This window comes from Neomonachus schauinslandi, chromosome 8 (assembly GCF_002201575.2).
Source record: "Neomonachus schauinslandi chromosome 8, ASM220157v2, whole genome shotgun sequence".
NCBI lineage: Eukaryota > Metazoa > Chordata > Mammalia > Carnivora > Phocidae > Neomonachus > Neomonachus schauinslandi.
Window position 1 is genome coordinate 73903608 of NC_058410.1, and position 72089 is coordinate 73975696.

At 42.1% G+C, this 72089-nt stretch overlaps 2 protein-coding genes across 3 annotated transcripts; both read right to left on the bottom strand.

Annotated features, from left to right (window-relative positions):
- Nucleotides 1–4374: 4374 nt before the first annotated feature.
- MRAP2 (melanocortin 2 receptor accessory protein 2) lies at nt 4375–49102 on the bottom strand. 2 transcript variants are annotated; one of them, XM_044917328.1, is made up of 4 exons: nt 49019–49102; nt 27185–27318; nt 18540–18639; nt 4375–5937 (listed from the first exon to the last, which is right to left on the bottom strand). In XM_044917328.1, the coding sequence occupies exons 2-4, from the start codon at nt 27309–27311 to the stop codon at nt 5544–5546; spliced, it is 621 nt and encodes a 206-aa protein (XP_044773263.1). In that variant the 5' UTR covers nt 27312–27318; nt 49019–49102; the 3' UTR covers nt 4375–5543. The 2 variants fall into 2 exon arrangements, with proteins under 2 accessions (XP_044773263.1, XP_021548941.1); XM_021693266.1 differs by lacking the exon at nt 49019–49102 and adding an exon at nt 48563–48613 and having other exon boundaries at nt 5481–5937.
- LOC110583204 (14-3-3 protein zeta/delta-like) lies at nt 21347–22594 on the bottom strand. Its single transcript, XM_044917327.1, has one exon. It carries the CDS (start codon nt 22546–22548, stop codon nt 21811–21813), a length of 738 nt encoding a protein of 245 aa, XP_044773262.1. The 5' UTR covers nt 22549–22594; the 3' UTR covers nt 21347–21810.
- Nucleotides 49103–72089: the final 22987 nt, after the last annotated feature.

Here is a 72089-nt window from a genome sequence, read left to right on the forward strand (position 1 = left end):
GGATCGAGCCCCGCATCGGGCTTCCTGCTCGGCGGGAAGCCTGCTTCTCCCTCTCCCACTCCCCCTGCTTGTGTTCCCTCTCTCGCTATGTTTCTCTGTCAAATAAATAAATAAAATCTTTTTAAAAAGGAGCCAAACAGAATTTATGGAAACAAAATATATATAACAATTGATACATAAATTCAATTCAGTGAGTGGTTAAACAACAGACTTTAACTTTCAGTATCAAGTATGTTCATTAAAATTCAGGAGTAATCTCTCAAATACTTTAAATAAATATGCAAATGAATGAATGAATGAATACATAAATAAAAGACTTGTTTAAAAAGAGAGTAAAAACAACTACACTGGAATTAAAATTTAAATGAGAGAGAAAGAATAAAAGCAAATGAGCCACAGTGGAGTATGCAGAATAGGCCAATCACTATTTTAAGTGCTTTACACGTTTTATCACTTAACACTTACAAAGTTTTAGGTGGATGTTATCCCTTTTTGTATATGAGGAAACAGTCTCAAAGGGGTTAGGTATCCTGGTTACGACTCTACAGTTAGCAAGTATGGAACCAGTCCAAATATAGACTATTTCTAGACCCCATGCTTTTGACCACAGCTGCATGAGATAAAGCAAGAAAGGAGAAAAGCAGAGCAAAGCAAACAGAAATCACAAAATGAGAAATGAGATGCTAGAAATAAAACATCATCAGTAATCACAATACGTTTAGATGGAAAAACCATGCAAGTTAAAAGATAAATTTACAGATTTCATTCGCTTGCCTAAAACCAGATTGAAAGTTAAAAAGAACGCATAGAGGTCAAAAGTTAGAGACAAAAAAAAAAAAATCAGCTAAACAGTAACCAACAGAAAGGGGACCATTCAAGCCTTCCACAGGTTCTCAGTTTCTTGGAACCCAGTTTGGTCCTCTGCTTGGCAGCTCTGCATCTGAACGGTATACCAGATCTCCCAGAGCCGAAGTTCTTCCGCCTGTAAAACAGATCTAAGGAACAGTCCCTCTGTTCCCCCAGCCAATTTTTATGGACTGCCTATTGTGTTTCAGGCACTGGTTTAGCCCTTGCAGAGCTTTCGTTGTAGCAGGAAGAGCACAAAGGAAACCACGGACATAATAATCATGTAAATTGTATAGTATGTAGGTGATAAGTACTATAGAGAAAGAAAAAGAGTATGATCAGGGAGATGGGGGTGCTGGACAGGAATAAGGGGAATGCAGTGCCCCGTCTGGAAGGATGACCAGCATCAGCCTCATTCAGAACGTGGAGGAGGGGGTTATTACTTTGCTAGGGCTCCAACAAAGTACTACAACCAGGTGACCTCAACACCAGAGATTTGTAGTCTCTCAGTCCTGAGGCTGGAAGTCTGAGATCAGGTGTCAGTGGGCTTGCTTCCTTCTGAAGGCTGGGAGGGGGTGTCTGTTCCAGGCCTCTCTCCTTGGCTTGTAGTCTCCTGATTTCTCTTCACGTCGTCTTCCTCTTATGCATGTCTATGTCCAACTGTTCTCTTTTTATAAGGACACAAGTCATATTGGCTGGGGGCCCACCCTCATGACCTCATCTTAATGAATTACATCTGCAACAACCCTGTTTCCAAATAAGGTCACATTCTCAGGTTTGGGGGGTTAGGACTTCAACATGTGAATTTGGCGGGTTGGGGGGGTACAATTTGACCCATAACAGGGGGCATTGGAGGAAAAACTTTCAAGAGATGAGGGAGTGGGCCAAGTGGATATCTAGAAGGAAAATGTTCCAGATAGAGAGACAGCCCCCCTCGTTACAGATGAATGTCTGACATTTTCAAGGGATAGCAGGGAGGCTAGTGTGGCTGGAGCAGGATGAGCAAGGGAAGAACAGTGGATGAGATGAGATTGGCTGGGGGACAGGGGAGGAAAGCTTTGAGGTCACTGTAAGGACCCTAGTTTCTTTGCTGAGTGAAATTGGAAGCCATTGCAGGATTTTGAGCAGAGAAGTAACCTGACTTAACTTATATTTAAAAGGATCATTTAAGTCTCTGTGTTGAGAGTTTTCATAGGAGGGTTACAAAAATTAAGTTACCATAGAGGCTGCTTAGAGCCCAAAGATGTCATCCATTACTGTTTATAGGGGTGCTGGTAGGGTCCCACCCAGATTTCTTTACTAGCCCGTGCATCATTCCCAGCTGCTGGGGGTGTTGGCCCACTCATGCTCCCTTCTCTAGAGAATTGCCCTTGGTCAAAGCAAAAGCCACCTGCCCCTGACCAGCTTGGAGTTACAAAAGGTCATGTCCCTGCCTCAAGAGGGAACGATTCTATGGTGCTAATTTGTGCCTTCTGTCTGATGGAATGAATACATGTGACATGCTGAGAGGCTCACAATGTTCTTGAGAATATTACACCTGCTGAAACATTGCCAACTCTTGGGCTTTAAGGCACAGAGAGAAGACAAGATGAAAGAAGGCTGTCAGACCCCCGAAAATCTACATGCAGGAAACAGGTGGATAAACTACTCAGTTATAAATACATTCAAGAAAAAGAAGGATAATTGCAAGGGCAGAGCTGCAGGCCCAGAGGGCGAAGCCATGAGCCACAGAGGATTATTTCCAAGACTTGCAACCGAATGGAGTTAGCCCATTTGAATTTCAAAATTGCTTAGGATTGATGACTCCTCGTTTTCCTTCTAGTTTCTCCCTTTTGAACAGTAATGTCTATAACTGGTATGCTGTGCTTACCACCATTGCATTTGGGGAACAAATTACTTGTTCTCTAGTTTTACAGGTCCACAGAGAGAGAATTTTTCCCCAAGATGGATCGTACCCAGGGTCTCACCCATACCTGACTTAGATAATTAAGATGATGAGATTGGGGGACACCTGGGGGGTATAGTCGGTTAAGTGTCCGCCTCTTGGTTTCAGCTCGGGTCATGATCTCAGGGTCATGAGATTGAACCCTGCACTGGGCTCCGTGGGCACTCAGCACAGAATCTCCTTGAGATTCTCTCTCCCTCTCCCTCTGTTCCTTCCATTTGTGCTCTCTCTCTTAAATAAATAAAAATACATCTTTAAAAAAAAGATGACAAGATTGGGACTTTTGAGTTAATAAAATTTAGACTATATATTGGACTTTGAGTTGATGCTGTAATAATTGAAACTTGGGAGGCATTGGGATGAAGTGAATGTATTTTGCATGTGAGATGCACATGAATCTTTGGGGCCAAATGGAAGACTGTAGTAGGCTAATGGTCCCCAAATATGTCCATGTCCTAGTCCTTGAACTTGTAAATATACTACCTTATGTGACAAAAGGGATTTTGCAGATATGATTAAGAATCTCAGGATGAGAGGTAATCATGGGTAATCCAATGCAATCATAAGGATCATTATAGGAGAGAGGCAGGATGGTCAGAGACAGGGATATAAAGTAGAAGCAGAGGATACAGTGCTGCAAGGCCATAAGCCAAAGTGTGAGCAGCCTCTGAAAGCTAGAAAAGGCAAGGAAGTGAGTTTTTCCCTAAAGCCTTCAGGTGGAACACAGCCTTGATGACACCCTGATTTTAGCCCACTGACACTGATTTTGGACTTCTGTGCTCTAGAACTATAAGGAAATATAAGTTGGGGTTGCTTTAAGCCACTAAGTTTGTGGTACTAAGTAGCACACTAAGTTGTGGTACTACAGTAGCAATAGAAAATAAATTCAGGAACCAACATGAACATGAAGCCCATGCTGCCTGCTGTGCTGTCGTGAAGTTCTTTGTCTCTGAGCTGGGAATCTCATGTCTTTTGTCAGCATCCACAAAACCAGGCCAGGCTAACTCAATAGCTTGCAGGAAGGGTACAATTTTTGACCCTTCATAGTTCTTGACATTCAGTTAATAAAAATGATGGTATGGTCATGGGTATTTTTCCAACGTCTAGGAATATTCTTCAGCCATCTGCCTAATAAATTTACTTCTAAATAAGATAGCACTTAAATAGCTTTGAAGCTTAAGAAATAAGAAATAGCCCATGGTTTATATTTGGTTGTTTAAATTATGAATAATAATATTCATATTAGTAAAAGTGAATAGAATCAGCATTCTTTAATGCTAATAGAAAGTATCTATTTGTGAGAATGTGTTAATTACAAGAAATATTCCATGCTTTGTTCTACTGTTTAGAGTCTTAAAGAATAATATTTTCCTCAAAAAATATTATGGGAAAGGGATTTCTTTTGGCAAAATAACTCCTAAATGAAATCTGGTACATGACTCAGACCACTGGGCTCCTAGAAATGATAGAAATTAGGAAGCAGTATAAACATGGAATAATTTTTAAAGGAAATTAAAAATTTGGATGTGTGAAAACAAAGAACCAGAGACAATTCCTGTGCAATCAAACGCATTTATTTTTTAGCTTAAGCAAGACAGGTGGTGAACAAATTCATAATGAAAATGCCCCCCAGAGATTAGCAGCTGGCTGCGCATGCAACCGTGTATGCAAAACCAAGTTTTTCCTAATACCAGTGTGCAGACTGGATTCCTTCATGAAATTAGCTCTGTGTTGCACCAGCCCACCCTGTAAATCTGTTGGTAGGGAATTCACGACCCATTCACCACCTCAGCTCAAAGCCCACACAAAAGCCACATGACCATCACCTACACATCTGCCAAGTAAATAGCATGGCAAATAGCACTTTTCTTGTCCAGTAGCCAACAACACAGAACTGTGACCAGACATACATACACCAACACAGAGACACAAAATGCACCTGCCCTCACTCAGCTGACAACTTTCCCTATATTTCTGGGGACAGAATGTCATGCAACATACCACAGATTGGTTCTCATCCTAGGAGGGGGGTGGGGGGCAAGGCTGTCTCTAGGTTTTAGCGTGGGTGGCTTGAGGTTCTCAGAAGAGCTATTTCAGTACAACCAACAGAAATGTTGGCCACAGTGACTGTGAGATGAGTCTTCTGACATCCCCATAGATGTTTGGCCCCCTGACAAAAGCTGGGCTCAGTTAAGGGTTGAGTGGAAGGTACAGACATGGGGGATCCCACAAGAGATGGGAGGCAGTGCCCTAGTTTATACTGCTTTATGTACATCCCAGCCTCTTCTGGATGCAAAGTCTCAAATTCACAAAATATTAGAGCTGAGATGAATCGTGTACTCCAGACTCCTCACGTTACAGTTAACCATGTGGCAGCCCAGAGAGGCAAAGCAACTTGCTAAAGGTAGAGCATGGTAGTGGCAGGCCCAGACTGGAACGCAATATGCTAATCCCCACTCAAGAACATTGACACTGAGTATGTGGCCAAATTCTTCAACAACAAGGAGGAGGAGACTGTGTAAATACTTTATTCCCCAAGAAACCTGAACTTCTTGTGTTGAATGACATAGAAACTCAGATTATTCAGCTCTTTTCTGAGGGGGCTCTCTTCTCTCTTGCTTTCTGTCTCTGTCTCTGTCTGTCTCTCATAACCCTCCCATCCACCCACACAAACAATTTTGGTGAATGGAGATTTCTTGCTTTACATAGACAGACCCAACATCTTCAGGAAGACACTTTACAGAGTAGTTTCTCAATCCAGGTCTTTGTGTGAGGTCTGGGAAACTGGCTTATTTTCTAGAACAATAGGTGGTTCTGAAATCAGAAGATCATCCTCCCCAAAGGAGGAGTTCTGGTCTGTGTTCACAAAGTTGGGGATGTCAAACTTCATGAGCCTGTTCAGCTCCTCCTCTGGCCGCCCATTGCTTCTAATGGCTTCCTGGAGTTGAACACTGCTGTCAAGGGCTGTGGTCTGGTGACAAGCTTTAGCCCTATCCAAGTGTTCCACTTCATTGATGTAGCAATGGAAGAGAGACCTGGATTCCTCATTGCCCTGTCGAGAAAACACCTTATCTGGCTCCAGTGGTCTTCCAAAGTCTGACACAAAGCTATTCATTCTGAATCTCTTCTCTGAAGATTCTGCATTGCTGTAAAGAGAAGGAAAAGAAAACACTGCTGACACACCAGCTCATTCACCTGCAGAAATCATGGTTTTGGGGGGCGCCTGGGTGGCTCAGTCGGTTAAGTGTCAGACTCTTGGTTTCAGCTCTGGTCATGATCCCAGTGTCCTGAGGTTGAGCTCTGCATTGGGCTCCACACTCAGTGTGGAGTCTGCTTGAGATTCTCTCTCTCCCTCTCACCCTCTCCCCCCTGCACACATGCTCTCTCTTTCTCTCTCTCAAATGAATAAATAATCTCCTAGAAAGTTTCCTTCCATTCAATTTCTACCCCCTTTAGGTAACACTACCTTGATTTTGATTTCTATTGATAAGCTTTGCCTATTCTTGAACTTCTAGTCAATTTCCACCTCCTATAGGTAATGTTTTGATTTTTATCACCACAGGCTAGTTTAGCCTGTTTTTGAAATTCATACAAATTCATACAATATATAGCCTATTGTGCCTGGATTCTTTTGCTCAGTATAATGTTTTTTTGAGACCCATCCATGTTGTTGCAAATAACAATAGTTTGTCCTTCTTGCTTTCATCATATAAGTACACTACAATTGTTTATTCGTTCTCCTCTTAAAGAGCATTTGGGTTGTTGACAGTTTGGCACTGTTGCGATTAGAGCCACTAAGAACATTCTGGGTTAAGTTTCTTTGTAGATATACATTTTTATTGCTCTTCACTAAATACATAAGAGTAGAATTACTGGGTCACATAGTAGATCTGTGCTTGACTTTATATGAAACTGAAATTTTCCAAAATGGTCATGCCGTTTTACACCCTCACCACAAAGTACAAGAGTTCCAGTATACACTCCACATCCTTGTCACCATTTGGTGTTGTCAGTCATTTCAATGTTAGTCATGCTAGTGGGAGAGAAATGGCATCTTGTCAGTAGTTGAATGTGCATTTCTCTGATATCTAGCAATGTTGAGCATCTTTGCATGTGCTTGTTGGCCATTGGTTTATCTTCTTTTGTGAAGTTTCTGTAGGAGTCTTTTGCACATTTTAAAAATTGTTTATTTTTGTTACTGATTTGTGATAGTTTTGTAACACATTTTGAATACAAGTCCTTTGTCAAATGTATTGCAAACATTTTCTCTTGATGTGTGACTTGCATTTTCATTTTCTTAAGATGTCTTTTGATGAGTAGAAGCTTTAAATTTCAGTTAAGTTCAAGTTATCAATTATTTTATTTTATATTTATTGCTTTTATATCACCTCTATGAAATAATTGCCTACCTTAAATTCATGAAAATATTCTCCTATTCTTTCTTCTAGAAGTAGGCTCTCCAATACAATAGCCACTAGCCACAGGTGGCTATTTAAATTTAAATTAAGTTAAGTAAAATTTAAAATTCAGTATCTCCATTATATCACCCACATTTCAAGTGCTCAGTAGCTCATTGTGGGCAGGAGTTACCTAACTGGACAGCACAGAGAACAGTTACATCACAAAAGTTCTCTTGGATAGCGCTCTTCTAGGAGCTTTTACTGTGGGTATACGATCCATGTTGAGATGGGGTCAAAGTTCATTTTTATGTTTATCCAGTTGATCCAGCATTGTTGTTTAAAAGAATTCCCTTTCAAATTGACCTTAGACACAGTAGTAGACAATAAGAAAAAAATTCCATTCACAATAGCATCAAAAAAATGGAATACAGGCTTACCTCATTTTATGGCCCTTCACTTTATTGCACTTCACAGATACTGTGTTTTTTACAAATTGAAGGTCTGTGGTAACCTGTGTCTAGGAAGTCTATCAGCCCCATTTTTCCAACAGTATGTGCTCACTTCATGTCTCTGTGTCACATTTCAGTAATTCTTGCAAAGGTTCGAATGTTTCATTATTATTATATTTGTTATGGTGATCTGTGATCAGTGATCTTTAATGTTAACTCTCCTAATTGGTTTTGGGGCACCATGAACCACACCCACACAGGATGGCAAACTCAATCGATAAATATTGTGTCCTGACTGCTTCACTGACCTGCCTTCCCTATATCTCTCCCTTTCCTTGGGCCTCGCTATTTCCTGAGACACAACGATATTGAAATTATGTCAATTAATAGCCCTACAATGGCCCTAAGTGTAAGTGAAAGGAAGAGTTACACGTCTCTCACCATCGAAAGCTAAAACTGGTTAAGCATACTGAGGAAGGTATGTCAAAAACCAAGATAGACCAAAAGCTACTCCTTTTGTGTCAAACAGTTAACCAAGTTGTGAATGCAAAGGAAACATTCTTGAAGGAAATTAAAAGTCCCTCTTTGGTGCACACACCAATGATAAGAAAGTGAAACAGTCTTAATGCTGATATGGAGAAAGTTTTAGTGGTCTGGGTAGAAGATCAAACCAGCTGCAAAATTCCCTTCAACCAAAGCCTAATCCAGAGCAAGGCCCTAACTTTTGTCAGTTCTGTGAAGGCTGAAAGAGGCAAGGAAGCTGCAGACGGAAAGTCTGATGTTAGCAGAGGTTGGTTCATGACGTATAAGGAAAAAAAGTCATCTCCGTAACATCAAAGTGCAAGGTGAAACAGCTGGTGCTAATGTAGAAGCTGCAGAGAGTGATCCCAAAGCTTCTGGTTAAGATTATTAATGAAGGTGGCTACACTAAACAACAGATTTTCAGTACAGACGAAACAGTCTTCTATCAGAAGAGGATGCCATCTAGGACTTTAATAGCTAGAGAAGTCAATGCCTGGCTTCAGAGTTTCAAAGGACAGTCTGATTCTCTTGTTAGGGGCTAACACAGCTGGTGACTTTAAATTGAAGTCATTGGTCATGCACCATTCTGAAAATACTGTGGCGCTAAGGAATTATGCTAAATCTACTCTGCCTGTACTCTATAAATGGAACAACAAAGCTTAGATGACAGCACATCTGTTTACAACATGGTTTACTGAATATCTTAAGCTCACTGTTGAGACCAACTGCTCAAAATAAAGATTCCTTTCCAAATATTACTGCTCATTGACAATGTACTTGGTTACCCAAGAGCTCTGACGGAGATGCACGAAAACAAAATTCATGTCGTTTTATGCCTGCTAATACGACATCCATTCTGCAGCCCATGAATCAGGAGTAAATTTGACTTTCAAGTCTTACTTTTTAGCCCCTGGAGCTGGCAGGGACCAACTCCAGGCTAATAAAGTTGAGAAACTGCCAAAAGAAAGTCTTAATTTTTAAGAAATATATTTCATAAGACTATTACCGTGACAGATAGTGAATGATTCCTCTGGTGGATCTAGGCAAAGACAAGTGAAAACCTCCTGGAAAGGATTTGCCATTCATTAAAAACATTCATGATTTATGAAGAGGTAAAAAAAGAAATCAACATGAACAGGAGTTTGGAAGAAGTCGATTCCAACCCTCAGGGGTTCAAGACTTCAGTGGAGGAAGTAACTGCAGATGTGGTGGAAACAGCAAGAGAACCGAATAGGAGTGGAGCCTGAAGACGGGACTGAATTATTACAATCTCATGATCCAAACCTGAAAGGATGAGAACTGCTTCTTATGGATGAGCAAAGAAAGTGGATTCTTAAGATGGCATCAACTCCTGGTAAAGATGCTATAAAGATTGTTGAAATGACAACAAAGGATTTAGAATATTACATAAGCTTAGTTGATAAAGCAGCAGCAGGATTTGAGAGGACAGACTCCAATTTTGAAAAAAGTTCCACTGTACCTAAAATGCTAACAAACAGCATGAATGCTCCAGAGAAATCGTTTGTGAAAGGAAGAGTCAATCAATGCGGCAAACTTCATGTTTAAGAAATTGCCCAGCCACCCCCACCTTCAGCAACCACCACTCTGATCAGTCAGCAGCCATCAACATTGAAGCTAGACCCTCCGCCAGCAAAAAGATTACTTGCTAAAAGCTCAGATGACAGTATTTTTTTGGCAATTAAAGTACTTTTTTTTTTAAAGATTTTATTTATTTATTTGAGAGAGAGAGAATGAGAGAGAGCACATGAGAAGGGGGAGGGTCAGAGGGAGAAGCAGACTCCCTGCCGAGCAGGGAGCCCGATGCGGGACTCGATCCAGGGACTCGATCCAGGGACTCCAGGATCATGACCTGAGCCGAAGGCAGTCGCTTAACCAACTGAGCTACCCAGGCGCCCCAATTAAAGTACTTTTAAATTAAAGTATGTATATTTAATTTTTAGACATAATGCTATTGCAGACTTAATAGACTACAGTACAATGTAAACATAGCTTTTATACGTTCTGTGAAACCAAAAAAACCTCATTTGACTCACTTTATTACAATATTTGCTTTATTGTGGTGGTCTGGAACCAAACCTGCAATGTCTACAAGGTATGATTGTACTTGGGAAAAAAATTAACACAGGATGTGCAAGACTATACATTGAAAATTTTAAAAACACTGCAAATGGAATAAAGGAAGACCTTAGTATATGGAAAAATAAACCATGCTTGTAATTGGAAAGCCATAAAACCGTAGACAGAAATGAATGAAGTTTCCTCCTTTCAAGGGCCAAAGGCCCTTCTGTTTTTGTCTGCCAGTATTTAGTCTCCAATGCCTTCCATTAGTCATTCTTTACATTTTGTCTAAATTTTATAATGGTTATCTGCAAGGTAATTTAAAGCAAGCTACTCTGCCGTTATTGGAACTGGAACCCACCTACCTATCACCTCTTGGCCCTTCATGCATTATATATGGTGCCACCTCCTGGAACTCATATACCAAAGAGCTACTAAAAAGGGACATCTTGCACTTTCTACAACTGGCCAGGCTTGGAGGCTGCAGGGGCTCAAGGTCCGTGGGGAAGACTTCCTGCCACTTATTGGTAAGAATGGTTTCGAAGAAAGCCAGTGAAAATATTGCCCCTCAGTGGTTACCCATTTTTTAAAGCAGTCTGGCCCTCATGAGTCACATCCAAAAATATTCCTATGTATGTAACGCAGTGAATATCAAAGGATTCTCACTAATTAGGCAGGAGGAAGTTTGCAGCTGGATGTTGTCTTAATTTCGTTTTTAGCAAAGGACCACATGCCATATTGTTAAGGATGTCTCTCCAGCCTGTAGATGGACTGGGGACTGCTCTGGGCGTTGTTATGCTCCCAAAGAGAAGAGATCTAGTTCTGACTTTCTCATCCTCTCAAATTCTGCTGGCATAGGGAAAAACAATGCTCTATGGCACCTATTAATCAGTTAAGAGAGTTTAAAGTCAACTTGTTCTCCTACAGCTTTGGTTACACCTGGGAAAATGAAAAACTACAAGGGTCAAACATCTTAAATTCTACCTTGATTGAAATTACAGTTAAAGCCAGAAGCTTCAAAAACTGAAACACTGAGAATGAGAAACTTTGAGATGTTTACTGGACTAGTAATTAATACCATGTCATAAGTTATCACAAGGAAAAGAGAGAATACTGAAGAATATTTGTGCTATAGGCTGATTGTCTGTGTCCCTCCAAAATTGATATGTTGAAATCTACTCCCTCATGTGACGGTATTAGGAGGTGGGGCCTTTGGAAAAGGAGACTTAACCTTAATGAATGGGATTAGTGCCCTTATAAAGAGGCCCCAGGAAGATCCCGCACTCCTTCCTTCATGTGAGGACACAGTGAAAAGTCTACCATCTATGAGCCAGATACCGAATATGCCAGCACCTTGATCTTGAACTTCCCAGCCTCCAAAAACTGTAAGGAAGAGATTTCTGTGATTTATAAGCCTTCTAGTCTATGGTACTCTCCTACAGCAGCCTGAACAAACGAAGACAACTGGTCAGAAAATTTAGAATCGCCCACAATTTTAGCATTTTTAGATGTTTTTGTTCCATCCCTACCTATTCTAGATCTTGTCATCATGAAATTGATGATCCAGCTAGGGTGTTCAAGAGAAGTTCTCCCATGTCATCTTAACTTTTTAAAAATTACAATAGTTTATTCTGATAGGAAACTGAACCGTGAAATCATGTTTCATTTCTTTGTTTTAAGAGTTTGTTATTTCTCATTTTCATCTTGTTTTAAGAAATACAATTGGGGGGCGCCTGGGTGGCTCAGATGGTTAAGCGTCTGCCTTCAGCTCAGGTCATGATCCCAGGGTCCTGGGATCGAGTCCCACATCGGGCTCCTGGCTCAGCGGGGAGCCTGCTTCTCCCTCTGACCCTCTCCCCTCTCATGCTGTTTCTCTCTCGCTCGCTCTCTAAAAAAAATAAATAAAATCTTAAAAAAAAAAAAAAAGAAATACAATTGGGACTTAGCCTATTTCTTGCAACCTTACTGAACTCCACCAGCCAGAATAAAAAGACTGTTCAGACTGTTCTGACTCTTGGTTTTTTCCTTCTTCTCCCCATGGGTTGTGTCATGTATTCTCTATCCCTGGAGAATTTTCTATACCTGAATAGAGAGCCTCTAACACCCAGTCCTCTGGTACTGGCACTGATTGGCATTATTTCTATGATACTCCCCTGCTCACAGACTTTCACCGACTCCCCAGACTCTCTGCCTGACAGCTCAAGCTCCCCACCCCTGCATCAGCTGGTCTTTCTGGTGTGCTCTCCCACCAGTCCCCTCGCTAACCCTACGGTCCAGCCACATGGCACCTGACCATCCCCAGATGCACTCTGGGCTGTCCCTCTCTGTGCTTTGCTTGTGCTGTTCCTCCTGCCCAATGGGCCCTTTCCCCCGCTCTATCCATCAAAGTCAAATACCTTCTTCACTGTCCAATGCAAACCTCATTGTCTCTAGGGAGACTCTCTTATCTCCCAATGGGAAGGAATCTGTCCCTTCTCTCCTGCTGTACTTCACTGACAAGATGCATCTCTTCCTGCCTCTTGGCAGAGCTATCTATGTATAGCCCTTCTTCTCCTCTACACTGCTATGCTGTATTTGGTTCATCTTTGCATCTCCCAAAGGGCCTTGCAGTCATTAGACCCTCAGTGAGTGTACTGGGCAGCTGTCTCTGTGGGTGCTCCAAAGCCCCATTCCCATCAAAGACACAGCCACTCCCAGTGTTAAGCACAGTGCTCCCTCCTCTGTGACCCAAAAGATAAATCAGGTCAGGTGGACAGAATCTCTCACCTCCATGTAGAGAAGGAAAACACCTGTAATGCCCCGTTATTCCTCTAGGGATTTTTTTTCAGATTTATTACAATTTTTTATAAATGAAGTGTTTGCTGCCGTACTGAGTCTTAGCATACCCACGACTGTCTTCAAGTTTTCCCTGCTCGTGAAAAGAGGTGGGAGACCTCTCAAAATGTTAGGGCTTCCTCGGGAATACACACTATGTCTGCACTTTGCCCACTAGTTCCTGTGGCCTTGGTCATTATCAAAAACATTGAGCACTGACATTTTCTTGCTATTAGCTTTTAGGTGCACTGTACCCATCCTTTAGCGAGTGCCATATTCGGGTAAATTGCAATTCAAGGTAAAATGTAATTTCCGTTTTTATAAGGTCACAAGCAATTCTGCACTCACTCCCAAATGAAGAACATCCCCACTTGGACAAGGTGCACTTAGGAAAGGCTACAAAAAGGAGGGTATTTGAAGCATATGATATCAGGGGTTTGATAGTTTTTTTAGGAAGTCCAAAACATTCAACATAAAAATGTGATCCAAGCCTTTTCTGTTATTCTCTCTCTGACAGATTTATGATAATGGGGCTATAATGCTTTAACAAGACAGCACATAGAGTAAATGGCTCCTTAGCTGAGAAAGCAGGAGCAAATGGTTCTTTTATCTTTATTGTCCATAAAGTATCCTGGTAAGAGGGGGTTTTCTCCACGCCCTCCAACACACGACAGCAAATATTCCATAAGAAAAATAATCCCCATTAAAGCTGTTTCTTGGGCCTAAAAGCTTTTAAGAAAGGTGATGTCAGCTTTGTAATAGTCTTTTTTTCCTCTGCAGTATACTTTACTGGTGTTCATGAGTATCTGGTTCTCTTCTTCTGGACCCCAGATTACCCTTCTCAGCGGGGGCAGTCCGCGGATGTGGCTAGTTGTGGCCAATGAGTTGTGAGAGGAAGGGATGTGTTCCTCCTGGCTGAAGAACAGAAGAGCAGGTGTGAGATCCACGGATGCTCTTCCCTGTTATAGTAACCCAGGAGGCTGAGTGTTGGAGACGGTGCAGATACAAGTCGAGAAGCTTCTATCCATCCATTGCTGACCCTCGGCAAACATGTAGCTTGAGTAAGAAATAAACGTGTGTTGTGTCATACTGAGATTTGAGGAGCTGTTTATTACCGTCTCATAACCTAATCTGATTATTATATATTCCCACTCTTCACAAAAGCCATTGAGAAGTCAGTGACTCCAGAATTGAAGTTCTTATGCTAATATGATCCCAATTTGAAATCTTCAGGAAAACAACTTACCCATTTTATTGTGATGTCATTGGCTCCATGGATCTCAACTCCTACCATCCAACACTGTTAAATGAAAGTCTAGCCAGGGATGGCAAATAGATAGTCTCTCTTGGGTAAACTGGGATTGATTCCTGATGGCTGCCCAAAGTGGTGTTTTTGTGTGTGTGTGTGTTTTAAGATTTATTTCTTTACTTTGAGAGAGAGCTTATGTGAGCCCACGTGTGAGCGCAGTAGGGGAGGGGTAGAGGGAGAGAAAGAATCTCAAGCAGACTCCCCGCTGAGCGCAAAAGCCCCACTCAGGGCTCGATCTCAGGACCCTGAGATCATTAGCTGAGCCGAAATCAAGAGTCAGATGCTTAACTGACTGAGACACCCAAGTGCCCCCAAAGTGACGTTTTGAAAACAATTCTAAGGCCAAGTCTGGGCTCTGTAGGTAGATAGCACAGTTGATTAGTAATGTCTGTTGTGAGCACGGGCACAAGGAGGAGAGGCATGCATGGGTTATCGTATCCACCATCCTTGTATCTTACTACTTTCAAGGAGATTCACATCCTGTCCTGAAATACCTCCATGGAGAAAAAGATAGAATTACACAGGAGACTCAGCACTAGTCCATTCTGAACTTGCAGACTGGATCAGGGATCTTAACCAGAGTGTCAGAGTCATATTCCAAAAGGATGCTATCCGATATCTTACTTGAGAAAGTAACTGTTCTTTGTGACAAACCACCAGAGAGCCTGATACATAAAGCAGTGGGCATTCAGACACGTCAGTCCTTCCAAACCATCACTAAGACTCTCTACTTAGCCTCCTTTCTAAAATCATCCCACCATTTGCCTGAGAGACACACCCAAGGTGAGGCTGGGGTAGAAGACTCCCAAGTGCAGATAAAATGTGAATGCTTAGGGCATGGCTGTCCCACGGGAGCATGGGTTTCTTGTTCTTCTCCCTCCTCCTGTTTACCTAGACCCCCAGCTCTCAGCAGGACCGCCACCAGCACGCCAGGGATGGACAAACCTTTGCTGAGTACCACTGTGAATCCAGCCTGTGAGCTGTTCCACAGGCATCAGCTCATTGAACCTTTACAATAATCCTAGGAGGCAGATACTATTTTATTTTTATAAAGGCGGAATCTCAAGCAAAGAGAAGTTAAGGATCCAGCCCAAAGTCTCAGTAAGTCAATCCGGAAATGTTTGACTCCAGAGCCCATGCATGGTCCAGGATGTGATAGAAGGAAATGAATGTGATTGGTTGCTAGAATCTTTAGTTCAGGAGAAGGAAGAGATTAAAAATTACCAATATGAGATCATTTCGTGTAGTGGTTAATAACAAGGAGCTTCAAAGAGGCTTTAGTTTGAGACCTGGACCAACAGTTGTTTTTACCTGTGAGACCACAGACAAGTGATACATTTTTCTCATCTGTAAAGTTGGAATGCTTACAGGATTTACTTCATCTTCCTGTGAGGACTTAGTGAGATTATACATACGAAGTGATTAGTAGACTCTAGCAGATGGTAAATATTAAAAAAAAAAAAAGCGCTTATTATTCTCAATGATTTATCATTCTTTCCTCCATGCCTAATTATCACATGGGGAAGCTTAAATTGGTTGTTTTATATTAAAGTTGACTGAGTGGAAAAAATAATGTCTCTTTTAGAGAAAATTTCTGCCAAATAAATATCAACTTTACTAAGATCTAAAAACCTTTTTAAAAGCTGATTTCGCCTCATGTCTGTTTCTTTCAGTTTTGTATTATGATATAATGCAACCAAATGCCATATCTTATACTGCCTCAGACTCAAAAAAGCATTTACAACATGGCCCTCAGGGCTGATTCATTATTTTATTAAAGTCAAAAAAGGTTAGACTTTCTCCTTAACCTCATTAAAAGTATAGAGTTACAATAACCACTGTTCCTTCATTGAGATTATTCAGAACCACCACCAAAAGAAAAACCATCTAGCGGTAGGACTGAACTGCCGATTGAAAGACTGGAAATACAAGCCTCAGCTACCCAGGGTCACCATGACATATTAAGGAAATGTATCAGTTAGGGCTCCAGAGAAACAAAAACAACAGGAGTGTGTGTGCGTGTGCGTCTAACTACTGAGAGAGAGAGAGAGATTTATTTTAAGGAATTGGTTCATGTGATTGCAGAGGCTAGCAGCAAGTCCAAAATCTGCCAGGTAAGCGGGCAAGCTGGAGCCCCAGGGAAGAGTTGCAGAGTGAGACTGTGGGCAATCTTCTGCCAGAATTCCTTTTCACCTGAGAGACATCATTCTCTTTCAAGGAACGCCTTCCAATGACTGGATGAAACCTACTCGCATTATGGAGGATGATCTGCTTTACTCAGAGTCTACTGATTTAAATGTTATCTCATTAAAAAAAAAATAAGCACAGAAGCACTTAGAATAATATTTGATCAAATATCTGGGTATCATGGCCTCAACAAGTTGATGCATAAAATTAATCATGACCCAAAGTCATGTTTTATTTGGGGGTAGGGTGTTCTCAAGCATAAAGATCACCTGCATCCTGTATCAAGCAAATACATCCCAATAGTCCTGCGAAAATCCATCTGTCCCTTTGAAGAAAAGGAAGATAATAGTGCTGTTATTCCCTGACCACTCTATAAGATATTGCCTAATCTGAGTCTGTCCTCTGCTTTTCTTACCACTGTTGCAACCCACACCGTATCTTCAAGTTCCCTGGGCCAGTATAATAGAAGCAAAGGCATGTACAGATTTTATGAGGACCAGAAGAAAGGGAAGGTCCCTGTCTTTTTAGTGGCTAGTAAAGAGATTCTCAAGCAGATATCTCCATAGGCTTCAATAAGATGTTATTTTCCTTTCATTTAAAATGTGTTTAATTTTTTTTCTACACCTTAATGTCTTGAAAATAGCTCAGTGAAGAGCAGAACTGCTCCCTTCATCCAGGAACTTGTTAAGAGTGTGCAAGTGCAGGCTGAAGACTAAACAACAGCCGCTGGAGAGAGCGTGATGAGATGTAACAACGAGAATCCTGTTGCCCGGCTATGAGGAGTAAGAGACCAGCCCGATGTAAAACGGTAGGATTTGCGCTTCACGTCTTCCATTTACTCTCCCATGTCGCCCTCCGTCATTCCACCTGCTGCTGTGTGCTCTGTGCCCTAGAGAACTGACCTCTGATGGAGACTGGCTACAGGCTACTGTGCCACTGTGCTCAGCCAGTGGAGAGCAATGGTGAGAGGTGGAAGGAAGAAGGAAAACAAGGACTTGGTATTTATTTTGAGGCTCCCTCCCTGAGAGGGCCCACCGGGCTAGCTGTGTCCCTCAACCCAGAGTCACAGCTCCTTTCAGTCACCCCTTCCACAGGACTCCTGGGTCCCCTTCAGATCTAGGGTGGTCACCTGCTCCTCAGTGTTGCTAGCCCGGGGCGGGGCGGGGGGGTTCCTGCACTTTCAGTCAGGCTATCCTCTCATCGGGCCACAACTCGTGCAAAAGCTCTTCCAATTACCTAATATGAGTGTGTTCTCTCTGCTGGCTGGGACTGACTAAAAAGGTATTCCACATGTTATTTCTTGCTTTGTCTGAAGAGTTGGGATAATAAAAATCCTCGAAAACATTTCTGAGTTTTTTGCAATTCACGACTGAACAGATACCTTCTGATGTTACTCAATGTTCTTTAAGCGCCGTGTAATAATTTCCTCATAAATCCAAGGCCCAACACAAATGTTCTTTATCCTACCCCAAGAATTACATAATCCTTGGTGTTTCTCTTTTTATCCTAGTTTCAAGGAAGCTCAGTGTTGAACTCACTGTTTATTGTCAATAATTAATTCAACTGAGTACCCAGTTATAACTATTTCTCTGCTCCTTGAAATGTTTTTTTTTAAAACTAGTTTTCATCCCATTTTGCTACTGTCTTTTTTTTTCCCCCACTGGTTTTGGTCTTGTGAGTCATCTAAATTCTTTTGGGAGAAAAGGAGAAAATACATCCTAGTTAATAAACATTTCAAAATAAAAATCAGGCCTAGATCAGTGTGAAACCTTGGTTCACAAGGGTCCTCTTGAAAACAAGCCCCAGAGGCAAGAGGCAGAGTGCCAGGAAGAAGGTGGATCCCACCCAAAGGCAACTGGGTCCAGGCAGTAAATCCATAACCAGCCCCTTTTTTCCACCATTGGAAGCAACCCCAGCCCAGGATAGTATGTCTGTTTATTTAGTTCCCCAAGGGGCTTAATAGATATTTAGGAAAGACCCAAACTTACTCTTGGTGTGGTGCTCCTGTCTTTGTCAGCAAAGTCAGCACAAAAAACATGAAAATCACGAAGACAGCGAGACCAACCCAAAATCCAATCACAATGGAATCTGTAAACAGTTAATACTGGGATTAGTACTTCACAGCAGTTTAAAACTTGAACATTCAAGAATCTGAGTGTTTTGTTACCCGAAATGAGAGAAGAAAGTCGACAATCTGATAAGACAATCTTGACCCATTAGTCAACTGGGGGCAGGTAAGATGTAGGGAATGAGGGTGAGGGAAGAGCCTGCATGCCTCCAGGTTTCTGTCTCAGATAGCTTTGAGAAACTTTGGCCTTATTGATTCGTGGTTTCCATATCTTAATGAAGGAACCCAGGACAGAGGGTGGACCATCTAGGTCCTTAAGATTCCACTGAAGTTTCCTGAGTTAGAAAATATCCTTTTTAGGGGCACCTGGGTGGCTCAGCCAGTTAAGCGGCTGCCTTCGGCTCAGGTCATGATCCCAGGGTCCTGGGATCGAGCCCCGCATTGGGCTCCCTGCTCCGCGGGAAGCCTGCTTCTCCCTTTCCCTCTGCCTGTCTCTCTGCCTACTTGTTCTCTCTCTGTCTCTGTCAGATAAATAAGTAAAATCTTAAAAAAAAAAAAAAAAAGAAAATATTTTTAGCAGAGACTGCAATGTGAAATTTAAAATAAATTCTGGGGGTGCTTAGCTGGCTCAGTTGGTAGAGCATGCAACTCTTGATGTCAAGGTCATGAGTTCAAGCCCCATGTTGGGGGTGGAGCCTACTTAATCAAAATGAATTTTAATTCAAAGGAACCCAATTTTGTATTTTCACTTACATTCATGCAGGAATAACTCAAGTCCTCATTACTTCTTGAGAACATACAAATAACCTCCTGTGTGCTCTCCCCGTCTTCTACCTTTCCTCTGTCTCATCCCTGGATGAAACTACTTTATGACAACTCTGTTAATATTGCTGCTTTATAAAAAAACTCTTCGGCAAAGCAAAAACAAACAAACAAAAAAACTCTTTGGCAAAACTAGGCTTGACCTTTTCCAAATTAAAAGAGATTCCATAAGTAAAGCACTTCCTAGAATGTCTGGCATGTGAGAAAAATGTGCCTCATGTTTGCCAGCTATTATAGTTAAAATTAGCATCAGTTTCTCCCAGTCTACCTATACTTTAAAACCCATGTTTCCAAGTAGACAAGGGAACACTGTGTGCCTGTATTTATCTTAACTCTTAGCCATAACTTCCTAAGATCCACACCTTTTCTGGGGCTCTTACCCTCACCTGGTTGGAACAACTTTCCCCAACATAGAGCTAATGAAAGTGTATCCATCTTGGGCGCCTGGGTGGCTCAGTTGGTTAAGCTACTGCCTTCAGCTCAGGTCATGATCCTGGAGTCCTGGGATCGAGTCCCACGTCGGGCTCCCTGCTCAGCAGGGAGTCTGCCTCTCTCTCTGACCCTCCCCCCTCTCATGCTATCTCATTCTCTCTCTCAAATAAATAAATAAAATCTTAAAAAAAAAAAAAAGAAAGTGTATCCATCCTTCAATGCCCATTCCTTACACCATCTCCCTCACAAAGCCTGGACTAATTTCCCTAACTGTTGTGTTTTCTCCCTCCTTTGAACCCCATGACATGTTTATGCTTCTCTCCATGGGCCCTTCCTTGATCCTATCTTGGGTAATAATCACAAGTGTATGTCCTTGGGACAGGGATGACACTGGATTGTCTACACAGGCTGGCACATATATTATAGGGTCTTAAATCTGGGGGAGGCACCAAAGTTGAATTATTTTACATTTTCTTTTTTTTAAGTTTTTAAAATTTAAATTCAGTTAATTAACATATAGTATATTATTAGTTTCAGAGGTAGAGTTTAGTGATCCATCAGTTGTATATAACACCCAGTGCTCATTACATCAAGTGCCCTCCTTAATGCCCATCACCCCGTCCACCTCCCCTCCAACAACCCTATTTTTTCCCTATGGTTAAGAGTCTCTTATGGTTTGTCTCCCTCTCTGATTTAGTCTTACTTTATTTTTCCCTCCCTTTTCCTATGATCCCCTGTTTTCTTTCTTAAATTCCACATATGAGTGAAATCATGATAACTGTCTTTCTCTGATTGACTTATTTCACTTATCATAATACCCTCTAGTTCCATCCATGTCATTGCAAATGGCAAGATTTCATTTTTTTTTTTTGATGGCTGAGTAATATCCCATTGTATCTCTATACCACATCTTTTTTTTTCATTCATAAAACTTTTATTCCACTTACATGAACTTAATACACGTGTTCTTAACAATTATGCTTGGATTGTTCATGAAAACTTCATAAGACATTAAACAAAGCTAGCCATCATCTCAAGTTATTTCCCTGTTAACTATTTTTACAGCACATGCATGTTAGGCAAGTATCAAAAAAAAAAAAATCACAAAAGCAAAAAAAAAAAACAAAACAAAACAAAAAAAAACCCTAAAAAAAGTTAAATACATGGGATTTTTATTTTGCTGCTGTACTTGATATACATAAAGTAATGGATATCAAGCAATTCATTTTTACTGCGTCTTTACTTGTATATTTGTTCTTAGGTTGCCTAAAACATTTAAATACAAATAAGAGGAGTGTAGCAAAAATAATGAGAGCAAACAGCAGGTAACTTTACAAATAATGGAATGTGAACCGTTTCTGCCCTTATCCAGAGTAAATCGGGTCACAATTAAAGGAATACTTCTGCAACTGTAGTCAAAGGTGTGCACATTGAGAGTATTCCACAGATACTCATGGTTCAATAGGTAATATCTACAGAATACCCATTTCTACTACAGCCTTATAAGTGCTCCAAACCTTAAAGTACCCACAAAAACTACACCTGTATCTGGAACCAATTATCCCTTTTATTCTCCACCAGGACAAACCAATATGTAGGCAGTTTTCTTTGCTTAGACATGGAAGCAGTTTTAACACTGGCCCTTGTGAAGCCACAATGTACCAAAAGTACTATGCCAAACATTTATAACTAGTATAAAAATTCCACATCCCCATATTGGCCACCTCAAGATGAAAACAGATAACTCCCTAAATGTTAACTGGCTCTACTCCCCTAATATTCAACATAAAAACCACATGGGAAATATAGAAATTCAAATAGAAGTAACATAAACCTGTCATAAATCGTAAACAAAAAACTATTTGTGGGACAGCATGGATGACAAATGGTCTACTGTGTAAATTTGAGAATGAGGCAGACAAAAGTTGGAAGGCCGGTTAATTTTCCCCTCCTTCTCCTGCTTCAGCTTCATCTCCTTGGGTGTCCGATATCCACAATGTCAAGTTGACTCTCAGTAATTGCATTATTAGCGTGCTGTCTTTGTAGGACTCTTCACTTAATGTATCAAGTTCAGCAATGGCTTCATCAAAAGCTGTCTTTGCAAGAGAGCAAGCTTTCTCCGGGGAGTTCAGAATTTTGTAATAGAACACAGAGAAGTTAAGGGCCAGACCCAATCTAATAGGATGTGTTGGTTGCATTTCCTTTTTGCTGATTTCAAAAGCTTCTTGGTATGCTTGTTGTGACTGATCCATAATCCCTTTCTTGTCATCACCAGCAGCAACCTCGGCCAAGTAACGGTAGTAGTCTCCTTTCATTTTCAAATAGAAGACTTTGCTCTCTGCTTGTGAAGCATTGGGGATCAAAAACTTTTCCAAAAGAGACAGTACATCATTGCAGATATCTCTTAGCTCGGTCTCAATTTTCTCTCTGTATTCTCGAGCCATCTGCTGTTTTTTCTCAGCACCTTCCGTCTTTTGCTCAATACTTGAGACGACCCTCCAAGATGACCTACAGGCTCCTACAACATTTTTATAAGCAACTGAGAGAAGATTCCTCTCCTCATTGGATAATTCAGCTCCTTGCTCAGTTACAGACTTCATGCAGGCTGCCACGTCTTCATATTGCTCAGCCTGCTCGGCCAGTTTGGCCTTCTGCACCAGCTCATTTTTATCCATGACTGGATGTTCTGTGTTTGGAGTGGGTGGCGGCGGACGGACGGGGGCTCAGCAGTCCCCACATCTTCTTTATTCATTCATCTGTCAATGGACATCTGGGCTCTTTCCATATTTTGGCGATTATGGACATTACTGCTATAAACATTGGGGTACAGCTGCCCCTTCAGATCACTATATTTGTATCCTTTGGGTAAATACCCAGTAGTGCAATTGCTGGGTCATAAGGTAGCTCTATTTTCAACTTCTTGAGGAATCTTCATACTGTTTTCCAGAGTAGCTGCACCAGCTTGCATTCCCACCAACAGTGTAGGAGGGTTCCCCTTTCTCCGCATCCTCGCCAGTGAGATACCACCTCACACCAGTCAGAATGGCTAAAAATATTTTACATTTTCTGATCTATTCTAAGTTTACCTACATGACATTACAGTGAGAATGCTTAGAAATTAAAAAAAACAAAAACAAAAACACATTAAGTTTTTAAAAAACACATTAAATGTGTTTAAATGCAAAGCATTATTCTAATTAAATTATGTATTGCCCTTTTTCTGAAGTTAAGAAATCAGATTAGCAATTTACTCTGAATAATTCACATTTCATTCTACATATATGATTGCCCTGAAGTTAATTTTTATTCAACAATGTTTATTCAGTGCTCTGGACACAGAACTAACGTATCTTTCCTTGGATTAAAAATGCCAAAGAAATAGAAACTGTAGACTTTGCCCTGAACCCTAAAAATGACAAAAGGACAAATACCAAAGAAATACATGGACACAAATGCAACCAACATGCAATAATAACATCTCAGTTGGGGGAGCGCAGCCTGTGAAGCCCCACCGTACAGATGATGACAGTTCAGCATGCTGTACTTCATCAACTGCCTGCATAGCAAAAGCAAATTCTAAAAGTATATGCAAGAATTATATTGAAGTTCTCAGTTGAGAATTTAATCTAGTCATGTTGATTCACATTGGAAGGTGTTCGCATTAGGACAGCTTTCACACTGCAAACATGGCTGGATCCCCATCAGTCTCTCACTTCTCTAGCTCAGGGTGGGCAGGGAGGGAGGAGGGGTGCCTTTAACCCAGCCTAGTTCCTTCTCTCTGCCTTTCTAGTGCCCCAGGGAGCTGATCAAAAGGCAGCAATAATGTGGGGCATGAGAAGGTCATGGCCCTCCCTTGAAGTCACAGGGGAGCAGACTAGGGAGGATCAGGGCTATGGTTAGAACTTGAGAATGCCAGTGATCCAACAGCATTTCCAAATGCTTCCTTAAAGACACGGCATCTACATTTCCTATCACAATATGCTTTAAGTGGCTCTGTTTATTCACATTCCTCTTCAAACGGATTTTGCTTCCTCTAATTATTTCCATTAGTTTTCCTCTACCTCATCCTCTGCCACATGGCCTGACCCTAGGGCACTTTCTTACGCAGAGCCCCTTTCGGGGAATATCAGAGATTCCCATCTCCTCCCAGGAATATCCAAACGCTCTTGCAGTTTTATTTATATACCAAGTTTCACGAACATGGCCATGGCAGTCAAACAGGGAAAGCAGAGCCCCTGGCCCTCTCCAAAGCACCCTTCCCTGAGAAGGATTCAAAATAAAGGTTTATAGAGAGTGAAACTCCAATGATGCCAGTTGGTTAAGGAAACCAAGAGAAGCCTTCCAAAGGTGTTTCTAACAGAGCCCAGCAGCCACTTCTGTCCTGTCTAGGAACTGTACAATTTAGAGATCATTATAGTAAAGGAGTAGAGTAAATTGCCAAGGGGAATTCTAAATGGAATGTGTCATAATAAACTAACTTCCCTTCAACCTGACCGTTAATAAATGGAATGAAACAGAGCAGAAAGCTGACGGCGTGGCTTTTACTGGTATGATCCTGTTTCTCCATGATTATCTCTTCTCCTCTAGGGTCAGACTAGGGCCAACTACCCCAATGTCGGCCTCACTGAAATAAATTCCTTTCTTGTTCCACCAGCACTCATCTCCCTGCCTTTGGATTTTGTCAGCTGCAAGTGGTCAAACCTGGTCTGTTTAGGACCCCCAGAGCCTGGTGCTCTTGGAGCCCTGCGCCCCTCCTACCAAACTTCCATCTCCTAGTTTCTCCCTGGCAGGGATTTAATTGCATACTTCCCCAGCTGCCTAACGGTCTGGCTTCTAATCAGGCTGCATCTAGGTAGGTGTCGACCACAATCTTCCCCTTGGGGACACAGGGAGGTCTTGACACACCCTCAAATACTGGGAACCACTAAGAACAAAGAAATTTGCTTTGACAATCATAAAAGTTCAAGAGGCAACTAGGAGCCCAGGGTAGGCTGAATGACAAGGTCGATCTCCTACACAAGACCACTCAAAACTGGGAGAGGTAGCTGTTTTCCCTAATGCACAGAAACCAGCACAGAGAGTCAAGGGAAATGAAGAAATAGAGGAATATATTTCAACCTAAAGAACAAGATAAATCTCCAAAACCAGATCTTAATGAAATAGATATAAGCAATTTACCTGACAGAGAGTTCAAAATAATAGTCATAAACATAGGGGGCAAGCTTCTTGACATCGGTCTTCACAATGATTTTTTGGATTTGATACCAAAAGCAAAGGCAACGGAAACAAAATAAATAAGTGGGACTACATCAAACTAAAAAGCTTCTGCAGAGCAAAGGAAAGCACCAACAAAAGGAAAAGGAGAAAATATTTGCAAAGCACATATCTGAGAAGAGGTTAATATCTAAAATATATAAGGAATCCATACAATTTAATACCAAAAAGCAACCCAATTAAAAAGTGGGCAAAAGACCTGAATAGATATTTCCCAAAGACATCCAAATGGCCAAGAGGCACATGAAAAGGTGCTCACCATCACTAATCATCAGGGAAATGCAAATCAAAACCTCAGCGAGATACCACCTCATCCCTGTTTGGACATCTATTCTCAAAAAAGACAAGAGATAAAAAATGCTGGTGAGGATGTGGAAAAAAGGGAATCATGGTGCACTGCTGGTAGAAATGTAAATTGGTACAGCCACCATGATAAATAGTATGGAGTTTCCTCAAAAAAGTAAAAATAGAACTACCTAGGACCCAGCATTCTCACTTCTGGATATATATCCAAAGGAAACAAAACCATTATCTTGAAGAGATATCCATACTCCCACATTCACTGAAGCATTATTCACAATAGCTAAGGTATGGAAACCACCTAAGTGTCCATCACTTACATAGATGCACACACACACAGACACACACACAGACACACTAAAATATTACTTGGCCTTTAAAAAGAAGGAAATCTTGTCATTTGTGACAACATGGGTGAACCTGGAGGGCATTATGCTATGTGAAATAAGAACCAAAAAAAAGTCAAACTGATAGAAACAGAGAGTAGAAAATTGGTTGCCAGGGACTGGGGGTGGGGAAAACGGAGAGGTTGGTAAAAGGTACAAACTTTCGGTTATAAGAGGAATAAGGCCCGAGGATCTAACATATAACATGGTCAGTAAGTTGACAATATGTATTATATAACTGAAATCTGTGGGAGTAGAACTTAAATCTTCTCACCAAAAAATAAATAAATGAAGGGAAATATCTGAGGTGATGAGTATGTCGATTAACTCGATGGAGGGAATCCGTTCACAATGTATATGTGTATCAAATCATCACTTTGTACCCTTTAAATATATTACAATTTTGTCAATTATACCTCAAGAAAGCTGAACAAAATTTAGAAAGCCTTCCTTACAAGGGAGCAGCAGGTGAATGTGGGGCATCATGAATGCCAACACACATCAGAGTGGCAGCACCCAGGAAATACTAAAAGAGCAAAGGCATTTCCTTTGCCATATTTGCATCTCCATTTCTAATCTTTCTTTTAGTTCCTAAGGTGTCCCATAAAGCTGAACCAGTTAAGAACCTAACATTTTTATCATGCTATGGATATTCATTCTGAAACAACCAAACATCTCTGGGATATTTATTGGGTAACCACAACAGGACGTGGGAATGGGCAGTAGTTCCTGGAAGACAGATGCTTCGTGCTGACCAGGAGCATGCAGTTATATGACTCGAGTTGGACAGTAACCTTGCACAGAATTGTATTTCCTTGCTTTGTGCTGGATTATTAATCACTCCAATAACATGAAGCACAATTTATGCCTATCATGCAGAATTAGGAATGGTTGCAGGCTATTCCAGTCCATCATTATGAATGCACACAGATAGACTGCTCTCTACAGCCCCAGAAACCCAGCAGGGCTGAAAGGATGCCGTTGACCATGAGATACAAAAGAAGGTTCTTCAAATAATAGCTCCAGACTTCCCTTTTGTACATATTTTTGATGGTCCAAATGTTCACACAGTTCAGGAGAGCAAAATGGAATGATTAATACTTTAAAAAGAATCTCAGTTTGAGAATGACATTGACTCAGGGTCCCCCACTAAGGGAACCTTTCAAGTTCTTTGTCACTCATGTAATACCATCCCTGAGCAGTCAGCCTATGTTTGGAAGGGGGTGTTTTCTGGGACTTGGGGGATACAGAACAGAGTTGTGTAAAAAGAATGTTCAGGAAAATTAATCACTGGGGATTTCACAGGTTAAGACAAATACATTATGTTTACAATGGGGAACTATAGACTTACATTTATGAGCCTTCAGTCCTTCAAAGGAAACTGGTCCAATCTCATAATATTCATATTCCCAGGTGTAATCAGAATTAGGTGCAGATTGCTGGGAGGTTCTGTTAGAGATTAATCTCTGGGCAGACATCTTCACCCTGCACAAACAGAGAAAGGCAAGTGTAGAGCCTGTTAATTCATCCTCAACTGCACAGCTGCTCTGCCTGCTCTTGACCACATTCAGAAGTTCAGAAGGCAAAGGCATCAGTGAGGTCCCATCCACTAGGTCAGGGTGAGGTCCTCAATGGCTGCCTATACTTCACACCAAGTGGCCATTGTTTCCTTTTATCTCTCTGCTAGACTGGAATGTTTTTAAAAATCAGACACCATGTTTTCTTTTGTTGCTGTCCCCCAGGACTTAACCCAGTGCCTGGCACATAACCAACTTTCAATAACTGATAAATGAAGGAAGAGAAGAAGGGAGAGAGTATATCAAAGTCTCTGAGCTTACAACTTCAGCCCCACCACCTATACTGTGTGAATATGCAGAGTCTACAGAGAATAAATAAAATCAGTACCAGAAGTGAACTTGCACAGTATACATATATGGAGCACCTGCTGTGCAAAAATAAAGACAAGCATCCAAAGGCTAATGAAGTGGGGTGGCAAAGAGAAAAGAGGTCAACAAAAGCCCCATAATGGGAGAAGATCCTCAGTGGAAGCCTGAATCTTGCCTACTGCTTACTTCTAAAATTTGTCCTATTCTCAGGATGTCTCGAGTGTCTTCTTTGTGATGATTTTAGATTTAAAAACTCTGACTCCTTTGAAACAAGAGGTTGCGCTGCTAAGCATGGATGCCAAAGGTGACAAATCAACAGAGCCAGTATTCAATATTGAGCATCTACTGTGTGCAAGACACTGTACATTATGAGATGGAAGAAGATGCTTGAAATACAGGTACAGACCCTACAGACCTTGCTTTATATTGGGGAAAGAATACAAAGTAACAAATAGAATATAAGGAAACATTTGAATGAAAGATCAGCCAAAACCAAGATTCACTGAGAAGTCACAACCACTGGGTCCCACCCCTAAGAACTTTCTGAAATTCCCCTTCTTCTACCCACCTTGGGTTAGTATCACCCACTGCTGCCTCTAGGGCCCAACCCCCAGAGAAGTTGAGGCAAAATCACCATCACCATCACCCCTCTGCCCCAAGGCATAAATCTCATCTTTCCCTTTTCCTTTCTTCCCTAATCCCCAGTCCTGGACCCCACAGAAACAGACTCTAACCCCTCAGTATCATATTGTTCAAAGGATAGTGTGCTCTGATCCAGAGATAGAGGCTAGTATCAGAACTGGAGCGTTACTGTGAGTGCCCAGCCAGACAAATCATTCCTTCAAAGGGAGAAGAGAATGTACCGTTTCTGATTTGGAAAAGAAAGCTATACAAATTTTAAGAAAAGCTGACCTTCAAGGAAATATTCAGTAGCCTTTCTTTTTTTTTTTTTTTTTTTAAAGATTTTTATTTATTTATTTGAGAGAGAGAATGAGATAGAGAGAGCATGAGAGGGGGGAGGGTCAGAGGGAGAAGCAGACCCCCTGCTGAGCAGGGAGCCCGATGCGGGACTCGATCCCGGGACTCCAGGATCATGACCTGAGCCGAAGGCAGTCGCTTAACCAGCTGAGCCACCCAGGCGCCCTCAGTAGCCTTTCTAACACCAGCACAAAAATAACATAAAACCATTACCACAGTATTATCTTTGGTCTTTTTATTATTTGAATAAGAGATTATTTCCCTTGATGAAATAAATTTCCTCAGGAAATGAAAATTAATAACGCAAACCTAAGAAACACTATGCTTGTTTATGAGCACTTCCTCCAGAAGGAAAGAATTGTGTCTGTGAGAGAAGAGTAGCTCTTCAGGTGTAGGGTTCAGAGATAAATGGCAGATTCGGACAAACATAATGTGCATTTGAGAATTTTAAGAATTTCACACCATGCAGGGAAGATACTAGATTTGAAGCTGGAAGACCAGGGTCTTCACATTTGCTCTACTTCCATTTGATATGTTGCCAGGAAATGGTTCTGGCTACGGTCACTAGTAGACACCATCATCACCCACCTGGCCCCCTTCTCAAGCTCCCTCACTTGTTTTTCTGCTTCTACTCTTACTGACCAATTGTAATCCACTCTTCACCTATCAGCCAGTGATTTAAAAAAAAAAAATTGTCCTTTTCATTCCTTTGCTTAATATTTTTAATGGCTTCCCATTGCTCTAAGGACAAAGTCCAAAATCTTTGAAAGGTCCTTCAAGGTCATGAGTTAGGTCTTAGTGTCTCCTCTTATCTTGCCTCATACCCTATCAAACCATGCTTGCATTTCCTGCAGTTCCTCGGAGACTTCCTGCTCTGTGTTCCCTGCACACATGCTCTTCCCTCTGGCAAGAGTATGCCTCCCACCAGCCCATCCTAACCCATTCCTCCTTTCCTGCTTATGCTTATCTAAACTAGGGTGGGCAAATCTGGACTACCACCTGTTTTTGTACAACCTCCAAGTGAAGAATGTTTTTATATTTTTTCATGGTTGGAAAACAATTTTTTTGAGAGAGAGAGAGAGAGAGAGAGCGTGCCTCCGTGCATACGAGCAGGGGGGAGGGGCAGATGAAGAGGGAGAATCTTAAGCAGGCACCACACCCAGCATGGAGCCTGACGTGGGGCTCGATCTCACAACCCTGAGATCATGACCTGAGCTGAAATCAAGAGTTGGATGCTTAACTGTCTGAGCCACCCAGGTGCTCCTGGAAAATAATTTTTTAAATAATATTTTGTGACATAATAAAATTATACGAAATTCAAATATTGGAGTCCATAAATAAGGTTTTATTGGAACACAGCCACCCCTGTTTGTTTTTGTATTTTTTGATGGCTTCTCTAGCATTACAACAGCAGAGCTGGGTAGTGGCAACAGAGACAGTATGGCCCAAAAGCCTAAAACATTTACTTTCTGGTATTTTATAGAAAAAGTTTGCCAACCCTCCTTTAGAGCAATGGGGGGTGGGGGGGCGCGGCGGGGAAGATCTAAGCTTCAATTTTCCCATCAGGAAAATGAAGATGATAACAGTACCTATTCCATGGAGTTGCTGTAAAGATTAAATGTGATGTTACATGAAGTATGGGTAGCCAGGACCCAGTTAAGATCAATACATAGTAACCAGCACTATTATTATAAGCTAAGAAATGCTAGTCTGGGATAGAAAAGCCTAGGCCTCTTCTTCAAGCATCACCAACTCTCCTGCCAGCCAATTCCTATCAAACTCACCATGTGGGTTCATTGATCTGTGCGCCCTAGACAAATGAATAAAACTGTAATAAAAAATAACACAGAGGGCATTCATTTAGATGCTTTAAAAGTTTTAATGAGAAATATATGCATCATGGGATTCATGCTGTTCATCAAGTCAAAAATATGGTAAGAATCTCTCCTGTTTTTTAAGGAAAATAATATGAAGTCTGGTTTGATCATCTCATTTTTATTGGAAATCAGGTATTACAGCCAGTGTAATAAGCACTGCAGAGGGAGGCCCTAGACTTCATCTAGTATCGAAATAGACAACAGAAAAATAGCAAAAAGGACATAAAACACTGAAGGAGATAAAGATGGGAGTGTTTTCCAATTTCTGTGTAAGTTGTTCTCCACATCGGTACCTAACGGTGAGCCCCACCTGTGGCTGCCCAGGCCCACGCGCCCAGCAGGTCTCCCCGCGACCCTCTCGGGTCAGAAAGAAGCATTAGGGCCACCCTCACAGGGCTGGCCAGGAACTAGCAAACAGACTATGTCTGTACAAAACATCAGACATCAAGAGATCTCAACCCCTGGGACACCTGGGTGGCTCAGTCGGCTAAGCGTCTGCCTTCGGCTCAGGTCATGATCCCAGGGTCCTGGGATCGAGTCCTACATTGGGCTCCCTGGTCTGCGGGGACCCTGCTTCTCCCTCCACCTGCCACTCCCCCTGCTTGTGCTCGCTCGCTCTCTCTGACAAATAAATAAAATCTTAAAAAAAAAAAAGAAAGAAAGAAATCTCAACCCCTTACCCACCACAGAGGAGAAAGTGTTTTTTCATTGCTTCTTTTACTCTCCCTTATACCATTCCTGTTCATCTACATGAACTATTTAGGGATGGCTAGGGAGCAAGGGGTCATACAAGTCACATGTGCAGAGATCCTGAAAGTGGAAAGTCCGTCCTTTAAGAGAGGAGCAAAGTGCTGGCCTGGAGACAAGAGGGAGTGAAGAGCAGAGCCAGACTATCAGTGGTTCTCCAGGGAAGCAGAATGAAATGCTAGACAACTTCTGCCATCATTTTGGTAGCTTTTAGATAACAGGGGGTGGGGCGGGGGGTCGGGGGAGGCTTTTGTTTTCGCTATTTCATCTAGGTTCTTGAATCCCAGTTAGACTGGGGGGCCAGCGTCTCTGGCCTTCCCTCTCAAGCAGTCACCTAGCACCCTTGAAAAAGCCCATGAGGCAACAGTTTTCATCCAAGTCTCAAGTTGATTAGCTTGGGCCACCAAATACACAAGGACAAGAAATAAACAGAAGGCTGGCGTCTGGCCGGATTTTGTACACTGTCCATTTTTTGAAGCCCCGAGTTGCCTGTCTGAGTTTTGCAGAAACAGAAGCTGGCACTGATTCACCGTTTGGAAAATACCAGCACATCCGGGCAGCCGGCCCCAGAGTCTGATATTTGCACTACAGGGAGGAAGCGATGTCTGGGCCATACCTCCCACCTCCTGGGGTGGGAGAGGCAGTGGGCACCGCAGCCCGCTCACGGGGGTGCTTGCTGAGAGCAGGCAGCTGCTAGCCCCTGAAGCCAGCAAACTGCAAGTGCGGGGCTCAGCCAAGCGGCTGCCTTCTGTGCCTTTGGGGCTCCTCAGCACCCCTCCCCGAATCTCTCTGCCCAATTTCTTCATTATATTAGCCTTGAGAGGTGTCTGCGGCCTGCTAACCGTGCTTTCTCAATTTGGGTTTGAGATCTTCCTCCTTCCTCCAATCCTAGGCCTTGGCCTAAACTACCACATGCGCACATGGAGAAGGTTAACTTCCCTTTCAGGTGTGGTTTTGAGGTACAGTTGTGATTTTTCGTTATTGTTGCTGTTGGCAGGCGTGCTTTCAGCTGCTTCTCCAGGAAGCTTGCTTAGGATGCATTTCCTCTGGAAGAAGTTGCTTTTCATGAGGCTAATATAAGTGAGTAAAGGCTCTTCGCAGCCACCCTTGCAGGGCCATGATGGGTACACGTGCTAAGGGGGCTATTACCTTGAAGTTGGACCTTGATTTCCATACTAAGGTATAAACATCAGCAGATGTGTTTTCCCAGTGACCACCAGTTCAGTCATAGGACTAGAACATTAAGGAGATCCAAAAGATGCCTATACACCCTAAAAAATGAGTGCGTGTGCACACACACACACACACACATACACGGCTGAGAGCACAGCAAAAAGGGCACTCAGAGAAGCTGCTGGCCAAGGTCCCGGATCCAAAGCCCCACAGTAACCAGTATGCATGGAGGAAGACTGAATGACCCATTCAGATTTGAGATCAAAAGTCCCAGTTGCACGCTATCTTCTTTCCCTTCAATGCCCAAACTCCAATTGTGGGCATGCCAGCCAGGACGCCAACCTCTGTTCCGGCCTGGGCCATAAAGGTCTCATTAGGTCTCATGTACTCATCTCTTTCTTCCTTCTATTCCTAGGAACAACTGTCCCCAGCAAAACACAGAGAAGTCACTCTCGTAATCCATCACCCTTTCTCTCTCCAAGCAAAGGCATTTGAGAAACCAAACGTAAAGCCTGACTAGGCTGCATTCTGGCAGCTGAGGAGCCCGAGGTCAGAAGTTCTGAATTGCAGCTTTAGAAGCTTAGTCCCCTCATTGCACAGAGATGTGACTAGGCCCCCAAGTGAAGACTAATGGTGCACTCAGCTTACCCGCATCTCAGTGGGGTAGGACCACACAGAGATCAGATGAGAGTCTGCAAGCTATGAGTCAGGCTCATGATAGACCAGAGCCCCTGGGTCTTCCTAAAGCATTTCCATAAGGCAACACATCCTAGCAAGGAAGTATGCTTTACCTTCTAAAATCAGAGCCTCTGTGGTCTCCTCCCAGGGCAGTGCTTAAAAAAGGCAGACATTTTCCCCCCGTGTACTGTTCCTTTTTATAGATTCTGTGTGAGCCACTACCTTCCACTTCTACTCATTTCTTTAATTTTCAAGTTTGCAGATTCCTTTTCTGTGAATCCATTTTAAGTCAGCAATTTCTTTCATGGAGTGTGGATTTTTATTTCTTCCAGTTGAAAACGTGTTGCTTCTGGGATTTTGAAGTCTTCTCCTCCTAACTACTATCTTTTGACTTGAGCGTGCATCTTACTTTTGAAGTCTGCATCTCTGGCCATTCAGTTCAGCCTAGAGATATTACACACACACACACACACACACACACACACCCCACACGCACACAGCTCTTCCCTTCTCAAATGGACATATTCCCACATTTCTTCACACTATCAAGTTTTATGCTGTTCCTGGGTATTTCCAAGAAAGTACTCAGTTACCCAGCAGACCTCAAAAATATGGCGACTGACAGCTAACAGAAATTCTGGATGCATCGTCTTCCTGTCTATCCCCACATCTTTGCTGCACAGTGGCAACTTGTTTCCAGGAGCAAAACAGGGAACAGCATGTGTTCCCAAGCCTGAAGACTACCCCGGTCTTAAAATCAGAATCAAGGCCAATAAAAGAACAACTTCCAAAGCCAGAAACAGGACTTCATATTTTGTGCAGATAAATATTCAGTCAACATCTGAAATGGAGAGATGCTTAATTAACAAGTGGACATCCTTCCTCTACCTGCTGGTGCCTCAAAGAGGACAGTGGTCTGGACTCCTAAATCCAGCTCCTTCACTTATGCCCTGGGCAGCCACAGAGTAGTCAACAGACAAGAAAGTAATTTTTAAAGTTAGCATTTCCTGACTCTGTTCAGTGCAGCAAATGGTTACTGCACAAACTACTAGGTGCTGGGACACAATGACTATCTGTGAGCCCTTCGGAGATGTCTCTGGAGATGGCAACAGATCTTTGCATCACACCGTAGTACAGGCGATGCTAGGACCCATGGACCAGTCCTCCAGTGGCGTTCTCCTCCTTCCGGTGTCTTGTCCGTAAGCACCAACAGGGCAGGGCCTCCTCTGCTTTGCTCACCGCTATATTTCCAGCAACTCACACAAGGCCTGGCTCATAGCAGAAAGGCAATAAATACTTGTTGATTCAGTTTCTCATTCTGTGGAGAAGCCATAGAATTATCTTTTTTCTTTTTTTTTAAAGATTTTATTTATTTATTTGAGAGAGAGAGAATGAGAGAGAGAGAGAGCATGGGGCGGGAGGGTCAGAGGGAGAAGCAGACTCCCTGCTGAGCAGGGAGCCCAATGCAGGACTTGATCCTGGGATTCCAGGATCATGACCTGAGCCGAAGGCAGTCCCTTAACGACCGAGCCACCCAGGTGCCCGAATTATCTTCTTTTGTTCTCTTACTCCACCCTGAACTTGAGAGCAGAGTTCTCCCATTCTAACAGAAACTTCAGTCGGACAGGGAGAAGAACATCATACCCACACGGAGGGGAAAAAACATCCCAGAAAGAAGCTGCGAAGCCTCCATCTGGAAAGGATTTTCCAAAAAGAGAGATGAGGCATGGATGGGAGGTAGGCGTGGGGAAGGCAGCACGCTGTCCCCAGCAACCGCACCTCAGCCCCAGCTCTGAAAATTTAGCAACCTGGGTTTTTACAGTCCTCCAAGGGTGAGAAAGGTAATGAATTGAGTCACACTGACCAAACGTAGGAGAATGACTTATAACCATTGCATCAATTTTGGTGAATTACAATAAGGAATAAAATGGCCAAGGAGACCAGAGCACATGCTTCACATGATTTGGGAAGCAAACTTTAAGATCCAAAGATTTACTGATGACTGTGGAATTAGGGCAAGGGAGTTATGTAATATAATAAAACAGGGCTCTACTCCTCTACCCCACCACAGGATGCTACACTGCTTGTCCTATATCCCAACACGGATGTCCTACTGTAGCCAAAGTGAGGCCACTCCTGTGGCGGGTTGAGGTCCCACCCCAGAAATGCGTTAAGTTTAACCCCCACCTCTTTCTACATCTTGCTTTCCTTGGTCTGGACTTCAAGGAATTCCAGGCATATTGAGCATATCAGTGGAATCCCAAGCTGACCACTCTGTTACAGTAAGGTTTGCTGGGTCCCTGATACTTCCATTTATTTTTGCCCTATTCTGGAGCCTTCACAAAAAGTATGTTTAAAAGTACTAGAGTCAAGTCAAAAAACCAACTATCAAAAAGCAGTGCTTTACCATGAGATATCACTTCACACCCATTAGGATAGCTGTTATATCAAAAAAAAAAAAAAAAAAAAAAAAAAACCAACCAGAACATAAGTGTTAGCAAGGATGTAGAGAAACTGGAAGCCTCGTGTGTTGCTGGTGGCAATGTAAGGTGGTGCAGCTGCTACCAAAGGCGATACAGCAGCTCCCTGAAAATGTCACCATGGAACACCATATAACCCAGCAATTTCGCATCTGGGAATATTCCCCAAAGAATTGAAAGCCGAGACTCCAACAGATATTCGTACACCAAGGTCCACAGCAACATGATTCACAATAGCCATAAGATGGAAGCCATCCAAATATAGATTGGCAGATGAGTGGATAAACAAAATAGACTATGGACATGCAGTGGAATATTATTCAGCCTTAAAAAGAAATTCTGACACACGCTACAGCATGGATGAACCTTCAAAACATGATGCTACGTGAAATAAGCCAGAGACACAAGGCAAATATTGCATGACTGCCGTTACATGAGGTACCTAGAGTACTCACATTCATGGAGACAGAAAGTAGAATTGTGGCTGCTGAGGGCTGGGAGAAGCAGGGAATGGGAAGTTATTATTGGGTGGATACAGAGTTTCAGCTGGGGATGATGAATACGTTCTGGAGACAGGTAGCAGTGATGGTTGCACAACAATGTGAAGGTTATGTTATATACATTTTACCAAAATTTTTTAAAGTTCTAAGAACTTTCTTAATAAGAAAATAATAAAAATCAGCACTTCCCACCCAATGTACGTGAGGGAAGTGTAACTGAGAGGTCCCCCAAACAAAAGACACCCCCTGGGGACATCCAGGCCCCCCTCACCCGGGCCGGGGGGTCCTTCCTCTATGGCCAACCTTCAAGTTGTATTCAGCTCTGCTCTTTTGAGAGACTTTGTGGCGATTCCTTTCCATGTAAAAGGAACATTCTGTCTAGGCCGTGGGGAATCCTCCTTCTCCGTGCCGCAGAGAGCCACGGGCAGTTGCGAGAATACGGGTGCTGCCCTAACTGTGGTCCTCTTACCTCCACCAGTCCCAGAAATGAACTGACCGCTTCCCAAGCTCTCCTTATGACCAGCTTCACCTTCTATAGTCCCTGTCATTAGCCAACCTCATTTCAGCAGAAGTCCAGTATCAGTTACAGTTCCAAAGCTTCCAGAGCATTCTTGTGGATTACATTTAGAGTCACTAAGAGGACAGGGCACCTGGGTGGCCCAGCCGGTTAAGCGGCTGGCTCTTGATTTCTGCTCAGGTCCTAGCCTCAGGAATGTGAGTTCAAGCCCCCTGACGGGCTCTGCACTCAGCGAGGCCTCTGCTTGAGGATTCTCTCCCTCTGCCTCTGCCTTTTCCCCCCAGCTCACACGCATGCTCTCTCTCCCGCTCTCAAATAAATAAATAAATCTTAAAAAAATAATAATAAAGTCACAAAGAGGAAGCATGTAATCTCCTAACGCCAGCTCTAGTCTCTGGGGAATGTTAACTGGAGACCAGCCAGAATTCGTGGACCTGGGAAACGGGACTGCTGACATTTTTATTTTGTCAAATAAGGACATTTTTTGAAAATAACTATTATTAATAATTAGCATCCTTATAAGAAAAGTCATTTGAAGCACCTTCCAAGTGAGGAAGAGATAATCTCATAGGAAAGGTGGCCCTCTGCAAGAAAGGGAAGGTGGCAGCCTGACCAACATTTTCATCGGAAGCAGATAGTTTTATGTGGGTGTGCATCACACCGCCTCTGTCCACTGCACTCACATGCTAGCTGCCTGAAGCAGCTTACATCTTCATTCTCTCTGAAAGCAAAGGAAAGGACTGAAAGGAACGTGGTGAGATTTTTTTCTACAGAACCTAAGATTCTGTAACTTACTACCAAGATGCTTTCCATCTGCATCACAAAGTCAATGATGTGTGTCTATTTGTAAAAACTGTGTGTGTGTGCACGTGAGTGTGTATATATACAATGCAATACAGGTATGGTGCTCTCACAGGCTGAACTGTGTCCCCCTAAAATTTGTATGTTGTAGCCCTAACCCCCGCATACCTCAGAATGTGGCTATATTTGAAGACGGGGTCTTTAAAAAAGTAAGTTTGAATGAAGCCATTAGGGTGGGCCCTAATCCAGTCTGACTGGTGTTCTTACAGGAAGTGAGAAGGACACAGAGAGACACCAAGGCCACCTGGGCACAGAGGGACAACCATGTGAAGGAGGCAGCAAGAGGAAGGTCACCTACAAACCAAGGAAAAAGGCTTGGAACAGATCCTTCCCTTAGTTCGCAGAGGAAACCAACCTTGACCCCTTGATCTTGGACTTCCAGTCTCCAGAACTGTAAGAAAATAAATTTCTGTCGTTTAAGCCACTCAGTCTTTGGTATCTCCGTATGACAGCCCTAGAGAACTAATACAGCTTAGATGAATTAAATACACTGTCCTAGAAAGTCCATTAAAAATGACTTACATTATACCAACCACTTCTACTGTAACTAAACAACAAATATATTTCTGGAAAGAAAACCATTTTTAAAATGTTATTAATCTATCCCACTATATGTCATCTTTACCAAATACATTTATGACATTCCCATCAACATGTCTTTCAAGAAGAAAGAGCGCTAGTTTTGTACATGCTAAAATTAGTATGGGTCAATTCAGCCCAATGAAGGTATTTTAAACACAATGAGCTCAACTACGAAAGATGTAGTAGACGTTGAAAAGTCAAGGCCTGTGCCCTCAAAGAATCTGGGCTTGTCTTTGAAACTAAACTCTCCTCTGCTGAATGTCACCCCTGCAAATACACACGCACAGAGGTTAAGGTGCAACACAAAAACCTGATGACACAGGCAGACAACAGGTGAACAGGCTCATCACAAAAGGGAGGCTCCTTATAGCAAAGGAGCCAGGTTGGGGAGGGCTCAAAGACAGTCAGTCCTCTGAGCCTTTGCCCACTCTATTCCACCTGCCAACCTGGACTGCCATCTACCCCCCACCCAGGATGCCTGCCAACCTTTGAGAATAGAGCTCAGTCACCACTTCCCCCACAGAGTCCCACCCAAGCCCAAGACGACTGTGTCCCTTCCTTCAAATCCCGTCACATGGAGTACCTGAATCTCTCACTTTAGTAAGGAGAGTATAAAATCAGACTCCCTCAGGATCAGGCTTGGCCTCTCACCGAACTCTTCTGCTGATTTATAGAGCTGCTACTGTAAAACACCACAGCCAGGTGAATTACCATTCTAACAGTACTAGGGAAAGAAGCACCGTTTCCATCTTAATTAGCAGAGTTTGGGAAACACTTGGCAAAATAGGGCCAAGGAGAGTGAGACTGGCCATATCTTAAATCACTTTGAGGATGATCTGGCAAACAAGCCAACTTTGTATTTATTGCTCATGCTGTCTCCAAACAGCACACACTGTTCTTTACAGCCCTAAGCTGAATCATTCTTTTTGACAACACAAGCCAAAAGGAGAAGGACCAGGTATTTCAGTATCTCTGTTCCACGGAAAAGGAAATGTAAACTAAAGCAGAGGTTTATGTAAGGGCTCCAGACAGAGCCACCAGAAGGCTAAATTTTCTAGTGATTGTCTTATCCTCCTCAGGCTGGGATTCTGAAATTAAGGGGTGTGTCTTTTCTAGTCTCTCCTCCTGCCCTACCCACTGCCAGCCTCCTACAATCCCTGATGATAAGCAAACGTAGTCTGGTAGAGCAAGGCCAGCCAGGCTCCAGGCTCCCCGGGGCCTCCTCATCTGCAGGGAGGGGCCCGTCGGAAGAGAGCCAGAGGGAACCTACCATGGGGAGGGTCAGAAAGCCTGTTCCCCGCTCTGCCTGCCTAGGTACTGGGGATGTCAGCCCCCCAAGTCTCGGGACATACCTGGCTCATCCTCCTGGAGCATCAGTTTTAAAAGAAGACTTGAAAGATGATTTTTTTATATTAAACAAGTACAGATACGTTATAGAGTAAACTGCAAATATCAAATGAATGTTCAAGATAAACACAGACTTGCTGCTGGTAGCCTTGGCCTCTGCTTCAGGTGCCCAGAAATACGGGTTAACCATCCTCTCCTGTTGAGGTAAATTAATGGAGATTTTAGAGGGGCACTGGTAGGAATATATGTCGGTTTACATGATACAGTTTCCAGATCTCCAGATCCTCATCTGTGTCTTTCCTTTTTTGTTGTTGTTTTTTGTTTTTTGATTCACACAAGAGAATTATATTTTGGGGGAAAATCTGCACAAAGGTTTATAGAAAGACAGGTGCTATATACACCCACATATCCTCACTTATCTCAAAGTTTTCCTTCTTGATCAACCAGGCAACTGTAGAGTTGACCTGTAGGAAGCAGCTCCTTCAGCTTGCCCCACCTTTGCCTTTAATTGTTGTTTTTGCTGTTACCGAGGACGTGAGGAAAACAAAGGCATCTTTGAAGAGAATAATTATTTGAAGCTTATAAATTATTTTCACTTGAAGGGTTATAAAATTTACTAGTGTTCTCTAGTCAGGTGAACATCCCGTAGATCTTGGTAACAGAGACACAAGCAACAATTCAACCCAGACTTTAGCACCCATAATTTTAGCGTTTCATAAAAAGATGCTCAACTTCTGCTTTTCTTCACTTCACATCTCAGCAACACCATAATGGATAGAAGAATCACGTTTGCAAGGAAGGAGAAGCCAAAAATGCATACTTTACTCTCTTTCTAATAGGACTAAGCATTTCTTATTCTCCAGTCAAGAAGAAAAGCCACTTTGCACCCTGAGATAAGCCAAAAATAACATGACCATCCTGTTTGAAAGTTGGTCCCAAAATAATAAAACCTTGAACATGTCCCATAGGCCTGAAGTCCCTAAGGAAAAACAATTTCTTTCCTGACTGTTTGCTATGGAATGTCTGAAGATAAGTCATGACTTTGGGGGAATGTGGTGATCATGTGCAAAAGTTGCCTTCAACCATTAACAAGAGACTAATGGACCCTTGAGAACTCTGATATTATGGGGTATTTTCTTTCAAGTATTTATTGTGTTTTTATTTGACGAGCCAGTCTTCTGAAGCCTGACTCCCTTGCACTCTGGGCAAGTAAACATTTTCTTTCCTTTTCTAAATGCTCCCACCTCCAAGTCTGAAGTGCATGCAACAGCAAGCGAACAGACCATTACTCTTTACTATTTCAACCCAAGCATATATAATCCATACTCGGAGCTGGCACAACTGTGGGACCTGATCAAATGCCAATTTTATTCTTCTCTTCCATTGCCCTTTAAATATGGATTCAGTGGATTCATCCTCCCTGTCCTCAGACGAACACTTGGGTAGATCCCATGACTTTTCTGCTCAAGCAACCACTTCAAAGTTCCAAAAGAATTCAAATGTGTAGTCTGCAGTCTGGAAATAAAAGAAACTCCATCCTGGTTATAACATTAAATGTCCTGGCCTATGCCAGTGACGTCCTGTTGTATGCTGCTCTCCTGCAGGGACTGGGGGAAGGTTGACCTCTTTTCTTTTTCTCTACCTTATGTGCAACTGCCGGCCAGTTTCTCACCCCAACAAGATCAAAGTAGGAGGACAGGACTGTATTAACTGTCTTCACACACTCTGTTTATGGGTGCATTCGTGATATTCATTTTCCTTCAGCTGACTGCTCACTTTTACGTTAGCCTCTGGATTTCTGGAAACTCTAGCTGCTGGGTGCCCTCACTCTTAGGCTGAATTTACAGTGGCTCCAGGCCAGTCCTCTCTCCCACATGGTCATACCTGGCCCGCAGGAAATCCTCCAGCATCTTTTGCCCTAACGAACTCTGAGAAGGCAGGTGATCCTACTGCCCAGGCCACCACATGAGCGCCAAATGCAGGAAACGCATTTACAGGTGAACCAGTGGTTCCTCAAAAGGCCCCCTCACTAGGTTTGGGATGAAGGAAATGATCTTTCCAAATAAATTTCTTTAACACAACCGCCTCTCTTAATCCTCATATTCTTGAAGTAGCCAGTGGGGTTTGTGACTTATGGAAGAGTTCTCAAATAGCTACATTAAAATTTCTATTTGGTGGTCTAGCACTTTCCTTTGGAATTTCAGATAACTTGAATGTGTGGCTCAGTCAAAACTTTAATTCAGTATCCTATTTACATACACACACGTACAAATGTTTAGGATAGACTATTAATTTCCAGTTATTTTTAAAGTTCATTTTACTCTTATTTACCTAATAAAGTTGAGGAATTTGAACACTGAAAGGGGCATTTAGGGACATACAAGTCAGTACTCCCTCACTGGTGGGGAATCCTGTCCCAGTTCTGACACAAGATCACCCAACATTGGCTTGATCTGATACTGGGAACATACCTACTCGTCTTCCTCAGATTATCTGAGGACTGGCCTTATAACTGGCCAAGGCTCCTCTCTGGCAGGTTAAACACTCACGGTTCCTCATATGGCCTAGTCTTCAGACCCTCATCATCCAAGTCATCTTCCCCCCCTCTGGATGCTGCAAAGTTAGTTTCTGTCCTCTATTAAGGGGCCACCAGAAGGGGACGCTATGTGGAGGGACTCTGGGCTCCCTTGATCCAGTCGCTGTAGGTTGGGGGTAGATGGTAGTGTTAAGGGCCCAGGTTCCCCGCTCTACTACTTACTGGCTATGTAATCTTAGGCAAATTACTTAAACCTTCTGTGCTTCAGCCTCTTTATCTGTTAAATGAGAATGGTGATTAATTGTTTTCCCTACTTCATGGGGTTGATACAGGGATTGAGATAAAATTACAAAACACTCATAAATGTGCTTGGCACATAATAAGCTCCATACAAATGTCTATAAAAAAAAGGTCTGTCCTTGTCAGTGCAACCCAAGTTTGCTACTGAGAAGCTACTTCACATTATGGTCCATTCAGAGCTTGGCAGGGGCGGAGGGGGTGCAGCACTGAAATCCCTGGGATTCTTTTCTTTCACGTGAATTGCTGCCCAGTGGGGCCACTCCATCTTTTACTTTTTAAGTTGACTGTGAACCTAAATGCAGGGCTAGAACTTCAACCTTCTGAGAGCTCAACCTTCTGTATTATTGTCTCTTGTCCAGATATAAAATGTGTCTCATGGAGTATCCTCCTAGATTTATAGTTGCCACATCTCTGATAAATGTCCCCTCTATCTTTCTCCTGATGAATAATACCCAGAGGTGCAGGGACAGGGACAGAGCCTTGTTGTACATCCTCTCTTCCCCTACTTTATCCTTAGGGACAGAATGAGACTTTGTAAAATGCTTCTGGCAAAGGCAGGACACACTTTGGAGCATCCATAGTGGGAGTCAGGGACCAGTGACTGAATTATTTGTATGTCCCTAGCTTTGGGAAGCCCTGTTTGTAAAATGTAAAATAGCAACTGCCACCTAGCTGTGAGAAGTAAAGGAGACTACACTAGGAAGCACCTAGCCAAGTCACTGTCACACTGAAGACATTAGAAGATCAAAAATAAACATTCTCCAGAAGAGATCACATATTAGGCTGACCACAACATTATGAAACTTGAAGTCAACCACAAGAAAAAAAATCTGGAAAGACCACAAATACATGGAGGTTAAATAACATGTTACTAAATAATGAGTTGGTCAAACCAGGAAATAAAAGAAGAAATAAAAAAAACTATATGGAAACAAATGAAAATGAAAGCACAATGGTCCAAAACCTTTGGGATGCAGCAAAAGCGGTCCAAAGAGGGAAGTTTATAGCAAAACAGGCCTATCTTATGAAGCAAGAAAAATCTCAAATAAAAATCGAATCTTACACCTACAGGAGCTAGAAAAAGAACAAAAAACAAAGCCTAAAGCCAGCAAAAAGAAGGAAATAATAAAGTTTATAGCAGAAATAAATGATATAGAAACTAAAAAGACAAATAGAACAGATCAATGAAACCAGGAGCTGGTTCTTTGAAAAACATCAACAAAATTGATAAACCTCTAGCCAGACTATTCAAGAAAAAAAGAAAAAGACTCAAATAAATAAAATTACAAATGAGAGGAGAAATAACCAACACCACAGAAATACAAACAATTATAAGAGAATACTATGAAAAACTACATGCTAACAAATTGGACACCTAGAAGAAATGGACAAATTCCTAGAAACATATACCTACCAAAGCTGAAACAGGAAGAAATAGAAAACTTGAACAGACTGATAACCAGCAAAGAAATTGAATCAATAATCAAAAAACTCCCAACACACAAAAGTCCAGAGCCAGATGGTTTCACAGGTGAATTCTATCAAACACTTAAAGAAGAGTTAATACCTATTCTTCTCAAACTATTCCAGAAAATAGAAATGGAAGGAAAACTTCCAATTCATTCCATGAGGCCAGCATTCCCCTGATAACAAAACCAGATAAAGACACCACAAAAAAAGAGAACTACAGGCCAATTTCTCTGATGAACATCGTTGCAAAAATCCTCAACAAAATACTCAGCAGACCAAATCTGATGATACAATAAAAAAATCATTCAACACAATCAAGTAGGATCTATTCCTGGGCTGGCAAGGGTGGTTCAATTTACACAAATCAACATGATACATCACATTAATAAAAGAAAGGATAGGAATCATGTGATCATTTCAACAGATGCAGAAAAAGCATTTGATAAAGTACAACATTCATTCCTGATAAAAACCATCAACAAAGTAGATTTAGAGAGAACATACGTCAATATAATAAACATAATAAAGGCCATATATGGAAAAGCCCACAGCTAATATCATCCTAAATGGGGAAAGTGAGAGATTTTCTTCTATGATCAGGAACACAACAGGGATGTCCATTCTCACCACTTTTATTCAGTTTAGTTCTGGAAGTCCTGGCCATAGCAATCAGACAACAGAAAGAAATAAAAAGGCATCCTAATTGGCAAGGAAGAAGTTAAACTTTCACTCTTCACAGATGACATGATAGTCTATGTAGAAAACCTGAAAGAGTCTACCAAAAAACTACTAGAACTGATAAATGAATTCAGTGAAGTCACACGATACAAAATCAACGTACAGAAATCTGTTGCATTTCTATACACTAATAATGAAGCAGCAGCAGGAGAAATTAAGAAAACAATCCCATTTACAACTGCACCCAAAATGAAGAGATAGCCAGGAATGGTTTGGTCTGGGAATAAATCTAACCAAAGAGGTAAAAGATCTGTACTCTGAAAAACTACGAAACACTGATGAAAGAGATTGAAAATGACTCCAAGAAATGAAAAGAGAACAATTATTGTTTTTATGCAACCTACTGCCCAAAGCAATCTACACATTCCTATCAAAATACCAACAGCATTTTTCAGAGCTAGAACAAACAATCCTAAAATTTGTATGGAACTACAAAAGACTCCGAATAGCAAAGCAATCTTGAAAAAGAAATGCAAAGCTGGAGGCATCACAATTCTGGACTTCAAGCTATATTACAAAGCTGTAGTATTCAAAACAGTATGGTACTGGCACAAAAACAGACAAATAGATCAATAGAACAGAATAGAGAACCCAGAAATGAACCCTCAGCTCTATGGTCAACTAATCTTCGACAAAGCAGGAAAGAATATCCAGTGGGAAAAAGACAATCTCTTCAACAAATGGTGCTGGGAAAACTGGACAGCCAAATGCAGAAGAATGAAACTGGACCATTCACTTTCACCACACACAAAAATAAACTCAAAATGGATTCGAGACCTAAATGTGAGACCTGAAACCATAAAAATCTTTGAAGGTAGCACAGGCAGTCATTTCTCTGACATTGGCTGAATCAACCTTTTCTAGATAGGTCTCCTGAGGCAAGAGAAACAAAAGCAAAAACAAACTATTGGGACTATATCAAAATAAAAAGCTTCTGCACAGTGAAGAAAACAATCAACAAAGCTAAAAGGCAGCCTATGGAATGGGAGAATATATTTGCAAATGACATATCTGATAAAGGGTTAGTATCCAAAATATATGAAGAACTTATAAAACTCAACACCCAAAAAACAAATAATCCAATTAAAAAATGGGCAGAAGACATGAACAGACATTTTCCCAAAGAAGACATACAGATGGCTAACAGACACATGAGGAGATGCTCAACATCACTGAGCATCAGGGAAATGCAAATCAAAATAACAATGAGATATCACCTCACACCTGTCAGAATGGCTAAAATCAACTACACAAGAAACAAAACAGGTGTTGGTGAGGATGTGGAGAAAAGGGAACCCTCTTGGACTATTTGTGGGAATGCAAACTGGTGCAGCCACTCTGGAAAACAGTATGGAGGTTCCTCAAAAAGTTAAAAATAGAATCTACTACAATCTAGTAATCACGCTACTAGGTATTTACGCAAAGAATACAAAAACAATAATTCAAAGGGATACATGCATCCCGATATTTATAGCAGCATTATCAACAATGGAAAGAGCCCAAATGTCCATCAACTGATGAATGGATAGAGAAGAAGCGGTGTATATATACAATGGAATATTACTCATCCATAAAAAAGGATGAAATCTTGGGGTGCCTGGGTGTCTCAGTTGGTTAAGTGTCTGCCTTCAGCTCAGGTCATGATCCCAGGGTCCTGGGTTCTGGTCCTGAGTCAGATTCCCTGCTCAGCTGGAGCCTACTTCTCCCTCTGCCCGTCTCCCTGCTTGTCCTTTCTCTCTCTCTTCCAAATAAATAAAAATCTTAAAAAAAAAAAAAAGAATGAAATCTTGCCATTTGCAATGACATGGATGGAACTAGACAGAGTATTATGCTAAGCGAAATAAGTCAGGCAGAGAAAGACAAATACCATATGCTTTCACTCATATGTGGAATTTAAGAAACAAAACAAATGAGCAAAGGGCAGGGGGAGAGGCAAACCGAGAAACAGACTCTTAGCTATAGAGAACAGATGGTTACCAGAGGGAAGGGGTGAGGGGATGGATGAAATAGGTGATGGGGATTAAGGAGGGCACTTGTTGAGCACCAGGTGATGTATGGAATTGCAGAATCACTATATTACACACTTGAAACTAATATTACACTGTATGCTAACTAACTGGAATTAAAAACTTTAGAAAAATAAATAAAAGGTCAAAAATAAGGGATTCAGAGGAATTCTCATTGGCAAAGTATCAGGCCTAGAGAAATAGGGCGGAGGAAGGCTACATTTTCTAGAATGCACAGATGATATAATTTGCACGGTAAAGGGTGACCCCCACCATGAGCAGAGTGGGGTGAGCCTAGAAGGATCAATGGGGGCAGCCAGGGAGAGGTGAGTACACCCCCACAGAGGCAGCAGGATAAACAACACAGAACAATACACACTCGTATTTCACAAAACAGTACTCTCCCTTACATATACAATGCACTCTGATGTTTTCTCTTCCCTTCTATTTAATTTGGTGTTTTAAAAAATGCTGGTGCAACTCACTACATTCATATCACCCTAACGAGTCATAATCCACATGTGAAAAGTGATGGACATGGCATGCCCCAAAGCAACCGGGTAAGTTGCTAGATGAGAGAAAGAAGTTAGTTTGGTATAAATTGTCTTTGCAAATCCTTTCCTAGGTGGTCTTGAGCTTTCTCCCTTAAAAATTTGCTCTGGAATGTTGCCAGGATTCAATATTTCCCTCTTCTGAAAAGTCTGGTTCAGTGCTCCTCTATCGAGCCTGCTGAAAGATGATTGTGAACACTTACACTGCTCTAGGGTGTCTGTTATTTGGGCCTTGAGCAATCCAGCCCAGTCTTGGGTTTCAAGACCTCTTAAGGGGGTCTTATTTCTGTGCTCCCAGGAGCACAGGAAATAAACTGGAAGCAACTCTGCCTTCTCCTAAACCTGCTGATATCATCTCATCTTCCATAAACACTGCATGATCATCCTGATCAGAGCCTGACTCCTTGATGTGGGCACCCCAGCTCACAGTAGCCTCTCCATTCTGGACCTTACCCTTGGCAGGCCCAGGCCACTTTCCTGCCTGCATTCTTGGTAATGCACCCCATGTGTACCTAAGGGACACTAGCCTCACTAGTTTCCAGACCCCTACTTCCCACTATTGACTGGAGGATTCGGTTGGAAAACTCTCATATCTCAACCTAATTTTTTTTTCATGTGCAAACTGGCAATACTACCACTTACCTTTGGGGTTTTTAAGAGGATTTATATATGGAAGTTCCCTTCTTTTCCCTGGGGTAGCATGGACAATTTCCCCCAAGCTCCCTTTGCTTTCAGGACACCATGAAATGTTTCCTTTTGTCATGAGATTAAATCCTGGGTAATAGCTGGGATTCCTCAAGTTTTCTAAACTGCTGCGGAAGCCACAAAGCCTCAAAACAAGTTTCTAACGAGGCAACCTTTTTGTCTTCCTCAATTAATTATGCAGAAAGGATGGAAAAGGAAGAAAAATGAAACCGCTCTTTCCCTCTCATCAGTAAAATGACCTGCGGGCAGGCTCCCTAGTGCTAACGAAATGAATTAACTGTCAAGCCAGGGTTGAATCTGGGAACCCTGCCCGCTGCTGGGGGCGTGCACCCCGGGCCAGCGACCGACCGCGCATTTCCCCTGGACGCGCAGGGTCCCCGCGCCCAGAAGGGCTCTCCGTTGTAGGGCACAGCGGTGGCAAGCAGGCCAGGACGCGGAAAGTTTTCTCACAGGCTGGAGAAGGTGTCCCACGGCCCTCCCAGCGGAGAGGAGGAAACCCGGCCAAGCCCTTAGCCCCGAGCTCCACCGCCTCCAGCCTTTCCGGACCGGCTGCGTCCGCGGGCTGCGAGCAAGGTCTTAAACTTGGGTGATCTCCACGGGGTCTCACTCTTCCCCTGGGCACCCTCAAGCCCCGGTTCTCCCCTTCCCGCTCCCATCCTCCCAAGCCCCCCCCCCCGCCCCCGCCAACTAAAAACCACCGCCAAACCCAATGGAGCCCGACTGCCTTCTCCCCAGCCTCCCGACCCCGGTGCCGCGGCTCGGCGTGGCCCAGGGCGCCCCGTCCCGCCCGCGGTTACCGGCTGGCGCTCCCCGGCCCGTGGGCACCGCTCCTCCGAGGTGCGTGAGCGTCGCCACCGCCTCCACCTCCTCCGGCGGCCGGGGCCTCGGCGAGTCGCTCCTGGCGCTGCCGTGCGGCGGGGACGCGCGCTCCCGACCTGCAGCCCAGGCGGCAAAGGGCGCGGGGGCCGCCTCCGGAGCCCGGGGCCGCCGAGGCCAAGAGCAGGCGAGCTTTGCCCAGCCCCGCCCTGCTCACGCTGCCCCTCGCTGTCTGGATAAGAGCTTTCCGCGGGGAAAGGAAAAGGAATCAGAGAATTCTTTACCCTCCCCAGCTCTACACTGGGTCCCTCAGGCCAGTTTTGACTGATGAGCTGAGAAAGGAGTGGGGTAACACGAATGTGATTTATGAGAAATCCTCAGCGTTGAGTTTAAGTTCATTAAGGCCGGGGTCCTCCATCATGAGCTACTGAAATTACCTCAGTTTCAGTTCTGCCTTCTGCTTGCAGGTGCGGGTGCCAACGGACGGTCTAAATGTCCCCCAAACAGGGTCCCAAAAGAATAGGACTGGGCCGAGAGTAGTTTCAAGTTAGCAGACGTGGCTCACTCCCCCCTTCCAGTAAATATTTACTGAGTCCGTATTCCAGGCCAGACACTGATCTGGCCGTTGGGGAGACTACCTCCTGGACCTTAGGATTCCAGTAAAGAGACACTCAGGAAACATAAATAGAGAAATAGGTAGCATGTGCAGTAGCAGTAAGAGCTATAGCGAAAAAATAACTCAGGAAGGGCATAAAGAATGTTGAGGGGGGGCGGTTTTAATTCGGTGGTCAGAGGTGGCCCCAAATGAAGGTGGCTCTTGAGTAAAGAACTGAAGATGGGAGAGGAAGGCCTGCTGGTATCTGGGGAGAAAGTGCGGGCTGCGCTGCTCGCACCGAGATGTTTGTTCTTTATTGTGTACAGCATTTCTTTTACTACTCGCCTGCACCATAGCAGGCCTATTACTGCCAGTTTACAAATGAGGACACTGTAGCTTAGGGAGGTTGAATGAATGGCCTGAGGTCACAGATTAGTAAATGGAGGAGCTCAGGAAGCCTGGTGCCCCAGAACCATGGTTTATGCAGGACCACAGCCCAGTGGGGAAAATGCACCAAGAGCAGCACGCATGCCGGCTGGCGGCCATGGCATTAACTCCATCTCTCCGTGTCAGGAAAAGATTCCCGAGTTCACTGATTTTGTTAAGCAGCTAGTTTCATTACTGCGTGTAATATAAAATATTTTGCAAACCGCCTTGACAGCCCCGTGTATGATCCTCACCCTCATCCGCAGGCGGTTTAATTCTCAATGACACCATCCGGCCATCTGTGATGAGATTCATTAGTCCTTCCCTAACTCTGCGCACTGCTTCCAGCGGCACGTGCCTGTTTCTGCGGACACAATCCATCAGCCCCGCCTTGGAGCCCGCACGGCGTGTCCGCAGGGCGAGGTGAAGCCATCCGAGAGAGCAGGGCGGCTGAGCTGCGGGCGCTGAGGCGACAGCGCCAGCCAGCCAGTCTCTGCCTTAGCAGTCAGAATCTGATGGCCTCTTTGGGGCAGAGCGCCAGTGGCTCATGAGGCCGAAAACAAGGGCATATTGTCCTGTGTGGTAGAGGCCACCAACCATCACTTTCAGGGGCTGGGGCTGCAGCTTCCAGGGCAGGCAACACCATCAATAGGATGGCCGACCTCCCATTTTCCTCCCAGGTATCTCTGCCTTCCCATGGCTGCATCCATCCCCTTCTTCCCTCCCCCAGTGCCAGGAACATCTTCCCACCCGTCCTTCAAGGTCCACCCCAAATGCTACCTGTTTCAGGAAGCCTTCCTCATTGCCCCCAGCGACAAATGAACTCGTCTTCTAAACTCTGATCCCTCTCTTAGAGCATCTGTCATTTGAGAGTTTCGCTCTAAAATAGCCTCCTCCTGTCCCTCCGTAGGCCTGCTTTATGTTTACTTTCTCCACAAGTCTTAGTATTGTGCCTTGCACCCAGGGGACCTTTAATGAGGATTTTGTTGTTAATAAATTCATCTATGAAAACACCATTTCATTGTCTCTTAATTTTGTCTTTTCATTCCAAAATAGCTTTTAAGCAGACAGTAACTGAGTGACAAGACCGAGTTATATGTAGCCCTAGCTGTTGCTTGTCAGTATACATTGACAACAGTTTACTTTGAGCTAAATTCTATTTGCCCCATTCTGAAGTTTGGTAACTGAGGTTTAAGAGTAATTTCTCCAGGGTCACAATACTAATCATTGCTAGAGCCAAGATTTAAACCCGGAACTGTTTGACTCCAAAGTGCGTGCTCATCACCACAAGCTCGTGCTGCTCCTTATTCAGTCATTCATTCATGCATACATTCATTGGGCTTTCGATCAACATTTGTATTTACTGTCTCTACTCTGCAGCAGGCATTATCAAAATAGCAATGATTCAAACACAGTTCTTGGGGAACCGAAGGGAGGTGGTCCAAGGGAACAAACTTCCAGTTGGAAGATAAAGAGGCAGGCACCAGGGTAGAATGTTCGACATGATGCCCGTGGCTAACGCTGCTATAGGATATGTGGAAAAGTTGCTGAGAGATAAATCCTAAGAGTTCTAGTCACAAGGAAACTTCTGGTCTGTTTTTGCTTCTTCTTTTTATGGTATCCATATGAGAGGGTGGATGCTAACTAAACTTACTGCAGCGATCACTTCACAGTACATGTAAATCAAACCATTATGGTATACACCTTTAACTTATTACATCTCAATAAAACTGGAAGTAAAAACAGAGTCGTTGCCCTCAAAACTGCTTGCAATCTAGAAGGGACAGATGAGGTAGGAAATACTCAGACTTTAACATTATAAATCTAACAGGGATGTGGAGAGGCCCTAAAGGGACACTTGGTTTTAGATTAGATAATGACAATAAGGATTCACTGAGAAGGTAGAATATAATTTTAATTTTGAAGGATATAGAGTAGTTTATTATAATGATAATGAAGAAAAGCATATGGCAGAAAAAGTATAGAACATATGCAAAAATGTGGAAGCGTGGAGGAATAAGGCACATTCCGGGAATGACTGCAATGATTCTGGGGGCTACCGTATGGTAAGAGCAGTGCTGACAGGAAGCTAGAAAGGTAAGCATAGCCAAGACACAGGGATCCATGGATCGGCTTCATGGAGTCCGGTGCCCTCTGAAATGTACAGATTCATGGATGTCTATGTATATGAACTTTCCAGGGGAGAGGTTTGATAGCTTTAGTCAAATTCTCCAAGGGTTGACTGACCCAGGGCCAGGAGATGGGGAAGTCAGTTTCCCTTGCCACCGTCTGCTTCTCAATCCACAGAACACAGGTAACCCCCAAAGGATATCAACATCAGGATTGGGGGTAGGAGCAAGGCTCAGCCCTGCCAAATCACCTCCAAACATGCATTGCGTTGCTAGCCCTGGGCAAAGATGGCTGAACCCTGACCCTCCCAGCACCTGTATCCAGATCCCCTCCCAGGACAGAAGAAGGGGGTAGCTGGGCAGTCAATACACCAGAAGGCAGGGAGCTGACAGCTGAGAACATTTACCAGGGAGGCAGCAGAAAGCAGAACCACAGTGAACCCAGATTCTAAGCCATCGGTGCATGCTCCATTGCCCCACCAGACTTGTGCCTCCACCCCAACTTCCTATGTTAAAGTCCTAACCCCCAATACCTCAAAATATGACAGTATTTGGAGACAGGACCTTTGAAGAAGTGATTAAAGTTAAATGAGTTCATATGAATGGGCCCTAATCCTATCTGACTCATGTCCTTACAAGAAGAGGTGAGACTCGTGTACACAGAGGGATGACCATGGGAAAAGGCACCAAGGAAGGTCATGTGCAAGCCAAGGAGAGGGGCCTTAGAGGAAAGTAACCTTGCTGGCACCTTGATCTTGGACTTCCAGTCTCCAAAACAATGAAACAATAAATTTCTGTTGTTTAAGCCATCCAGTCTGTGATATTTTGTTATGGCAGCCCTAGAAAACTAATAGATTTATAAAACATAAATTCAAATTCAAAGATGAAAGTTTTAAGAAATTCAATATGGTGGCCACAGAACATTAATGAGGGCCTTCCTAAGCATGGAATCTTGTGCTGCGATCCTGGTCACATCCCCCCGAAGCCAGGTCTTAGGAATAGGGGAGTGACAATCTTCAGACAACTTGGGATCTGGGAGGGGAGAGGTGTGACTAAAGCTGTGGGAATGGATGTGACTGCTTCCCAGGAACACAAAGTGGAAAGAGAAGAGAAGAGAAAGGCTTGGTATCAGAAGCTTGGAACACAAACCTGGAAGGAAGACAGAGAAAGAGCAATTAGAGAAATAGCAGAACAAGAGAAGGTGGAACTTGATGGAGAAATGGGCAATAGTGTCAAAGGCTCAAGGTTCTGTGATTAAGAATTAGAGCCTATTTGTCTTTACACAGAGGTCATGTGGTGGAAACTGAGGTCAGATTTCTGTTGGTTAAGGAGTAAAGACGGCAATTATAGGCTACTCCTCTAAGGAAACTGGGGAGGGACTGGAGGTGGGACTGCTGAGGACCCCTATGCAGGCATAGGAAGGGCCAGGCGTCCAGGAGACTAAAATCCAGCTCCATATTGTGTCACCTGCATCAGCCTGCAGGTCAGTGGAAGGTCGTCTGGCAGAGGCACCAAACTGCCTGGCCTTGAATAACAAAGCTGTAGCTAGAACTTTTCTTGTCTCTTTATTATTGGGGTCCCCTGTCTTGCTCCCTGAGAGCAGCAACTGTTCCGTCCCTATCAGGCACTCGCTGCAGCTCCCGGCACACCGTAGGCATAGTAACATATGCTGAATCAGTTAACGGGGATGCAGAGTCAAGTGACAAGTTGTGTTTGTCTTGTTTTGTCTTCATTTATTTATTTGTTTCAGATGACTAAGTCTGAAGCGTATTTATAGATTGAGAACAAGGACCAAGAAGGAAGAGAGAAGTTGAAGACAGATTTGGGAAAGGAAAGAATTGATGAAATAAGATACTAGGGAATGGAGTAAGAAAATAAATCAACATAAATACTAGAGACAAAAAAAATTGTATCTGAGTCATCTTTTGGGAAATTCATTTATTTATTCAATGGTGACTACCTTGCTTTATCTTGGACCCTACCGGGGATGGTGAACTTCGGGGAAGGGGAGGGTGGATACAAAAGAAAACAAAAGAACTATTCCCTTCCAGCTATTCAGGATGACCATCTAGTTAAGAAATCTCTCGTGGAAAAGGATAAACAATGATGAAACACAGCAAGGATGATCCCAAGTGTCTGAGTAATCATGATTCAGAAACAGAATGAACAGAAAGGAAACCTGGAGGCATTAGGAAAATGTACTGCAGAAAAGGAGAGGAGATAGGGAAAAGGAAGCAGAGAAGAACTAAGGGAAGGTGGCCCTGGCCTGGCCTGCTGGCAATGGGCTGGCTGGCAGCTTTCAGCATTTGGAAGGCAGGGGCTCACTGTTGCCCCAGGACCTGGGACAGCTCCATTTATTCCCAGTTAAATACGACCTGTGCCAATGTGCCCAGCAGAAGTGGTAAAAATCCAGACTTGTCTCAGAGAAGGACACATCCCTAATAGCTAATGTGTCTGGGTGAGGAGAATTTGGCAGTGTTTCACAGAGTCCAATAATACAGCAAGAACCAGCCGAAGAAAATGAGAAAGAAAAATAGACATCGTTCTCAGATGTTAAAATATATAACACAGTTACCTCTCTAACTTGATTGTTTTCTTCAAAGAATAGGATAACCCATCATCAACCCCCATCGAAGGCGAAAATCACACACACACACACACACACACACACACACACACACACAGGTACTCCACCATGCAAAGTTACCCAAGGGAGCAGCAAGCACAACTCACTTCTATGATATAGTTGCTCAGTTAAGTTTCAGGAAATAAATAGAACGGTGAGTGTTTAGAAATGCGGAGACTTCTAAGATGTGAGGGGTGCAGGCTTCAGTTGGTCATGTTCAAATCGTGAATCTCTCCCAAGTCATTAACAGTGGTAGCTCTCCACCTAATTTCCTAGATGATTTGAGAAATGTCACCTTTTTCTTACTCTGCATAAATTGTATTTTATTGCCTTATACTATTGTTCTTTTTAAAGTAGCACAATTATTCCTGAGTGTATGTAAACTGCTCTCCCTTGCCAACCATGTCCTTCTATTCCATGGAGCAAGTGCACACCGGGGAAGGTCATACACATGCGTGTGCTTGGACGGGGCCCCTCCTCCCGGTAGCCATCCCATTCCTTCCCGTCCAGTGCTCCCACATTGGCTTGGAGCATCCCTCTTACAGCTAATCCTATTGTTCCTCTAGCAGAACTGTACAGACTTCCACCCACAGAGCGTGGGACCAGGCAGACAAAACATCTAATGTATTTTAGTTCATTTGGCATTCAATCAGGAAGACAGAGGTTTGAGCCACTCGGAAATGTCGACCTGTATACATTTTACACCACCAGAGAGAGACACACGGTGCACCGGGGAGAAACTACAGCCTTGTGGTACTAACTTGTAGCCCTTGGCTCTAACACTCCCATATTTCTTTTTCTCAAAATCAAATTGTGCATTTGGGAGTGAATTTCTGGTGTCTTCTTCTTTGTTTACTATCACACAATAATGACAAAGCTGCAGTTTATTGGCTCTGGGCTCATTGACTCACTGACAGCAAATGGAAAAAAGAGACTTGTTTGTTCTGGCTCCTTGCTTCCTATTATTCCTTAAAGTATATCACAGGCAGGGGGAACCTGGGTGGCTCAATTGGTTAAGCGTCTGACTTCGGCTCCGGTCCTGATCTTGGGGTCCTGGGATCGAGCCCCGCATCGGCCTCCCTGCTCAGTGGGGAGTCTGCTTCTCCCTCTGCCCCCTCCCCTGCTCATGTTCTCTCCCTCTGTGTCAAATGAATAAATAAAATCTTTTAAAAAAAAGTGTATCACAGCCAGTATAAAGCACGCAGGAATTATCCCAAAATGGAAAAGCATATTGACTCCAGCTCTGATATTGGAGATTATAGCCACGTGCGTGTCGCACAGAGTCATGCCTCTCTGTAGATGATTCCTGCCTCACCTCTCTACACGCAGGTAGGTAAGTGAGGACAAGATGAGATCTTGCAACCCCACATGGCTTCACCTTCCCACGGAGTCTACCTTTCTCATGCTTTTCTCTTCCTGATCCCCTTGCCTCAGGGGACTATCACACTCATCATCTTTACGTGAGAGGTTTCCTTCTTGGGTTTTAGCTTATGACCCAGCTATTAAATCTCTGCCATCACAGAACACAAACCAACCCAGACGCAGTCCCTAAAGTGCCACCTGCTTCAATGGCAGCCCACCAGCACCTACCTTCGCTGAATTCCCGCAGGCTCCTTAGCCCTGCTGGCCCAGAGCCTACCCACACCCTCCATGTTCCTCCCTCACCTCCTAGGAGCATAGGGCAGTCAGGGCCCTGGGGCACTTGCCCAGGGGAGGCTGCGTCTACCTCTCAGCCACAGTCTTGTCACCCTTGGCCACCTTCCTCCCAGGCCTTTCTGGACGACTCACATGTTACACGTGCACACACACACAATTCCATTCCATTGCAATTTTACAATTATCTTAGAGCAGACGCCAATAACACTCAGCCCTACACCGTGCCTTTCCAAGTGCTTGGCAGACAACACATTCAAGCCTCACAACAACCCTGTGAAATAGCTGCTGCCATTATCACTATCCCCATTTTACAGTCAAGGAAACTAAGGCTTAACAAGGGTAGGAATATGCCCCCAGGTGCTGAAAGCATTCAGCGTACTTCTGCCTCTCCTCAAATCACTGCTGATACTGTTCTTAATGTTTCTGATTCCACCAAAGGGCATGTCTCTATTTGGAGAAACTGACTCAGTGATGAATAATAGAAGATGAATAATAATGAGGAGGAGGAACAGAAGGAAGGGAAGATGTGTGTGTGTGTGCATGTGCACGCTCACACACACGTGCAGTGTGCAGGCTCACACACGTGCATGCATGTATCTAGGTGTGCGTGTTTGTGTATACAATCTCAAAGAAATATTAACATAAATGTAAAAACATTTAATTTTTTTCTTATTTTTAAAGTAGCACCAGCACTTTATGGAAAGCGAAAAAGAAAAGAAAATCATCTATAACTATGCTACCATAAAGCTACCAATTACAGCATTTTTGCATTTACTTTTAGACTGCTGTACAGCATGGCTGTTCACATAATAATCATATGGTACATATAAATGTGTGTATGTATACATATATAATACGTATATATTTTTCACTTAATCCCATTACATTGTAAGCATTTTCTATTTTATTGTATAATTTTTATAAGCATCAACTTTACTAGCTGTAATAGTTCATTGAGTAGGTTCCCTAATTCCTTCAATATCTCATCATTGATAGACACTTAGATAGATTTCAGGTTTTTTCTACTATAAATTTTGCTGTGACATTTGTATTTATCATATATAATGGCAGATAGGACAAAAGTCACAGCAGTTACGCTCTCTGTACTTTAATATTCATTTTACATTTGCAGACATTTTGCAGATGCACACCCCCAGGGGGTGCCAACGACGGTCATCTTGGCAAGAGGCTGCTGTAGGTAACAGCAGATGTATACTAGTAAAAGTTGTTTTGTTTTTATTTATAAACTCTAAATCTCTACTTATTCTATTAACAAGAAATATAGTTATGAAGCACTCTAAGTTTACAAATGAGAAACCACTCAATTTAGCCTGGACGTGAGAAATCTGAGGGCAGGGAGAGATGATAACTAAGTATTTGAAGGTGAAGGTATTGGGGGAGAATTGGTCTGCGGCCTCAGGTGGAGGCAGGTTTCAGCTGAGTGCGGGGAACTTCTGCCAAGTGGCCCTGAGACAGTCCCCTCAGTGGCTGCGATCTGGAGCAGGATGGACAAGCCCCTGGGAGGGCTGAGTCAGGGAACGCAAGGCTGGGCTGGATGCTCTGTGAGATCCTTTCCAGCCCTGGGGGAGGTGACTGTTAGAAGTTACACAAAATGAAGAAAAAAAAAAGAAGAAGAAGAAGTCACACAAAATGAGTTTGTTCCTTTTGTGAAATAGAAAAGAATCAATTACCATAATTCTGAATTGTTTAGAGTGAAAATGTGAGTGCTTTTCATAATGGTTTGCATTTATTCAATAAATATGCACTGTGCACGTATTATGATTCAGGCATTGTTTTAAATGCTGGAGATACAAGGGTGAGCAAAACAGACAAAAGTTCGTGCCTTACAAATACCTTCAAAATGTTTCTGTATCTAGGGGTTCAGTTGGTTCAGTGTCTGCCTTTGGCTCAGGTCATGATCCTGGGGTCCTGAAATCGAGCCTGCATCCAGCTCCCTGCTCAGTGGAGAAACTGCTTCTCCCTCTGCCCCTCTTTTATTTATTTATTTGAAAGAGAGAAATCAAGAGACCATGGGTGGGGGGAGAGGCAAAGGGAGAAGCAGAGAGAAGCAGGCTCCCCGCTGAGCAGGGAGCCCGAGGCGGGACCCGATCCCAGGACCCCGGGACCATGACCTAAGCCAAAGACAGACACTTAACCAACTGAGCCACCCAGGCATCCCAAACAAAGAAATAAAATCTTTTAAAAGTTTCTGCATTGTTTTCTTATTTAACCTCCTAATGATTGGGTGAAGTGAGTAAAGCAAGGATTCTCCCCACTGTGCACAGGGAAGCTAAGGCTTAGAGAGGGGCAGTGACTTCGCCAGGAGCACACACTGAGAAGAATGGAAACCGGCCCTGTGACCTCCTGTCCCAGTGCTCTCAGCAGTGCCCTGTCACTGCATGCAGAGAGGGGCTTGTGTTCCCATATTCCCGCCCCAGACTTTGAGAGTGGTCAACACATCCCCAATTGCCTAAAAATTACTGCACTTTCAATGTAGCAAAGAGATTAAACCTCAGATGCAATGTTCATTACAAGCCTAATATACTTTAATTTCTAAGCTGTGAGGTTCTCAAAGGCTAACAGTGTATTTGGTTCATTTTTTCAAACTCTATGAGTAACACAGAGCATGTGCTTTATCAGTGTTTGTTAATAGATAACCAGAAGTCGTTAAGTATCGAATGCTATTCTCTTTTATTTTAGGTTTATTTGAGTAATCTCTACACCCAACATGGGGCTTGAACTCACAACCCCAAGATCAAGAGTCACATGCTCTCCAACTGAGCCAGCCAGGTGCCCCTCAAATGCTGTTTTTATGTTGTGTTTTTAAAGCTTACTCTTCTTGTGAAATTATAGTACCTCCGAAATGGAAAGTTAAGACATTTCACATGACTCCCAAGAAACTAGAAGGGTAAGACAAGGATCTGTGTATTGATTATAGAAATGCTTGGTAAGACATGCGTAGGATGGATGCCTCGGAGAAACAAGAGTCTGACTTAATCTTCATTTTAAAGCATTGATTGTTTTGAGAGTTGCATGATTTATAGTGCATTTCAGTATGTTCTGTTTAATTACATTCTGGCCTTTAGTTTTCCAGTACTTTAACTACATTCCTCATTATAATCACCGGATTATGCTTACCCAGAAGTAGGGTCATCTTTTGCCATCACAGGCATTCTCTACCCATGAAAGTTAAGAAAAGTGAACACATCTTTCTATGGCGGGTTTCTGGAAGGTCTCTGTTTAGAGGGACAAGTTAATGAAAAGATAGCACCATGCTCCCTCCTCAAGTTCTCCTTAATTGAGGACAAAGCCATATTAGACCTAAAGTAGAAAAGGATACACACACACGTATGCACATAAATAACAAAAATATAACATATAGATATGTAAATATACATACAGGCACACCTCAGAGATATGGCAGGTGCAGTTCCAGACCATTGCAATAAAGCAAATATTGCAATAAAGTGAGTCAAATGAAATTTTTTGGTTCCCCAAAGCACATTAAAATTATGTTTACACTATACTAAAGTCTATTAAGTGTGCTGTAGCATTATATCTAAATAATAATGCACATACATTCATTAAAAAATACCTTATCCCTGAAAATGACTAACTATCATCTGAGCTTTTAGCAAATTGTAATCTTTTTGCTGGTAGAGGGTCTTGCCTCAATGTTGATGGCTACTGACTGATCAGGGTGGTGGTTGCTGAAGACTGGGGTGGCTGTGACAATTTCCTAAAGTAAGACAACAATGAAGTTTGCTGCATTGAGTGACTCTTCCTTTTATGAACGATTTCTCTGTAGCATGCAATGCTGTTTGATAGCATTTTGCCCACAGTAGAACTTCTTTCAAAATTGGAGTTGATCCTCTCAAACCCTGCTGCTGCTTTATCAACTAAGTTTATGTGATATTCTAAATCCTTTGTTGTCATCTCAACAGTCTTCCCAGCATCTTCACCAGGAGGAGATTCCATCTCAAGACACCACTCTCTTTGCTCATCCATGAAAAGCAACTCCTCAGCCCATCAAGTTTGATCATGAGATGGTAGCAATTCAGTCCATCTTCAGGCTCCACTTCTAATTCCAGTTGTCTTGCTGTTTCCACCACATCTGTACTTACCTCCTCCACTGAAGTCTTGAACGCCTCCAAGTCATCCATGAGGGCTGGAATCAACTTTTTAAAAATCTTTTTAATCCTATTGATAATTTGACCTCTTCCAATGAATCATGAATGTTCTTAATCTAGAATGGTGAATTTTTTCCAGAAGATTTTGATTTGTCTTTGCCTAGATCCACCAGAGGAATCACTATCTATGACAGCTATAGCATTATGAGATGTATTTCTTAAATAAGACGACTTGAAAATAAAACTTACTCCTGATTCATGGGCTGCAGAATGGATGTCGTGTTGGCAGGCATGAAAACGACATGAATCTTGTTTTCATACATCTCCATCAGAGCTCTTGGGTGACCAAGTACATTGTCAATGAGCAGTAATATTTGGAAAGGAATCTTTATTTTGAGCAGTAGGTCTCAACAGTGGGCTTAAAATATTCAGGAACCATGTTGTAAACAGATAACCAGAAGTCGTTAAGTATCGAATGCTATTCTCTTTTATTTTAGGTTTATTTGAGTAATCTCTACACCCAACATGGGGCTTGAACTCACAACTCCAAGATCAAGAGTCACATGCTCTCCAACTGAGCCAGCCAGGTGCCCCTCACCTAGGCTTTGTTGTCCCACTTATGGAGCACAGGCAGAGAAGATTTAGTGTAATTCTTAAGAACCCTAGAATTTTCAGAATGGTACATGAGCATTGGCTTCAGCTTAGTCACCAACTGCATTAGCCCCCTAACAAGAGAATCAGACTGTCATTTGAAGTTTTGAAGCCAGGCATTGACTTCTCTTCTCTAGTTATTGAAGTCCTAGATGGCATCTTCTTCCAAGAGAAGTCTGTTTCATCTGTGCTGAAAATCTTGTTTAGTGTAGCCGCCTGCACTGATGATCTTAGCTAGATCTTTGGGATAACTTGCTGCAGCTTCTACATCAGCACCTGAGGCTTCACCTTGCACTTTGATGTTACAGAGATGACTTCTTTCCTTAAACCTCATGAGCTAATCTCTGCTAACTTTAGACTTTCCTTCTGCAGCCTCCTCACCTCTCTCAGCCTTCACAGAACTGAAGAGAGTTGGGGCCTTTCTCTGGATTAGGCTTTGGTTGAAGGGAATGTTGTGGCTGGTTTGATCTATCCAGATCATTAAAACTTTCTCCATATTGGCAATATGGCTGTTTTACTTTCTTACCATTGGTGTGTTCACTGAAGTGGCACTTGTCATTTCCTTCAAGAACTTTTTCCTTTGCCTCCGAAACTTGGCTAACTGATACTAGAGGCCTAGCTTCTGGTCTAATTTGACTTCCAACCTGCCTTCCTCACTAAGATTAATTACTTCTAGCTTTTGATTAAAAATGAAAGATGTGCAACTCTTCTTTTATTTGAACACTTTGAGGCCACTGTAGAATTATTAATTGGCCCAATTTCAATATTGTTGTGTTTCCAGAAATAGGGAGGCCCAAGGAGAGGGAGAGAGATGGTTGGTGGAGCAATCCAAACACATATAACAGTTATTGAATAAGCTCACCATCTGACATGGGTATGGTTGGTGGCGCCCCAAAGCAATTACAAGAACAACATCAAAAATCACTGATAACAGATCACCATAAGAAATGTAATAATAATGATGAAAAAATATTGTAAATATTTTTGTAAGAATTTTAAAAATGTGGTGTAGAGACACAAAGCGAGCAAATGCCATTAGAAAAATTGTGCCCATAGACTTGCTCCACAAAGGGTTTCCACAAACCTTCAATATGTACAAAATACAACATCTGTGAGGTGCAATAAAGGGAAGCATAATAAAATGAATATGAGAGAGAGGGAATATTCAGTGGAAGGGAAAGGGCACCAGGTGAAAATAATTTAAAATTCACATCTATCTAGGTAGATGGGAAAACCCACAGAAGCTCAATCCTGAAGATAACTCTGAACTCATGGATGTCTATGCCCTGGCAAAATAATGAAAAAATTCACCCTTGTTCATTTGCGAAAAAAAAATTTAAATCAGTGATTGAAATGAGGTTCTTTGGTGGGATCCAAGCTATCAAGGAGAGTCAGTGTAACAGGCCATGAGAACAGGGATCAGAGTTAGAGACCTAGGTTCAAATTTCTGATCTGCCACCAACTTGTTCTCTGTCTTGGTTTTCTCATCTGCAAAGTAGGGGTAAACACTGTTTTCAGGAGTGTTGCAACTAGAATGAGCTCACTTATGTGAAGAGCTTATAACGGGGTCTGATGCAGAGTAACTGTTCATCAGAGGGCAGTAGCCATTGTTCTTGGTTATGCATGATACAGCAATCACATGGCCATGGTCTCCACTTTGTAGAGAAAAGATGAGATTCTGAGTCTGGATGTTTGTGTTTCAGGTTGAGTCCAAAAGTAAAGTTTGTACTTTGAGCAAGTCAATGAATCTATGTATGCTCCTTTTTATGAGAAAGCATCACTCATCCAAACTAATTCTGCTTCAATTCCAGGGCCACATAAAAAGTGGAATCAAGGAGAGCCTATTTCCAACCAGTGTTACCATAGGATCTGAAGGCCTTTGGCCTCAAATAGGATTTCCATGAAAATAGAATATTTCCCAGGGAGACAATGCAGCTGCTCCCTGAGGTTCCTATTGTGCTATTTCTCTGTTCCTGAGTATTTTCTAGAGCTGTGTTGCTTCCTTCTCATAAGAAATGATGTGGGCTTGGGGAACTCAAACTCTGGTACATAAGCAAAACAATGAGGGAAAGAAATCTCTGGGCAGAAGTATACCCTGTTCATACAGAATAGAAATTTTTCCAGTATGGAGTTTCCTCAAAAAGTTAAAACTAGAACTACCCTACAATTCAGCAAATGCACTACTAGGTATTTATCCAAAGAATAAAAACATACTGATTTGAAGGGATACATGCACCCCAATGTTTGTAACAGCATTACCAACAATAACCAAATTATGGAAAGAGCCCAGATGTCCATCAACTGATGAAAAGAAGTTGTGAGATATACATATGGAATGGAATTTACTCAGCCATAAAAAAAAAAGAATGAAATCTTGCTTTTTTTTTTTAAAGATTTTATTTATTTATTTGACAGAGAGAGAGTGAGAGCAGGAACATAAGCAGGGGGAGTTGGAGAGGGAGAAGCAGGCTTCCCGCTGAGCAGGGAACCCGATGTGGGGCTCGATCCCAGGACCCTGGGATCATGACCTGAGCAGAAGGCAGACAATTAACAACTGAGCCACCCGGGCGCCCCAGAAATCTTGCCATTTGTAATGACATGGATGGAGCTAGAGAGTATAATCTTAAGTGAAATAAGTCAGAGAAAGACAGATACCATATGATTTCACTCATACACCGAATTTAAGAAACAAAAACAAATGAACATGGGCAGGGTAAGAGAGGCAAACCAAGAAACAGACTCTTAACTGAGAACAAACTGAGGGTTACTGGAGGGATGTAGGTGGGGGAATGGGTTAAATGGGTGATGAGTATTAAAGAGAGCACTTGCTGTGATAAGCACCAGGTGTTGTATATAAGTGATGAATCACTAAATTCTACATGTGAAACTAATATTGCACTGTATGTTAACTGGCTGGAATTTTTTTAAATTTTATTTTATTATGTTAGTCACCATACATTACATCATTAGTTTTTGATGTAGTGTTCCATGATTCATTGTTTGCATATAACACCCAGTGCTCCATTAAATATGTGCCCTCCTTAATACCCATCACAGGCTAACCCATCACCGCACCCTAACTGGCTGGAATTTAAATAAAAACTTGGGGAACAAGAGAAAAGGACTTTTTCACTACCTGCTGTTTTGGGGCATCTCATAACATGGCTCATTCCTTTGATAAGAAGAGTGGACTCTGTGATGTTTGCTTTCAACCTGGATTCCCCAGAGCAGAGCTCCCCCAGGCTTTCTAAGTGAGCAGCCACTTTCTGTCTGGGACAGGATTAGCAGCAGGTCTGTAATCCATTCTCCACAGGGTTTTCCCCAGGAAATAAAGGAACTAAAGAAGGTGACACTGTCTAATCTTATAAAGATGCTAATAACAGTTCTCCTGCCAGGCAAAATAATTGAATCGCTAGTGGGAGAGTCCTTCTCTAAAAACAGTTTTAGGATAGGTACCAGATTGCCTAAGATTGCTTCTGGTAAACAAACATGGCATCTGTGAATTTCTGGGGCAGATCTCCCTGAGAAGTCATAGAAGCTATGTAACCAGCTGAGTATAAAATGGAGAGTTTTCAAGGCTCAAATGGCCCACTTCTGTGTAAATGATTTGACCAGCACATATCCCATAGAGACCTCATGTATTCACCTGGGCCAGAATCAATCCAGCACTTTGAGAAAGGGCCGAGAACCTGCACTGACCATCCTAGACTGGCTCATGCTTACCCTATGCCTCTTGATTACTTGTCTCCTTGAAATTATTAGTAAAGCTTGCCTGAGACAAGATCTCTGATTCATGGGAGTCTGATGCCACAGTCCCATTTTTGTGATCAGCCAAGAGTCTAGTAAAGGAAGAGGGAGGGGTGCACTCAAATTTAAAGTAGCAGGCATCAGTCTGAGGGGTGAACTTCATACCTTCTCAGGAGGCTCCACAAACTGAACACAAGTGTCCATTTTGAATCACCTTTGATATCTGCCATATGTAAGGACCTGGGACTTGGTCCTCAAAGAGATAGTTTAGATGAGTATTAAGAGGATAAAGGGATGGAATTTAGAAACCCAAGTACAGATATCATTCCCATCCAACAGATTTCTCTCAAATTCAAAATAAAGGGCTTTCATTATAAACTATTCTTTGATGAATTTAGCTAAGCTCATAACATCAGAGCATGGATGGTGATACCAAACACTGTCAAATCTTGCCAAGTGGATGGAATGTTTGAGTCAAAGTAGCCAAGTAGGAACACCAATATTTTCCAGGTAGGATATGGATGAATGAGTTCGTGGGCACACATCCCTCCACCCTGCCTCCAGCTCTGCCTCTCAGCAACCCCCCACATAAGTCCATATAGTCCACATTTGTCCCTGGACTTCCCACTCACTTTAATTTTCTGCCCATGTCCTCTTATTTTCATTTTCATCCTTCTGGGCTCAGCCTTGGTAAGATATCTGCCTTATTAAACAACAACAACAACAAAGTTCACAAGCACTTCTTCCTCATGATGGAGAATTACTTTCCTTTAGTCCTTCTGAAAGCATTCTGCTGTATAACTCAAAAGAATCATTAAGCAGCATGTCTCCTGATTAAATTCAGAATATGAATGTGCATGTGGTTGTTTTAGTCACGAGAAATGGTTGTCTCTGGAGTGTGGATGAGAACCTGAGCTGTCAGTTCCCTGCCAGGAACAGGTGAGATCATTTGACTCAAGATAAACTAAGCAAGGTATGTATTTAGAGGGCAATTGCATTGTTTGAAAACCAGCTCTTTCCTCCAGCTTCTGAGGAAAACTCAGGGCTTGCAGTGCTGATTAGAGAACAGAGTTTCTGCCAGACTCTAATGGATGTTTCCCAAGATTGTGGAAGCAGAATGAAAACTGAGTTATCAGAGAGCAATTGACTGTGGGCTCCATTTCAGATGTCTCACTGGGAAAGAGCTGTTTAACTCTATACCAGATATAAGGTATAAATCGATGACTCAAGGACACATCTCAAGTAGATATCATGGATTTCTGCATACTCAAAGAAGACATGAAATATAGAATATTTGTAACAGAATAAGAGATTTCAGAGGCTAATATACATGGCAACATCCTTACCTTCCTTCCCCCAAAGACAATTGTTTGTTTATATTTAACATTTACTATTATGAATACTATATAATAAGATTTATAAAGATTGACTCATTTCATCCCCATGACAACCATATGAAGTAGGATAGGTATTATTGTTATCTTCATTCCAGGTGAGGAAACTGAGGAAGAGAGGGATCAAATAACCTGTCTAAGGCCACACAGCTTGCCTAATGCCAGTGTAGAGTCTGCTCCAGAATCTCTGTTATGCTGCCTGGCTGAATATTTTAAACACAAAATTTTAAAGCATTTAATTACTCTCTATATTAAAACATTCCTTCTTTATCTAAGAAGATACATGCATGGAAACCTTAGCATGTGGGCTAGGGAGCCTCCAGCAGAAAGTGGGCACAGATCACTCACAAGATAGTGGACAAGTGAGCAATTACTGCTTTGATTCAACCATCTTGCCAAAGCCGGGAAAGTTCCCTCTTGTCCAAGTTCTGCCTTCATCATTTCAGTCTGAGTAGAGGGTCTTATCCGTTTTCCTCTTCCCTGTTCTATGTCCAGGCTCCCAAATTATTATTGCCCATTTGATGCCAGATAACCCTTCCAAGATCATTTATTCATTCATTCCATAAATTTTTTCCATATGCCTAGCCTGTTCTTGGCATAAAAATAACAGAGCATCTTCTAGGTGAGTGGAAATATAAAAATGTGACTGGAAATATAATAAAAAATGGGATAGGAAAACACACGAGTTAATGCAAGTTAATCCAGCATAGACAGACCAAAGATCAGCGATTCATCCCACCTTTTACTGAGCACCAGTGCAAGACACTATGATAATATGAAGCAAAACCAACATTAACTGTCTTTAATGTTTCTGACTCTATACTAGGTTCTGAGGACATATTAGTGAACCATATAAACTCAGTCCCTGCTTTACAAAGCATACAGTCTCTGGAGAAGGCTGACAATAAGAAGGTAATTATAAGTACAAGTATAAAATTATAAAAAAAAATGCTAAATTTACATTTCTAGGATTGACTTTGTTAAATGCCAAGATGCCCTGATCTGGCAGTTACATTCTCAGGAGCTCCTTATTCAGACTGACAATTCCTTATGTTAGAGCTTTTGGAAAATACATGATATTGAGCACTAAGTAATTAAATTGTAATTTCTAGAGTTGATATTCCTGGGTAGAGGGAGAGATTGAATAGTTACAAAGGCAATGTTATGGTGGGATGCACTGGGGGTTCTCAGTGGGAAGGGATTCTTTCTGCTTAAGGTCCTGAGAAATGGAAAGTTAGCAAGAGCCTGAGCACACTGGATGGGAGCAAAACCTCTGGTATATATATGATGGACTATTATGCAACCATCAAAAAATGAAATCTTGCCATTTGCAACAATGTGGATGGAACTAGAGGGTGTTATGCTAAGCGAAATAAGTCAATCAGAGAAAGATAATTATCATATGATCTCACTGATACGAGGAATTTGAGAAACAAGACAGAGGATCATAGGGGAAAGGAGGGAAAAATGAAACAAGATGAAACCAGAGAGGGAGACAAACCATAAGAGGCTCTTAATCTCAGGAAACAAACTGAGGGTTGCTGGAGTAGAGGGGGGTGGTAGGGATGGGGTGGCTGGGTGATGGACACTGAGGAGGGTATGTGCTATGGTGAGTGCTGTGAATTGTGTAAGACTGATGAATCACAGAGCCGTACCCCTGAAACAAATAGTACTTTATATGTTAATAAAAAGAAAAGTCAACTGACCAAGATTCAGTATATAAACTGTAATTGGAGCAGATTTTAAATCATAAATAAAAAGACAAAGACTTTTAAATTTACACCTAAAGGAAACTAGAAAAAGAACAACAAACAAAGTTCAAGGTTTGTATAAGGAAGGAAATAATAAATATCAGAGCATAAATAAATAAGAGACTAAAAAAGTAAAAGAAAAGATCAATGAAACCAAGAGCTGGTTCTTTGAAAAGATAAACAAAATTGATGAAACTTTAGCTGGATTCATCAAGAAAAAGAGAGAGGACCCAAATAAATAAAATCAGAAATTAAAGAGGAGAAGTAATAACTGACATCACAAAAATACAAAGGATTATAATGGGATTCTATGAAAAATTATATGCCAACAAATTGGACAACCTAGAAGAAATGGATAAATTCCTAGAAATACACAGTGTTCCAAAACTGAATCAGGAAGAAATAAAAAATCTGAACAGACCAATTACTAGTAACAAAGTTGAATCAGTAAATTAAAAACTCCCAACAAATGAAAGTCCAGGACCAGATAGCATCACAGGTAAATTCTACCAAACAGTTAAAGAAGAGTTAACACCTAATTCTTCAAACTATTCCAAAAAAAGAAGAAGAAAAAGAAGAGGATGGAAACTTCCAAATACATTCTATGAGGCCAGCATTACCCTGATATCAAAACCAGACAAAGACACCACAAAAAAAGAAAACTACAGGCCAATATCCCCGATGAACACAGAGGCAAAGATACTCAACAAAATATTAGCAAACCACATTCAACAATATATTAAAAGGATCATTTACCACAATCAAATGGGATTTATTCTGGGGATTCAAGGATGGTTTAATATTCACAAATCAATCAATATGATACATCACATTAACAAAAGATAAAAATCATATGATTATCTCGATACAGAAAAAGTATTTGACAAAGTCCAATGTCCATTCATGATAAAAACTCTCAACAAAGTGGGTTTAGAGGGAACATGCTTCAGCATATGTTAACTCACAGTTAACATCATACTCAGTGGTGGAAAACTGGGAGCTTTCATCTAAGATCAGGAAGGAGAAAAGGATGCCCACCTTTATTCAACATAGTACTGGAAGTCCTAGCCACAGCAGTTAGACAAGAAAAGAAATAAAAAGCATTTGAACTGGTAAGGAAGATATAAAACTGTCACTATTTGTAGATGACATGGTACTATATATAGAAAACCATAAAGACTCCACCAAAAAACTATTAGAGCTGATAAATGAATTCAGTAAAGTTGCAGAATACAAAATTAATACACATAAATTGGTTACATTTTTACACACTAATAACAAAGAAGCAGAAAGAGAAATTAAGGAAACAATTCAATTTACAATTGTGCCAAAAAGAATAAAATACCTAAGAATAAACTTAACCGAGGAGGTGAAAGGCCTATAGTTTGAAAACTATAATAAAACGCTGTTGAAAAAAAATGAAGATGACACAAATAAATGGAAAAATACTCCATGTTCATGGTTTGGAAGAATTAATATTGTTAAAATGTCCATACTATCCAAAAGCAATCTACAGATTCAGTGCAATCCCTGTCAAAATACCACAATATTTTTCACAGAACTAGAACAAGTAATACTAAAATTTTTATGGAACTACAAAGGACCCCGAATAGCTAGTGCAATCTGGAGAAAGAAGAACAGAGCTAGAGGAATCACAATCCCAAATTTTAAGATATACTACGAAGCTATAGTAATCAAAACAGTATGGTACTGGCATAAAAATAGACACATATATCAATAGAACAGAGAGCCCAGAAATAAACCCACACTTATACAGACAATTAATCTGTAACAAAGGAGGCAAAAATATACAATGGGGAAAAGACAGTCTCTTCAATAAATGGTACTGGGAAAACTGGGCAGCTACATGCAAAAGAATGAAACTGGACCACTTTCTTATACCATAGACAAAAATAAATTCAAAATGGATTAAAAACTTAAACGTGAGACCTGAAACCATAAAACTGCTAGAAGAAAACATAGGCAGTAATTTCTTCGACACTGGCCATGGCAACATTTTTCTAGATATGTCTCTTCAGGCAAGGGAAATAAAAGTAAAATTAAACTATTAAAACTACACCAAAGGAAACCATCAACAAAACAAAAACACAATCTGCTGAATGGGAGAAGATATTTGCAAATGATATATCTGATAAGAGGTTGATATCCGAAATACATAAAAAACTTATACAACTAAAACCAAAAAAACCCACCAAACAATCCAGTTAAAAATGAGTAGAGGACCTAAATAGACATTTTTCCAAAGAAAATATACAGATGGTCAAAAGACACATAAAAAGATGCTCAACATCACTAATCATCAAATGAAATGAAATGAAAAATGAGACATCACCTTATACATGTCAGAATGGCTGGAATCAAAACCACAATGAGACATCACCTTATACATGTCAGAATGGCTAGAATCAAAAAGATAATAAATGACAAGTGTTGGTGAGAATGTGGAAGAAAAGGAACCCTCCTGCACTGTTGGTGGGAACTTAAGTTTGTGCAGCCACTGTGGAAAACAGTACGGAGGTCCTCAAAAAATTAAAAATAGAGGCACCTGGGTGGTTCAGTCATTAAGTGTCTGCCTTTAGCTCAGGTCATGGTCCCAGGGTCCTGGGATCGAGCCCCACATCGGGCTCCCTGGTCGGCAGGAGGCCTGCTTCTCCCTCTCCCTCACTTGTGTTCCCTCTCTCGTTATGTCTCTCTCTGTCAAATAAATAAATTTAAAAAGAAAAAAAAATTAAAAATAGAACTACCATATGATCCAATAATTCCACTACTGGGTATTTACCCAAAGAAAACAAAAACACTAATTTGAAAAGATATATGCACCCCTATGTTTGCTGCAGCGTTATTTACAGTAGCCAAATTATGAAAGCAACCCAAATGTCCATCAGTAGATGAATGGATAAAGAAGATGTGGCTTGCGCGCGTGCGCGCGCGCGCACACACACACACACACACACACACACACACACACGGGAATATTACTCAGCCATAAAAAAGGATAAGATCTCGGGGCGCCTGGGTGGCTCAGACGGTTAAGCGTCTGCCTTCGGCTCAGGTCATGACCCCAGGGTCCTGGGATCGAGTCCCGCATCGGGCTCCCTGCTAGGCAGGGAGCCTGCTTCTCTCCCTCTGCCTCTGCCTCTCTCTCTCTGACTTTCATGAATAAATAAATAAATAAAATTAAAAAAAAAAAAGGATGAGATCTTGCCATTTATGATTACATGGATGGACCTAGACTGTATTATGCTAAGTAAATTAAGTAGACAGAGAAAGATGAATACCATATGATTTCACTTATATGTGGAATCTAAAAAACAAATGAATATACAAACAAACAAAAAGCTAAAACAGACCCAGAAATACAGAGAACAAACTGGTGGTTGCCAGAGGGAAGGGGGTGGGGGGATGCGCAAAATGGGTGAAGGAGAGTGGGAGATAGAGGTTTCGAGTTATGGAATGAGAAAGTCACAGGGATAAAAGGTCCAGGATAGAGAGTATAGTCAATGGTACAGTAATAGTGCTGTATGGTGACAGATGGTAGCCACACTTGTGGTGAGCACAGCATAACGTATAGACACCTCAAATCACTATGTTGTTCACCTGAAACTAACGTAACATTATGTGTCAACTACAGTTCAATTAAAAAGTAATAAAAGGACAAACAGTTATAAGTGCCCTGAACAAAAGGCAGAAATTATTCGATACAAATGGTGAGGACAAGAGCCACAGGGACACCCATATGAATCCAGACTGTTCTGCAACTAAGACAACTTTCATGGTTGTCATGATTCTCTTAAGAATGACAAGGGGCAATCAATACTAGGATCCACTTTACAGTCTTTGCAGACTGTGTTATTTAAGTATAATAAACCTATGTATTCTTCTTAGAATGGACTGTCATTTCTTTCTGCAATCTTCATAAATTTCTATAAGCATTCTTGGAGAAGGAGGACGCTTCCTAACCAGAATAAAACAAACTAGACAAGCAGAGCCCCTGAGAGATATTTACACCTTCTTTACCAGAGCTGTCTTCTCTGTTCTTAGTTTCATCCAACTTCAAGTACCAAGTGTTTTAAAAAAGGATCAAACATCTTTCTCTTTACTCTAAACTCCATCATTTCCTCTTAGAAAAGCACCTTGGCTCTAAGCAGAATGGTCAGTGCTATAGCCTAAGTATTGCTTATACTAGGCAAAGCCCCAATACTTTTTGAAGACTTCATTCATTTAATAGATATTTACTGAAATATGTATAAGTATGTAAAGTAAATGATAATGACCACAGAACAATTTCCAGAGTTGTGTTCCAAAAATAAAGTTCTGAGATGCCTTCTCAGACAAGTAGAGTAAAGCTGGTCAACCCAGCACTAAAAGGCAATGAGGTACAC

Excerpts from the sequence above, each read along its gene's own strand:
- LOC110583204 (XM_044917327.1), bottom strand. The coding sequence starts at position 22,548 with ATGGATAAAAATGAGCTGGTGCAGAAGGCCAAACTGGCCGAGCAGGCT.
- MRAP2 (XM_044917328.1), bottom strand. The coding sequence starts at position 27,311 with ATGTCTGCCCAGAGATTAATCTCTAACAGAACCTCCCAGCAATCTGCA. Across the intron at positions 18,640-27,184 it reads AGGACTGAAGGCTCATAAAT|ATTCCATTGTGATTGGATTT; the intron begins GTAAGTCTATAG and ends AACTGTTTACAG. Across the intron at positions 5,938-18,539 it reads ACAGGAGCACCACACCAAGA|CAATGCAGAATCTTCAGAGA; the intron begins GTAAGTTTGGGT and ends TTCTCTTTACAG.